This window comes from Oncorhynchus mykiss, chromosome 14, assembly GCF_057628025.1.
Source record: "Oncorhynchus mykiss isolate SJ-2025 chromosome 14, ASM5762802v1, whole genome shotgun sequence".
Classification (NCBI taxonomy): Eukaryota; Metazoa; Chordata; class Actinopteri; order Salmoniformes; family Salmonidae; genus Oncorhynchus; species Oncorhynchus mykiss.
In genome coordinates this window covers 9,719,481-9,773,721 of record NC_143035.1, presented here as the reverse complement: position 1 = coordinate 9,773,721, position 54,241 = coordinate 9,719,481, and the positions used below count along the sequence as shown (strand labels likewise).

Sequence of the window (54,241 nt, the reverse complement as noted above, 5' to 3'; positions counted from 1 at the left end):
CTCAGAGGTCCGTTAAAAGCGCAGAGAGCATCATGAAGAACAAGGTTACTTGTTATATATATACACACAGTCGTATGAAAAAGTTTGGGCACCCCTCTGAGGCTGCATAATAATTTACTCTGTCGTCACAAATGATCACAGTGGCATGCCATTCATTTTCTAATAAAAGCTGTGTACTGGGGTATTGTCCAGACAAAGATTTTTAGTGTAGCAATATTAAGTTGTATGAAATTAAATCAGATGTGAAAAATAGGCTATGCAAAAAAATATGTGTATGTGTATATATATATATATGTGTGTGTATATCGAAATTGGGCTCAGGTGAATCCTGTTTTCATTGATTATCCTTGATGTTTCTACAACTTGATTGGAGTCCACCTGTGGTAAATTCAATTGATTGGACATTTGGAAAGGCACAGACCTGTTTACATGAGGTCACACAGTTGACAGTGCATGTCAGAGAAAAAACCAAGCCATGAGGTCAAAGTAATTGTCCGCAGAGCTCCGAGACAGGATTGTCTCAGATCTGGGGAAGGGTACCAAAGCATTTCTGAAGCATTGAAGGTCCCCAAGAACACAGTGGCCTCCATCATTCTTAAATGGAAGAAGTTTGGCACCACCAATACTCTTCCTAGAGCTGGCTGCCCAGCCAAACTGAGCAATCGGTGGAGAAGGGAGGGGTCAGGGAGTTGAACAAGAGTCCGATGGTCACTCTGACAGAGCTCCAGAGTTCCTCTGGGGAGATGGGAGAACCATCTCTGCAGCACTCCACCAATAAGGCATTTATGGTGGAGTGGCCAAACAGAAGCCACTCTTCAGTCAAAAGGCACCTAAAGGACACTCAGACCATGAGAACCAAGTTTTTCTGGTGTGATGAAACCAAGATGTACTCTTTGGCCTGATTGCCAAGTGTCATGTATGGAGGAAATCTGGCACCATCCCTATGGTGCAGCATGGTGTTGGCAGCATCATGCTGTGTATGTTTTTCAGCGGGACGGACTGGGAGACTAGTCAGGATCAAGGGAAAGATAAACGGAGCAAAGTACAGAGAGATCCTTGATGAAAACCTGCTCCAGAGCGCTCAGGACCTCAGAATGGGGAGAAGGTTCACCTTCCATCAGGACAACGAACCTAAGCACACAGCCAAGACAACGCAGGAGTGGCTTCGGGACAAGTCTCTGAATGTTCTTGGGTGGCCCAGCCAGAGCCCGGACTTGAACCCCGATCAAACATCTCTGGAGAGACCTGAAAATAGCTGTGCAGCGACTCTCCCCATCCAACCATACAAAGCTTGAGAGGATCTGCAGTGAGGAATGGGAGAAACTCTCCAAATACAGGTGAGCCAAGCTTGTAGCGTCATACCCAAGTAGACTTGAGGCTGGAAACGCTGCCAAAGGTGCTTCAACAAAGTACTGAGTAAAGGGTCTGAATAGTTATGTAAATGTGATCAGTTTTTTAATACGTTGGTAAAATATATTTGCTTTGTCATTATGGGGTATTGTGTATAGATTGATTAGGAAAAAACAAATGTAATCCACTTTAGAATACGGCTGCAATGTAAAAGGAATTTGAACATTTTCCCGAGATGATGTATGTGTTTGTTTTTATACACACACACACACACACACACACACCTCTACATGACCAAAAGTATTTGGACACCTGCTTGTCGAACATCTCATTACAAAATAGTGGGCATTAATATGGAGTTGGTCCCCCTTTTGCTGCTATAACAGCCTCCACTCTTCTAGGAAGGCTTTCCACTAGATGTTGAAACATTGTTGCGGGGACTTCCATTCAGCCACTGGAACATTAGTGATGTTGGGCGATTAGGCCTGGCTCGCAGTTGGAGTTCCAATTCATCCCAAAGGTGTTTGATGGGGTTGAGGTCAAGGCTCTCTGCAGGCCACTCAAGTTCTTCCTCACTGATCTCGACAAACCATTTCTGTATGGACCTCGCTTTGTGCATTGGGGCATTGTCATGCTGAAACCGGAAAGGGCCTTCCCCAAAATGTTGCCACAAAGTTGGAAGCACATAATCATCATTGTATGCTGTAGGGTTAAGATTTCGCGTCACTGGAACTAAGCCGGAACCATGAAAACCGGCCCCAGACCATTATTCTTCCTCCACCAAACTTTACAATTGGCACTATGCATTGGACAGGTAGTGTATCTGCCAATATTTGGTATCTGCCAAACCCAGATTTGTCTGTCGGACTGCCAGATGGTGAAGCATGATTCATCACTCCAGAGAACCTGTTTCCACTGCTCCAGAGTCCAATGGAGGCACGCTTTACACCACTCCAGCCGACGCTTGGTATTGCACATGGGGATCTTATGCTTGTGTGTTCCTGCTGGGCCATGGAAACCCATTTCATGAAGCTCCTGACGAACAGTTATTGTGCTTCCAGAGGCAGTTTGGAACTTGGTACACTATGTGCTTCAGCACTCGGCGGTCACATTCTGTGAGCTTGTGTGGCCTACCACTTCGCAGCTGAGCCGATGTTGTTCCTAGATGTTTCCTCTTCACAATAACAGCACTTTTAGTTGGGGCAGCTCTAGCAGGGTAGAAATTTTACAAACTGACATGTTGGAAAGGTAGCATTGTTATGCTGCTTTTTGTTCTATGTTGCTCAGTCTGTATGCTATCTCTTGCTTGTCCTATGTTGCTCTGCGTGTGCTCACTGCTCAATGATTGTATATATTGTAATTGTTTTTAATAACCTGCCCAGAGACTGCGGTTGACAATCAGCCGGCTGGCTGAAATCTGCACTTTTACTGAAACGTTGATTAATGTGCACTGTAAAAATAAAATAAACTCAATAAAAAATAAAAAATAAACCCAATAGCATGTTGAAAGTCACTGAGCTCTTCAGTAAGACCATTCTACTGCCAATGTCTGTCTATGGAGATTGCATGGCTATGTGCTCAATTTTATACATCTGTCAACAATGGGTGTGGCTAAAATAGCCTAATCCACTAATTTGAATGGGTGTCCACATCCATCTACCATCTACCATCATATCAAGAATCTGATTAAACAGCATGATCCTTACGCAGGTTGATCTTGTGCTGGGGACAATAAAAGGCCACTCTAAAATGTGCAGTTTTATCACACAACACTTATGCCATTTGTCTGAAGTTTTGTGGGAGTGTTCAATTGGCATGCTGACTGCAGGAATGTCCACCAGAGCTGTAGCCAGAAAATGTAATGTTAATTTCTCTACTATAAGCCGCATCCAATGTCGTTTTAGAGATTTCGGCAGTATGTCCAATCGCCATCACAACCGCAGACCATGTGTAACCACACCAGCCCAGGACCTCCACATTCAGCTAATTCACCTGCGGAATTGTCTGAGATAAGCCACCTGGACAGCTGATGAAACTGACAAATATTTATATATGTAATAAATCAGTTTTGTGGCGAAAAACTCAATGCCTATGCCCTCCCAGGGCCACCCATGGCTGTGCTCCTGCCCAGTCATGTGAAATATATATAGATCCGAGCCTAATTCATTTCTAAATTGAGTGATTTCCTCAAGTAAAATCATTGAAATTGCTGCAATTTGTGTTTATAGTGGGGCAAAAAAGTATTTAGTCAGCCACCAATTGTGCAAGTTCTCCCACTTAAAAAGATGAGAGAGGCCTGTAATTTTCATCTTGGGTACACTTCAACTATGACAGACAAAATGAGGGAAAAAAATCCAGAAAATCACATTGTAGGATTTTTAATGAATTTGATGGTGGAAAATAAGTATTTGGTCAATAACAAAAGTTTATCTCAATACTTTGTTATATACCCTTTGTTGGCAATGACAGAGGTCAAACGTTTTCACAAGGTTTTCACACACTGTTGCTGGTATTTTGGCCCATTCCTCCATGCAGATCACCTCTAGAGCAGTGATGTTTTGGGGCTGCTGCTGGGCAACACGGACTTTCAACTCCCTCCAAAGATTTTCTATGGGGTTGAGATCTGGAGACTGGCTAGGCCACTCCAGGACCTTGAAATGCTTCTTACGAAGCCACTCCTTCATTGCCCGGGCGGTGTGTTTGGGATTATTGTCATGCTGAAAAACCCAGCCACGTTTCATCTTCAATGCCCTTGCTGATGGAAGGAGGTTTTCATTCAAAATCTCACGATACATGGCCCCATTCATTCTTTCCTTTACACGGATCAGTCGTCCTGTTCCCTTTGCAGAAAAACAGCCCCAAAGTATGATGTTTCCACCCCCATGCTTCACAGTAGGTATGGTGTACTTTGGATGCAACTCAGCATTCTTTGTCCTCCAAACATGACGAGTTGAGTTTTTACCAAAAAGTTATATTTTGGTTTCATCTGACCATATGACATTCTCCCAATCTTCTTCTGGATCATCCAAATGCTCTCTAGCAAACTTCAGACGGGCCTGGACATGTACTGGCTTAAGCAGGGGGACACGTCTGGCACTACAGGATTTGAGTCCCTGGCGGCGTAGTGTGTTACTGATGGTAGGCTTTGTTACTTTGGTCCCAGCTCTCTGCAGGTCATTCACTAGGTCCCCCTGTGTGGTTCTGGGATTTTTGCTCACTGTTCTTGTGATCATTTTGACCCCACGGGGTGAGATCTTGCGTGGAGCCCCAGATCGAGGGAGATTATCAGTGGTCTTGTATGTCTTCCATTTCCTAATAATTCAGAAATCCAACAGTTGATTTCTTCAAACCAAGCTGCTTACCTATTGCAGATTCAGTCTTCCCAGCCTGGTGCAGGTCTACAATTTTGTTTCTGGTGTCCTTTGACAGCTCTTTGGTCTTGGCCATAGTGGAGTTTGGAGTGTGACTGTTTGAGGCTGTGGACAGGTGTCTTTTATACTGATAACAAGTTCAAACAGGTGCCATTAATACAGGTAACGAGTGGAGGACAGAGGAGCCTCTTAAAGAAGAAGTTACAGGTCTGTGAGAGCCAGAAATCGTGCTTGTTTGTAGGTGACCAAATACTTATTTTCCACCATAATTTGCAAATAAATTCATTAAAAATCCTACAATGTGATTTTCTGGATTTTTTTTCTCATTTTGTCTGTCATAGTTGAAGTGTACCTATGATGAAAATTACAGGCCTCTCATCTTTTTAAGTGGGAGAACTTGCACAATTGGTGGCTGACTAAATACTATTTTGCCCCACTGTATATTTTTTGACATAAAATATTGTAACATCAACAGAAATTCACCTCAAAATAATTTTAATTCAGGAAATCTATTTAAAGTATTTCCACTCATAGAGACGTAATCATTTACCAATGTAATCAATATTTTAAATGATCATGTTTTTGTCCAATGCAATACCTATTTGAGCTTCTTCTGTCAATTTGAGTACAAATAATGTATAATTATGTTCAGGTGGCCGGAACATAATTATGAAAAAATGTGTTCCACCGCTGAATCTAGTTGATGACCCCTGCACTACAGGTACATAGGCTAGTCACTGTAGCATATTCTATGTTGAGAGACCCATGACATGGGTGAGTATAGATGACATCCTGTGAATGCAACCTCCCCTCTACACCTCTGGCAGGGTGTTCTGCACCTCTGTGCAGTAGACTCACACTTTCCATGCTGTTGAACAACTCACTCACCCGATCTCTGGAGTGGAATGGTATAAATGACAGCGGGGCTGTGTGGAGTTTTAACCTTTGTACTGCGCTTACCTTATATATACACACACACACACACACACACACACACACATACGATAGTCATTGAATAGATGTTACTTTACAAAGTAGCTTACAGTCAGTGTTAAGATCTCATATCGTTGTCAAAGCATCATCACGTTATGGTCTGGTAAAGAACCTCTTCCACATATGCCCTGATCTATTTCCAGTCTGTGGTTTTCCTGCACAGATCTTCTTGCTGTGGTGCATAGTTCTAGAAGGTCACTGTATTACATTTGATGAGATGGGATGCAAAAGGATGCAGAAGGTTTGAGTGCAAGGCTGCAACTTGGTTTCATAAACTTTGTTGCTCTGTGGGGCACCATAATGCCTCCTTACAAATTGCATGACCTTTGATATGTCTGTGGTGATGTCTCATGCTCTTGATCAGCCTATTTGGTGGTGTTCTTGAGCCAAACAACCAACCATTGGTTTGATCATTACACTTAGCAACCCACAAAACTGTAGGGAGATGGGGGGGGGGGGACTTGTGAAATTAAAGGTTTCACAGGCTGCATCAGTTCCAACCACCAAGCACTGAGCCGATACTGTATGTGATAAACCAAGTGGAAACTTAGCACAGAGATACTGTATGTGATAAACCAAGTGGAAACTTAGCACAGAGATATACGGTTATATTTCATTAAATAATCAAGAACGTTTTCAATAAAAAATAATTTATTATCTATACAGACACCATACGTCACAATAAATACACAGTCATTGCCATATTCCTAGTAATTAATATTAATATCTAACATCGTAGGGCTGGGATACTAAGTTATCCAATCAACAGAAATAAGTTCCAGGGATTTGTGGGTTTCACTGTGGGCTTGGTAAGAAGATTAATCTTTTTTAATTGATCTAGTCCAGATATTCCCAAACTGGGGGGGGGGGGGGGGTACGCCAAATAAAAATGTGATTCACTTCTTTTAAAAATGTATTATTATATAAAAAAATCTTCCCATTTTCAAACAATTCCATTTATAATTTCCAACGGGGCTATACATTTGGGTGAGTTTCTCTCGCCTGAATAGCCTCATTTCACTGCCAAAAATAAAATTAAACCATCTAGTGTTCAGCAAAATAACAACACAATGTCAAATACAGCTAGCCTAGTAAAATAATTAACATCCAATCGCATTAACCGTTACTCTCTTGCGGGAATTCCACTAGCCAAACGTAGCTGCTGCTCATGTTGGTATCTGTACTGATGGCGCAAAAGCCATGACAGGGAGACATAGTGGACTGGTAACGCATGTGCAAGCAGATGTTCCCGATGCCACTTGGGTACACTGCATGGACAATGTACACTTATGGACAATGTCAAATGTGATTATAGCTGAGTGAGTGTGCAATTACGCAGGTACTTTCCCGAAATGGATGACACAAACAACTGGATTGGTTATCCCTTTCATGCCCTGCCTCCAGTCCACTTACCGATATCTGAACAAGAGAGCCTCATCGAAATTGCAGCAAGCAGTTCTGTGAAAATGTAATTTAATCAGAAGCCACTTTCAGATTTCTGGATTGGGCTGCGCTCAGAGTATCCTGCCTTGGCAAGTCGCGCTGTTAAGACACTGATGCCCTTTGCAACCATGTACCTATGTGAGAGTGGATTCTCGGCCCTCACTAGCATGAAAACTAAATACAGGCACAGACTGTCTGTGGGAAAAGATTTAAGACTGAGACTCTCTCCAATACAACCCAACATTGCATAGTTATATGCATCCTTTCAAGCACACCCTTCTCATTGACCTGTGGTGAGTTATTCACAATTTCCAATGAACAAATATGGTTTTATATGTAAGATGGTTAAATAAAGAGCAAAATTATTGATTATTATTATTTATGCTCTGGTCCTATAAGAGCTTTGTGTTACTTCCCATGAGCTGGGTTGTGACAAACTCACACTAATTCTTATGTTTAATAAATGTATCATATAGTGTGTGTGTGGCAGGCTTAGAATGTTGGCAAAAAAAAACATTTGAGAGTGTGCTGACCCTGGTGCTAGAGGGGGTACGCAGCTGGAGGTTGAATGTTTGAAGCGGTATGGGACTATAGAAAGTTTGGCAACCACTGGTCTAGTCCATGTTTAGATCCATTTAGCAGATTTGTATTCAGTCCTGTCCCACTCCAACCACTCACATGGCCTTGATTCCATTCATCGCTCCAAAAACAGGCCCAATCCAAAGTAACGTAGTCCATCATCTCCATACTGTAGGCAATGTCCATTGTGATGACCAGCCTACAGCTTGTACAATCCAAAGGTGGTAGTCCCCTCCTCATAGTTGACTAGGCTGGGGTCCGTCACCCACACACTAAGCTGATCGTCTGGCTCCAGACTGAACACTCCTCCCTGGAAAGCTGTACATACGTCTGTATGATCCTGGTCCCCCAGGCTGCAGTAGGCTGTCATCAGGTCTTTCTCCTCTCCCGTCTCCCCCTTCCTCAGCTTCACCCGGCTGGCCAGAGGGGTTTTGGGGTGCCATTTTGAGAAAGCCACCTGGGAGTAGATGTTGTAGTCTCCAGGCTGCAGCACCTTCAGCCAGCTGGACATGTAGTACTGGACGTTCTTCCGCACTGAGTGGCCTATGTTCCACTCCAGATACTTTGCTGTTCAAGCAGACAATTTACATGTTGAAGTGCATTTTAAAACCTTATACTGAAACTCATATCTTGTAGGAACATAGGCCACTATGTTCCTACAAAACAAACCTAGAATTATAGTGGTAAGTAACATCTCTTACTTGGGGGCGAACCAGAAACAGGTTGCTTTACTATCATGCGTGCCATGGCTCCATACGAGGGCCCATCCCCAGTGAGTTTAGCAGCTGAAACAGAACAGACAAACAGTTAGTCTTCACCCTCTCAGAATAGAAGGTTCTCTGCTGACAGAAGGTGAGCTTGGTAGAGTAGCAAGTCCAGGAAATTATACATACATAGATGCTATAAAAGATTTGAACATACCTCTTCCTTCCTCTTGTGAGACCTTGAGCGGAGAGACAGGAGAGCACAGCATTGCTTAATCATATGTTAATACTGCATGTTTTTCCTTCTACAAAATGTACTCATGAAACCTCCGGTATCTTAATTTGAGTCTCGGCAACCTCGGCCTACCTTTGCCAGGATGCTTTTGTATTTCTCCACAAGCTTCTTACAGTCCAGCACTGACTGGATGTCTTTCTCACACTCTTCAAGTCTCTTCAGGATGATCATATCATCCAGGTACTTGCTGTCAAGCTCCTTGTGATACTGAGCCCCAACAAAGCAGGAATAAACGTTAACTCTATCCTAGCTAAATGTATCTTAATATCAGCACTGCTTAAGAATGATCATATGTCAGTCTTTCAAATCAAATCTTATTTGTCACATACACATGGTTAGCAGATGTTAATTAGAGTGTAGCGAAATGCTTGTGCTTCTAGTTCCGACAATGCAGTAATAACCAACGAGTAATCTAACCTAACAATTCCACAACTACTACCTTATACACACAAGTGTAAAGGGATAAAGAATATGTACATAAAGATATATGAATGAGTGATGGTACAGAACGGCATAGGCAAGATGCAGTAGATGGTATGGAGTACAGTATATACATATGAGATGAGTAATGTAGGGTAAGTTCACATCAGGACAAACTCATGAAACGTTAGGACTAAGCGGTTGTTGTGTACCAGCGGTTTCTGAATGTATCTGTTGAAGTTTTTATTCGGATCCTGGGAAGTTTCCTGAGACTTGAAGAATAAATAGGCCTAGGTTTTCACTGAAATATTTTTTATGTTGAAAAGATGCTCTGCATTAAACCCCATCGCTCTTTGAAGAGTGAAGAGATCCAAGAGATCTTTTTCACGTCAAACAATATGCCTCTCTAAGACACCCCAGGATAGATTTCCGCTATAACATAGGTATTATACATAACTAAATGAATACATTTATATCATTCCCACTCACACGCACATTCTTGAGAATATTTTAAAATTAAACTTTAGGAAAATAGGCCTAGTCTACATAATATATTTATATATTTTTTAAAGTACAGTGAAACATGTTATTCTCAAATAGACTGCATAACAAAAGTAGACTTGTATCTAAGATCTATGATAGTTCTGAACTTGGCACTAAGAAACTTTGCCCAACACCAATGAACCTGAACGTTAGACCCACTCTTAGACGTTTAAATAACTGTGTCTATATATTTAAAGAGAGGTGAGTTCGTACCTTGTTGTCCGTGTGGTACAGGTAGGCGAATCCCCCCAGTAGCAGAACCATTTGAAGCACTATCATGCCAATGAGAAACCTGAGGAGAGGCTTGCTGTGGCCTGGTCCTGGTGCCGACACAGAGCCTAGCCGTGGGGGAATAGGTGGCGGAGGCATGCTGGTCTGGTAAGTGTTGATCATGGTGGTGCAGAGGGATCTAGATACAGAGAGGAGAGATCTGACTGCCTTCACACACCATACACATCTGAACAGCTACTGTCAGTTGTCACTAGCTAGTGTATTTTTCTGAGTTCACTTCCTGGAATCTCTCAACTTTAAGAGGTGTGTGTGTGTGTGTGTGTGTGTGTGTGTGTGTGTGTGTGTGTGTCTCTGAATGCATGTGTGTGTCTGTACAGTGTGTATGACTTGAAGGCATCAACCCCTCCCCAAAAAATCTAATTTTATTCTTCACATACTTCTTAAACAACAGGTGTAGACAGTGAAATGCTTACTTACCAACAATCCAGAGAGAAAAACAACCCCGTTTTACATTTAGTGTTCATTCCTTGACCTTTCACCTGTTGGTTTCTCAAGTCCATGTTTCCCCAAGGATGAATTCCAAACAGTTCCCTTCTTGAAGCGGTTGGTGTGTGATATGATAACAGCATATCAGAAATGCCCATGAAAATCTCCCGAACAATTGTTTGGATGTTGCGCAATCAATGAATTTGCTGAGCAAGGTATTGTGGCCGAAATGTGACCATGTAACCAAAGAAAAATGCAACCAGGGTAAAAGCACCTAAAGACACATCTACCCAGCAAACGGGATGCCCTGAGGAAATTCGGTAACGTCCTAAAAACGTCCTCGGGACAAACTGGGAACTAGACAAAACCTCCAGGGGACCATGAGACAACGTCCTGAAGACTTTAGGCGACCATCATGATTCACAGTGGACAACATAACAAGCTGAAACTTTACACCACTGAATTAGTTGATCGGATGCAATCCAAAACAATAGACAAAAGCAGTGTCTATGCACATTTGAACTGTGTCATCAAATTGGTGTTAAGTGGAAATCAGCCCCTCTTTCATCTACAGGTGCTCCAAAACCCACACTGTTTGCCCTGGTTACAGAAAGAGGTTTCACATTTGACACGTCAATGTACACTCATTTAATAGTCTACTTATTTGATGCATAGCTTTCTTTCTACCGTAGCTCTATCTGTCCATGAGATTTCCACTGAGGTTGCAGAATTAGTCAGTATCAACCATACACAATGCTTGTGTGGCCAATGTTGGCACACCCCCCCCCCCCCGAAAAAAGCTGGAAGGTTGGTTTACTTTAAGATCCACCCCCAGCCTCTCTTTTCACAGTTAAGTATTTATTTGGACCGTAGGACTAGCGAGAATGGAAAGACCGCTAGCTTGAAGACGTGTTAATATACATAGGGTTTTACGGGTGTCACTGAAAATGCAACAGTGTTCTGCATTCCCATGCAAGATTTCAAAGAGGGGCTGTGGGCACAAAGTCATCCCCTGTGGCCTGCCTTGAAACAGACCTCAAAGAGGTGACGACAACCTTTTAGACCCTGATGGCTCGATGGCCTGCAGTTGTTGTGAAGCTTTTTTTTTTACATGACAGATGTTTGTTCTTCACCCATATGAATAAACATATTTAAATTGTGCAAATACAAAGACACTTTTCTCTCTTATCTCTATTCTCTCGCGCACACACACACACACTTGTGCACACACACACACACACCCTAACCTTAGACCCTAAACCAAACCCCTAACCCTAATTCTAACCCTAACACCTGGACCTAAAATAAACGTTTTCCTTGTGGGGACAGGCAAAATGTATAGTCCTTGTTTTACTATTCTTGTGGTAAAAACACAAAACGCTCTCGCTCTCTCTAACTTTTTACTTTATGAATCTTCTACTGTATGTCTATGCAGCACTTGTGTCATCATTGGCAGGATAAGCCAATTAGAGACTCATTTAATGAATCTCTGTTCAAATGTATTTTTACACCAGCGCTTGGAATGAGCATCTTTTGACATTTGCGCTAATTCAAACCTTAATTATGTCATTCAATTTAGGGGAAAACATTTAGCTGCCTTTTGCTAAACATTTAGCAGCCATTTGTTTGGCCCAGCTGCAGTAGTTACATCAGGAGAGAAAATGACTGTGGTTGTACTACAGGCACCTTAATGAGAGGTAGGCTACTTGAAACACACTCAAGTCTTAATTTCCTTCTCTAAAAGCCAATACAAGCAGGACGCTAACAACTGGATCAGAATCTGACTTCCCCCATGGAACCAAGGTTATAGAGAAAGAATTAACATTTTCTACTTGGTTCTCCCAGAAATTGTACCCCTGGGTGCAAATTACACTTCTCTCCATCAGCGTGAGAGGGCAGGACAGGGCAGGTATCATGACTCATACATCATTAAAAAAAAATGTAACCTTTATTTAACTAGGCAAGTCAATTAAGAACAAATTCTTACTTACAATGACGGCCTACCGGGTTAACTGCCGTGTTCAGAGGCAGAACGACAGATTTTTACCTTGTCAGCTAAGGGATTCGATCCAGCAACCTTTCAGTTACTGGCCCAACACTAACCACTAGACTACCTGCTGCCCCAGGCTGGCATATATGACTATTTCTCTCTCACACCCTTTCTCACTTAGACACACATACACACACACGTGCACACATGCACACTCCTACACACTCTTACAGGGTACAGGAATCACGATGTGGAACTTAGAGAAGGGGAAGACTATGGTCAAGTTGGGAGTTTCTCAGACAATAATCTTTCCATTTACTAATTCTATTGAGTCAAGCAGTTTCCATAGAATGTCAACACGTGTCATCTGCCGGCTCATTTGGAGTGTTAGGCTGTGTCCTAAATGGCAACCTATTCCCTTGATAATGCACTCATATTGACTAGTTCCTTTGTCAAAAGTAGAGCACTATGAAAAGAATAGGGTGACATTTGAAAAGCAGACATAGAGGATGTCTTGGGTTGACATTCACTCTGCACTAGCAGTAACAGAGGACTTTAGACAAACTAGAAATAAACTAAACTTTTATTTTCATAATGCACATTGCTAAGCAGAGAAATTACACACAATTTGGAGTGTCCCATTACTGAACGCAGCATTGGCAACAGTTTTAAAACAACTACAAAAAAACTGTCTTGGCGTCAGCTTGTTTATGTGAAAACTTGAATTAAAATAATATCTGAACAATGTCATGTACTTCAACAATACTGAGACTAATATTAAAGCATATTTACACGCAGACTGGCAAGCTGTCCTGCAATACATTCTACAGTATAGGCATCCGACCATAAGTTAGTGTGTACGGTCCAGTACATCACTGGGGCCAAGCTCCCTGCCATCCAGGACCTATATACTAGGTGGTTTCAAATGGCCACCGGGACTATTTACATTGACCCCCCTGTTGTTTTTACACTGCTGCTACTCGCTGTTTATTATCTATGCATAGTCACTTTACTCCTACCTACATGTACAAATTACATCAGCTAACCTGTAACCCCACACATTGACTCGGTACCACCTGTATATAGCCTCATTATTGTTATTTTATTGTTACTTTTTATTACATTTTTTATTTTATTTAGTAAATCTTTTCTTAACTTTATTTCTTGAATTGTATTGTTGTTAAGGGCTTGTAAAGTAAGCATTTCACGGTATGGGCTACACCTGTTGTATTCGGTGAATGTGACAAATACATTTGGATTTGATTTGATTTTGAGAGTTATAACAAAACAAAAAAAACACTTCGCCACATAACGTCTCAGTAATATGACGTAGGGCTTCCTCTAGTGGTGTAAGTACTAATCTCTCTGGTGGCCATGCCACTCTTAAGTGAGGGCCACATTCTAACTTGAAATCCATGTGCTTACCTTAGGCTGGCATTAAAAGAAAAAGATGCGAGTCTGACATAAGGCTAGGTTGAGGATGAAGATACAAGGCTAGAGCTACATTTAAGGTTAAAGTTCAAGTTAGGTTGAAATTAAGGTAAGAGTTAGAGCTACAGTGGATGTACAATTGGACATGTTTGAATACAAAAATCCTCACCACTGGCAAAGCCTCACAGTTCAATTAACCCAGAGTGTCATGTAATTCCAACGGGATTCTGGGTAGAACAGTCCCAGTGGTGCCCTCAGTTCAAGTGAACATGAGCCTGTATACTGTACAGTATTCACACCTTGACTTTTTACACGTTTTGTTGTGTTAAAACGTGGGATTAAAATGGATTTGTCATTTTTTTGTCAACCATCTACACAAAATACTCTAATGTCAAAGTGAAAGAACACTTCAACATTTGGAGAAAAAAAAAGAACAAAAAACACTATCTTGATTAGAGAAGTATTCAAACCCCTGAGTCAATACATGTTTGAATCACCTTTGGTAGCGATTACGGCTGTGAGCCTTTCTGACAGAACGTCTAGCTGAACGAGTGTGCTCGTATTCTCCTTTAAAAGACCTTCGCTGGAAATAAGAGGAAAAAGCGGCAATTAGTATAAGCTTCCTCAAAATAGTCTGAATTAATCTAAAATAACTCAAGAAATCTGTCAAATTTGTATGTTTTCGCCGAGGAGATCTTAGTTGCGCAATTCATCTAACTAAGATGCTTGGTGCAGTATTGCTCAATGAAAACATCTGCATGAAAACGATTCGGCTATCGTTGAATGACAAAGACTTTATTGAAGAATCCCTTCTGTTGACCAATCACCGACGATGGGGCGTAGACTTCGACTCCGAACTTCGGCTTGCCTCTAGAAAGAAATGTGTGCCCAAACAGCCGCAAAAACTCAAAAGTTCAAAACATCACAAAATGTCGTCATAATATCTGTACAAACTCTTCCGAACTATTTCGTCGGGGAAATAACAGATCATCTAAATGCTACAGGTCAGGGTGGGCTGAGTCTGACATTAAAGGGTTAATGTTGTTGGATTTTGCACAATGAGAACGGCAAAGGTAGAAGGTAACAGGAGCTGGAGAGGGAGGACCCAGTTGGTATACATCTTGTAGAATCCAAGGCAGAGTTTCCTAGATGGCTGGGGACACAACTGATGGGTCGCGACCAGTTCCTCTTGGTTAAGGGCTTAAGACTGGGTTGACTTTGCTCATCTAGTGGGTCACAAAGGAATTCAAAGGTTCCACAGGAGAATGCAGGTGGCTATCTTTTCTCTGAGCCTCTCTCACCTCAGTGTGGTTCCCCCAGCCCAGTAGAGGAGGTTCTCAAGGGGTGTAGTGGACCACCAGAGACATGGTGCGCCGTTCCCTCCGCAGGCCACACAGGGGGGCATTGCTGGGGCTCCTGTAGCTCTCGGTGTGTGGGGAGCAAAGAGAGGGCTGTTTTGGGGCTAGAGAGGGGCATGAAAGGGGTTTACCGGGGGTAGCGTTCTCCTCTCTGCTGCTCTGCTGGGTGTTAAAGCCGTACACAGACTGGGGCTCCCCTCTGCATTTCACAAAGGCCACGAAGCATCTGTAAAACTGACACACACACACACACACACACACACACACACACACACACACACACGTCACTTTGAGTATAAATCTCACTCTCACACACTGAGGCGATAGCATTTGACACAACAGTAAGATGGCATCGGACAGATATGGCAGCTCTGCTTCTAGCTCCTAAGCAACTGTGTTAGTTCTTACATTATTATCCTAGAATTTGTGTTGGGTGTTTTTACATACAGACGGAAATAACTTTTGGATATCAGAGCAGCGGTAACTCACCAGCATTACGACCAGGAATACAACTTTCCCGAATTGGATCCTTTGTTTGTACCCCCCAGGGCAATTTAACTTATTCCAGAGGCTACTCCAAAACACCGCCAGCGGAGAAGAGGTATTCGGAGTGGACTTCTAGTCAGACTCCAGAGGCGTGCACACCATCCACCTCTTCAGAGTATATTACTAATATTCAGTCTCTGGATAATAAAAGTAGACAAGCTCAGGGTGAGGATCTCATACGCTGCTTCACAGAAACATGGCTCTCTCGGGATATACTGTCCCCTTCCATTCAGCCATCTGGGTTCTTAGTACATTGCATCAGACGGGAATAAAAAATTAAAAACTCTCCCGGAAGAAGAAAGGCAGGGGTGTATGTTTCATGATTAACCCTCCCTTCTGCAAATCTGATCACGACTCCATTTTGCTCCTCCCTTCCAATAGGCAGAAACTCAAACTGGAAGTACCCATGCTAAGGTCTATTCAACGCTGGTTTGACCAATCGCAATCCATGCTTCAAGATTGTTTTGACCACGCAGACTGGGATATGTTCAAAACTGAAAGCGCAAACCACCACATTTAACCATGGCAAGGTGACTGGGAATTTGGCTGAATACAAACAGTGTAAGTATTCCCTCAGTAAGGCAATCAAATACAGTACAGAGACAGTGGAGTCGCAATTCAACAGCTCAGACACGAGACGTATGTGGCAGGGACTACAGACAATCACGGACTACAAAGGGTACACCTGCCACGTTGCTGACACCGACGTCTTGCTTCCGGACAAGCTAAACACCTTCGCCCGCTTTGAGGATAACACAGTGCCACTGACGTGGCCCTCTCCCAAGGACTGTGGGTTCTCCTTCTCCGTGGCTGAAGTGAGTAAGACATTTAAGCGTGTTAACCCTCGGAAGGCTGCCGGCCCATACGGCATCCTTAGCCGCGTCCTCAGAGCATGAGCAGACCAGCTGGCTGGAGTGTTTACGGACATATTCAATCTCTCCCTATCCCAGTCTGCTGTCCCCAATTGCTTCAAGATGTCCACCATTGTTCCTGTACCCAAGAAAGCAAAGGTAACTGAACTAAATGACTATCACCCTGAGGCACTCACTTCTGTCATCATGAAGTACTTTGAGAGGCTAGTTAAGGTTTATATCACCTCTACCTTACCTGACACCCTAGACCAACTTCAATTTGCTTATTGCCCCAATAGATCCACAGACGATGCAATCACCATTGCACTGCACACCGTCCTATCCCATCTGGACAAGAGGAATACCTATGTAAGAATGCTGTTCATTGACTACAGCTCAGCATTCAAAATCATAGAGCTCTCCCAGCTCATCATTAAGCTCGGGGCCCTGGGTCTGAACCCCGCCCTGTGCAACTGGGTCCTGGACCTCCAAATGGGCCGCCCCCCTGGGTGGTGAAGGTAGGAAACAACACCTCCGCTTTGCTGATCCTCGACACAGGGGCCCCATAAGGGTGCGTGTTCAGCCCCCTCCTATGCTCCCTGTTCTCCCATGACTGCGTGGCCAATCATCAAGTTTGCTGACGACAACAGTAGTAGGCCTGATTATTAACAATGACGAGACAGCCTACAGGGAGGAGGTGAGGGCCCTGGGAGAGTGGTGCCAGGAAAATAACCTCTCACTCAATGTCAACAAAACAAAGGAGCTGATCGTGGACTTCAGGGAAATAGCAGAGGGAGCACGCCCCTATCCACATCGAAAGAACCGCAGTGGAGAAGGTGGAAAGCTTCAAGTTCCTTGGCATACGCATCACTGACCATCTGAAATGGTCCACTCACACACCGTGTGGTGAAGAAGGCGCAACAGCTTGGCCCCCAAAAACCCTCAAACTTTTACAGATGTGCAATTGAGAGCATCCTGTCGGGCTGTATCACCCACCGCCTGTTAGGGCAACTGCACCGCTCGCAACTGCAGGGTGGTGCAATCTGCCAAACGCATCCCCGGGGGCAAACTACCTGTCCTCCAAGACACCTACAGTACCCAATGTCACAGGAAGGCCAAAAATATCATCAAGGACATCAACCACCCAAGCCATGGCCTGTTCACCCTGCTATCATCCAGAAGGTGAGGTCAGTACAGTTGCATCAAAGCTGGGACCGAGAGACTGAAAAACAGCTTCTATTTTAAGGTAATTAAATAGTTATCACTAGCCAGCTTCCACCCCGTTATGCAAGCCTGCACCTTAGAGGCTGCCCTATATACATAGACTTGGAATCACTGGCCACTTTAATAATGGAACACTAGTCACTAAATGTTTAAATAATATTTACATACTGATTTTACTCATCTCATATGTATATGTACTGTATTCTATTCTACTATAGTCAATGCCACTCCACCATTGCTCAATCTAGTATTTATACATTTTTAAATTCCATTCTTTTACTTTTAGATTTGTGTGTATTTTTGTGAATTATTTTTAGATACTACTGCACTGTTAGATACTACTGCGCTTTTGGAGATAGCGAAATGCTTGTGTTCCTGCACCCGCAATAACAACTGCTAAATAGGTGTATTTGGCCAATAAAATTTGATTTGATCAAACTCATCCAAAGAAAGCTACATGGTCTCAGAGCATTTCATATTATTCTGTATGTAAATCAGAGACACTCCATTTAGTATGATAGGTTTCATGTGTTCATTTGTAGATGTCCATCATCCATTTCGTAGTTTATGAATTACAATTTGTATTATATGTTAAGAATTTGGTAAATGTGCAATATGTTACGAATTTAAAAACATTATGAAATCCAATTTGTTGTGGCTAACGTTAGCTAGACTAGGGGTTTGGGTTAAGGTTAGAGTTAGCTAACATGCTAAGTACTTTCAAAGTAGCTAAAACATAGTAAGTAGTTAAAGTAGCTAATTAGCTAAAATGATCAAGTTTTCTATGATGAGTTTCAAGCAGTAACCTTCTGTCTTATGTCACCATACCAAACATAGCATCATACTAATTTGAGTGTTCCAGATTTACATGTTATGTCTAGTCTATGAGACCAGGCTGCATAAAGAGAGCATAGAGTGACCTAGTTTGCTAGTATGTGTTCTCTATTAAAATTTTCAAATTAAGTCTTTGTAATAGTGGTGGCTGCTGAGGGGAAAACGGCTCATAATAATGCAAATGGAATGGCATTAAACACGTTTGATGTATTTGATACCATTCCACTAACTCCGGTCCAAATACTAACACAAGTTCGTCCTCAATTAAGGTGCCACCAACCTCCTGTGGTGTGTTGATACTTGACACCTCTTCTTGGTTCAAGTGCCCTGAGAGAGGACAGATGGGATGTAAGGTAGCTGCCAAACTAAGTATGTCAGCCGGCCTGTTCTTACTGTAAGTGTCATAGGTAGTATCTATGAGGCAGAGGGCGATGAGAGGTGCAAAGTAATTACTGGGAGTCTGTGTCCTCACAATACTGTGTCCCCACAATGACAGGAGTTAGGGTGTCACTGTCAGTAGTCCTTGTGGGGATGTTAGCAGTGTCCCTTCACCCAGTCCCTCTCTGCTCCTCACTGACAGGTGGGCTGTCACAAGCACTTGAAGCCCCATTTATACATTTTATTAACTGAGCTCTCATAACAAAATACATGATTAGCCTGTCAAGCTAAAGTAATCATGTCCATGAACATGAAATAGAGTATTTAGCAAAAACATCATGTCAACATGTAAGGACATACCTCTAAAATGATACCTCAATGGTATCCTTAGTATGGACTCTGGGGGCTGTGTGTGATTGTCTTTCTGGCCTCACATGCCAGGCTTGAAAAATTAAAGGAGAGCTGCACACTCTAGGAGCTCAGATGCAATAATTGAATAACCTAATAACCAACGTTTCGACAGACAAGCTGTCTTCATCAGGGTATAACGACAAACACTGCGGGGTGATTAGTTTATATAGTGTCAAAGGACACACACAGGTGTCTGTAATCATGGCCGGGTGTGGCCTGATATCATTGGTTGATTGTCAGATATAACAAATAACATACCAAAAACATGAATGGATAGCATACGATCCTAGATACAATTTGGCTGCATAAGCCTAAAAACATTTACAACAGCAAAATCACAAGAATGGCTTCAGATCAAAATCTACGTTAAGACCGAGGGAGCAAGGGTCTTTAAATTAAAGATCCAGGCAGCCTCTCGTTTAACAATAAATTGTCAAGGTCACCCCCTCTCCTAGGGAGGGTGACATGTTCGATGCCGATATAACATCCATTTAAGGGAACACTTTTTCTCCCCTAATAGTGATATTTCTACTGAACATGTAGGTTTCTCACCTGCACATCCTCCGACTCCTTTTAGAAGAAGGTGTTATTTTGTACCTCCATCCAATCGCAATCACTCTATTGAGACGTATTGCAGACTCGTTGAATAATATGTTGTTCATCTCCTTAAGAACAAACAGGAGTACATATCTTTCCAGAATTTACCTCAGGAATGAAAAACAAGCTCTGCTTGATTTACAATCCGATACGTCCGTCCTTACCTGCCCTGCTGATAAGGGTGGGTTGGTTGTCCTCATGGAGAGGACAGTTTATGTAAATGAGTGTCATAGACAACTGCTTGACAACACCTTTTACAAGAACCTCAGAAGTGACCCCACTGCCCAATTTCAGAACACTATCTTTACTGTCCTAGATGGGTATTTAAGTTCTGGTCAGATAGCTAAAAAGTAATGTTCTTTTTTGGTTATTCAACACCCTAAAATTGCTACTTTTTATACTTTGCCGAAATTACACAAGAATGTTACAAAACCTCCTGGGCGCCCTATTGTAGCGGCCCTTGATGCAGTAACGGCACCTCTATCGACTTTTGTTGACTTTTTTACTAGACCACTCACAGAACAGCTCCCCTCCTTTGTAAAGGACACCAGCAGTGTGATCTCTATTACTGAATCTCTTGATCTCTCCCTGATAATACTTTGTTTAATGACGAATATTCCACACGAGGGCGGTATTGACGCTGTTACATTTTCTTCTGCAACGTGACCCTAATGAACTAACTTCCAGTGCAGGCATTATAACATTGGCTGAAATAGTACTCTCACACACAACTACTTCATGATTCTAAATTATTTCTTTATTCATATGAAGGGTACTGCTATGGGATCCCCCATGGCTCCTAACTATGCTAATTTGTATGTGGGTTACATGGAGAAACAGTCCATCAAAAATGTTTTCTTGCCTCACATCATTCATTGGAAACGGTACATTGATTATATTTTTGTTCTATGGAGGGGTGATGCAAAACAGCTCCAGGCATTTCCTGCTTTTCTTAACTCTTGTTCTGAGCATCTGAGATTTACTATGCAGTCTGACACGTCAAATCAGTTTCCTGATCTTGTGTGAGGGTAATGTTCTATACACTGATCTTTACAGGAAACCTACTGATCGTAACAGTTCGTAGAAGGCTGAAAGTTGTCACCCGCATCCCTTGAAAAACAGTTTGCCCTACAGCCAATTCTGTCGAATCAAAAGACTTTGCAAAAAAACTAAATCCGATTTAGACAGAAATATGGCTGAGAAGCAAAGAAAATGCAAGGTGAGGGGGTACAAAAATGGTCCGACTAATATTGCTATGGAGACAATTCAAAACAAAACAAACAAAACTCTGATTTACCACCCCAAGATATCCCTGCACAACGTCTATACACCCCAAGATATCCCTGCACAACGTCTATACACCCCAAGATATCCCTGCACAACGTCTATACACCCCAAGATATCCCTGCACAACGTCTATTTGCGCCCCTACTGGATGGAAACTACAAGTGTAATGGCTGTGCTACATGCAATGGCACTTATAAATGTAGTTCCTTCAAACACCCCCAAACAGGGAAACAGATCCCAATCAAAGGTGTTATTACGTGCTCCACTAAGGCCGTTATTTATCTTATAACTTGTCCTTGTGGTAAAAACGATGTGGGTAAAACAAAGAGAGAATTAAAAGGACAAATCTCAGAACATGACAGAACTCGATTTACCCAGTTGCGGCCCACTTCTTGGAAGCAAACCACTCGATTCCGTCCCTACTTTACATCGGCATTGAACATGTCACCCTCCCTAAGAGAGGGGGGTGACCTGGACAATTTATTGTTAAAACGAGAGGCTGCCTGGATCTTTAATTTAAAGACCCTTGCTCCCTCGGTCTTAACGTAGACGTTGATCTGAAGCCATTCTTGTGATTTTGCTGTTGTAAATGTTTGTAGGCTTATGTAGCCAAATTGTATCTATGATCGTATGCTATCCATTCATGTTTTTGGTATGTTATTTTTATATCTGACAATCAACCAATGATATCAGGCCATACCCGGCCATGATTACAGACACCTGTGTGTGTCCTTTGACACTACATAAACTAGTGACCTGCAGTGTTTGTCATTATACCCTGATGGAGACAGCTTGTCTGACGAAACGTTGGTTATTAGGTTATTAAATGATTGCATCTGAGTGTGCGGCTCTCCTTTAATTTGTCAAGTGTTCTACTCCGCTAGTCAGCACCTCGCCTAAATAGGTGTGCGTTTCTTTCACCTCTATATTACTCACATGCCAGGCTGTCATAAGTCTGTCTAAGCTGCATATACGTTTCTCCCCACCACTGTAAAGGCTACACGACAGGTGAACAACACCATTGTCCCTCTGGTCCGTCCTTTAGCGCCCCCTCTCACCTGGTTGTTGAACAGCACATAGATGACAGGATTGATTACGGTGCTGCTCTTGGCCAGGACGGCGGGCACCACGCTGGCCACAGGGGTGACCAGGCCTGACCGGCCGAAGGTGGCCGCCAGGGCCATGACGCCGTAGGGCATCCAGCACAGCAGGTAGCAGGACACCATGGACAGCACCATGAGCAGGATGTGCTGCTCTCGCCTCTGGGCCGACAGCAGGTTGATTTTAGCCACCTGGGAACAGGAGGGGAGAAGAAAATTGTCTGACAAAGCTTTGCATTGATTATACTGTTGTATTATCTTTGCTATTACCAATGTGTAGCACCCCACTTGTAATGCTGTAGTGCTGGTCATGTATGTTAAGGGTTCAAAAACAGTGGATTTTATGTAATGTATGACAGAGCCAAATGATCAGCTGTGTTGCAGTCCATTTTTTACTTATCTGAAAATACGTTTTTTCTGTGGCATGTCTTTGTGTCAAAATAGCTCGTTTCTGGCATGAGAACCAACAGTATCTTTGCGTAAGCACTGTGGTGTACTGTGGTGCTGCGTGTTTTCCACCTCCCCAGAGTTGATTTCATGCTCCCTCAAGTGCGTCGTTCTGTAATGTCCACTCTGACGCCTGTCGCAGCACCCCGACCAATGAGCATGGCCAACTGAGGATATCAGCCAATCTGAAGGAATTATCAGGATGTCAGCACCACAAACCTCTTACATGCTCAACAGCGGAGACTCCCCGGAGGAGGAAGGGGAGGACCATTTCCGTCAGTAAATTTCATGATTTTAAAAATGTAAATAGTGAAAAAAACTATACTAAATATATTCACGTCACCAAATCATTTATTAAAACACACTGTGTTGCAATGAAGGTCTACAGTAGGGTTGACTATTTTACCAGTATTCTACATGTGTTCCCTCCTAAGAATAAATAACCTTTCTCCCAGGTAACCCGGTATTTCCCACGAAAACCGGACTTGTCATTCAAAAGCATTATAAAGCATATAAATAGGCCTGTCTGGATTTGATTAGAGCTTTGACCGAAAATTGACACCTGATGCTACCTGAGCCTGATGAGTCATACATCAATGGAGCAGCAGGAAGCCTAGTGGTTAGAGGGTTGGGCCAGTATCCGAAAGGGGTAGGCTGTCATTGTAAACAAGAATTTGTTCTTAACTGACTTGCCTAGTTAAATAAAGGTTAAATAAATTAAATACCTTTTAATGAGCCCAAAAAATCCCAAATGACTGTGCTGTTATCCAATACATATACAGTACCAGTCAAACGTTTGGACACACCTACTCATTCAAGGGTTTTTCTTCATTTGACTATTTTCTATATCAAAACTATGAAATAATACATATTGAATCATGTAGTAACCAAACAAAGTGTTAAACAAATGAAAATATATTTTAGATTCTTCAAAGTAGCCACCCTTTGCCTTCATGACAGCTTTGCATGCCCTTGGCATTCTCTCAACCAGCTTCACCTGTAATGCTTTTCCAACAATCTTGAAGGTGTTCCCATATGATGATCACTTGTTGGCTGCTTTTCCTTCACTCTGAGGTCCAACTCATCCCAAACCATCTCATTTGGGTTGAGGTCGGGTGATAGTGGAAGCCAGGTCATCTGATGCAGCACTCCATCACTCTCCTTCTTGGTCAATTAGCCCTTACACAGCCTGGAGGTGTGTTTTGGGTCATTGTCCTGTTGAAAACAAGATGATAGTCCCACTAAGCGCAAACCAGATCGGATGGCGTATCACTGCAGAATGCTGTGGTAGCCATGCTGGTTTTAAGGTGTGCCTTGAATTCGAAATCATTGACAGTGTCACCAGGAAAGCACCCCCAAACCATCACACCTCCTCCTCCATGCATCACGGTGGGAACCACACATGCAGAGATCATTCGTTCACCTACTCTGCGTCTCACAAAGACACGGCAGTTGGAATTTAAAAAACTCTAATTTGAACTCATCAGACCAAAGGACAGGTTTCCACTGGTCTAGTGTCCGTTGCTCGTGTTTCTTGGCCCAAGCAAGTCTCCTCTTCTTATTGCTGTCTTTTAGTAGTTTTTTGTTGTTGCAGAAACTCGACTATGTATGCCTGATTCACTCATTCTCCTCTGAACAGTTGATGTTGAGATGTGTCTGTTACTTGAACTCTGAACCATTTATTTGGGCTGCAATTTCTGAGGTTGGTAACTCTGCAGCTGAGGTAACTCTGGGTCTTCCTTTCCTGTGGCGGTCCTCATGAGAGCCAGTTACATCATGGCGCTTAATGGTTTTTGTGACTGCACTTGAAGAAACATTCAAAGTTCTTGAAATTTTCCACATTGACTGACCGTCATGTCTTAAAGTAATGATGGACTGTCATATCTCTTAGCTTATTTGAGCTGTTCTTGCCATAATATGGACTTGGTCTTTTCCCAAATAGGGCTATCTTCTGTATAACCCCCCCCCCCCCCCCCCCCCCCCTCCCTCCCTCCCTCCCTCCCTACCTACCTCCCTACCTACCTACCTACCTTGTCACAACACAACTGATTGGCTCAAACGCATTAAGGAAAGAAATTCCACAAATTTACTTTTAACAAGGCACACCTGTTAATTGAAATGCATTCCAGGAGACAACCCCATGAAGCTGGTTGAGAGAATGCCAAGAGTGTGCAAAGCTGTCATCAAGGCGTGGCTACTTTGAAGAATCTCAAATATAAAATACATTTTGATTTGTTTAACACTTTTTGTTACTACATGATGCCATATGTGTTATTTCATAGTTGACATCTTCACTATTATTCTACAATGTAGAAAATAGTAAAAATAAAGAAAACCCTTGAATGAGTAGGTGTGTCCAAACTTTTGACTGTGTCGTAATGTGAATATCGTTAAATGTGAAGACTTATTTTATCAAATCAATTCTATTTGTAATTATTACGTAGTTATTGGTTACTAACACAATGCATTGATAAGTCCCTAGTGGACTAAACCGGTATGATGGCTTGGTAGACAATGGAAAGGGGTGGGGACCGATAAAAAGCGGGAAAGACCAAATGGATTCACTACAAACAGTTGATTATTATATTAATTGAAATGCTAATCCATTGCACATGAACAGCCGAAAAAAAAAAAAAATCATTCGAAAATAATTGCAATGTATATATTTACGCCCGTATGTCGTTGTTGTCTTCTCTTTTGGAATCGCCGGTCCGTCTGTCGGAGAGTCAGTTCATCAGAAAGTCTCTGGTTAACTTCCCCAGATGTTACAATGTCTTTCGTAGTGGTCGCTTTCTCAGCGGCTCTGGATAGTTTCTGTTGTATTGGATACGTCAGGTGTACAGATGGTCGTTGCATGGAATAGATGTTTCCGCAGTTGTCGGTATTCTCGTACTAGACTTACATAATTTCCAGCTGCAGACTAGTAATTCTAGGTCTTGGATTTGCTTTTATACTGTAGTGATCGATAGTCTCAGAGTTGAACCATTTCCATCCGTGCAGCCAACACTACACGCTGTCTGGTCTCCTTGGCCTATAGAGTTATAGTTCTTAACCATTTTAACATGTAGCGTTAGCTCCATATTTTCTGGTCTAATGTACATTTAGTCAGGAGTGGGTTTTATACACGTCTGAGAAAAGGGGGGGGGGGGGGGGGGGTCGCCAAATATGCTCACGTGGGAGTGGCCACTGATTTGGTTAACTTTATATGAAAACCCATATTTTCTCATTTAGGAGGTTAACATCACATTACATCTTTTCACAAATAGTTTAATCACATACGTTTCACAATATTTACATGTAAACCCCATAATTAAGAAGTGTACATAACCAAAGATACAGTAATGAGTGTTTCCTGTCCCTCATGAGATCACCAAATGAAACACACTCGACATGACTGTCCCTTAAGTGTCCACGGACCACTCCCACATTCACAAAAATATAAATATTGTTTTATTCTCCCATTTTAGGGCTTAGGAGTTTTGGCAAGAGAAGCTCTGTCTCCATAGACTCTCTCCCGCAACACTGCATGGCAGTTTCTTCCAAGTATTTATGACCGTTGTAAAACCTGATGTCGGAGAGAGAGAGAAAGAGAGAGGGGGGAGCCACGATATACACCCAAAAAGGGCCACGTCGTTGCAGTCCCCCTCTGGTGGTTGACCTTGGTAGGCTCTCTGAAAGCGGAGCAGTCCACCACAAGGATGGGCAGTGGATGTCCAGTTGGTGATTGCCGTTGTGGTCCATCTTTGGTGGTCGACCTGGGTAGGATTTTTGCAAATGGAACGGGCCACCACAAGGATGGGCAGCGGATGTCCGGATTGGGATCGCCATTCCGTACCCATCGTCTGGTCATCCAGACAGGAAGATCTGGGCAGTAACTTAGGCAGATGTTAACAACGCACACACACACTCAAAATATATAATTACATTTCTTCCCATTGAGCGGCATTGTGGCACTAACTGATGGTTGTATGGGGACTTTGTTTAAGGCTCTATCACTTCCTAAGTGTCAAAGGAATTTAAAGGAAAAGGAATGAAAGCATAAACAAATGATATACAAAATCTAATTATCAAACCATCTAATTGGACTGTATTCTACATACGTTCATGGTCGGCAAAATGAACCTATCATGGCATTGTCTAATGTCATATCTAGGGCGTTCCTAATTTGTGGTGTTGCTTAGGGCGCTATCCTAAGTTGATAACTACATGATAAGTCTACAGCTGCAAGGCACCAGGTTCGGGCAGTCTACAGGGATGACCTATGGACCTCTGGAGAAACGTGTGAGTACTGCAGCTGTAGAGTTAAAGGCTTCAAAGTAAATTTTCAACTTTACTAAGGCTGCTATTTTGCTCGGACGCTTAAGTGATCCAAGTATAAATCCTTATTACATGTGCCGTTGTACGTGTGTGTCTGTGCTTACACAAGCGCACATACCAAGTAACCAAGTATCCGGGTAGGCTGCAACCTGTTCAGAATTGTCACGGCCGTCGAAAGAAGTGGACCAAGGTGCAGCGTGGTGAGCGTACATATTTCTCTTTATTAGAATGTCGCCAACAAAAACAATACAAAACGACCGTGAAGCTTCAAAGTTAACTACCCACACTGAAAGGAGGGAAAGGGCTACCTTAGTATGATTCCCAATCAGAGACAACGATAGGCAGCTGTCCCTGATTGAGAACCATACCTGGCCAAAACATAGAAACATAGAAAACAAAACATAGAATGCCCACCCCACATCACACCCTGACCTAACCAAATAGATAAATAAAACATCTCTCTAAGGACAGGGCGTGACAAGAATGTGTCTGATGTCATCAGATAATTTCCAGGTTAATGCCTGGAGGTCAGTAAGAATTGATGTCGACAAAAAGACATGTTAAGGGGACCTGTAGTAGTTTTACGACACGTCAATGTGTCTTACACCATTGTAGTGGTGATAGGTATGAAGGAGTCTATTTCATAGATACAGTTGAAGTCGGAAGTTTACATACACCTTAGTCAAATACATTTAAACTCAGTTTATCATTCTCGACATTTAATCCTCGTAAAAATTCCCTGTCTTAGGTCAGTTAGGATCACCACTTTATTTTAAGAATGTGAAATGTAAGCATAATAGTAGAGAGAATGATTTATTCAGCTTTTATTTCTTTCATCACATTCCCAGTGGGTCAGAAGTTTACATACACTCAATTAGTATTTGGTAGCATTGCCTTTAAATTGTTTAACTTGGGTCAAATGTTCCGGGTAGCCTTCCACAAGCTTCCCACAATAAGTTGGGTGAATTTTGGCCCATTCCTCAAGACAGAGATGATGAGTCAGGTTTGTAGGCCTCCTTGCTCACACACGCCTTTTCAGTTCTGTCCAGAAATGTTCTATTAGGATGTGGTCAGGGTATTGTGATGGCTACTCCAATACCTTGACTTTGCTGTCCTTAAGCTTGGGGTCATTGTCAATTTGGAAGACCCATTTGCGACCAAGCTTTAACTTCCTGACTGATGTCTTGAGATGTTTCTACAATATAACCACATCAATTTCCTACCTCATGATGCCATCTATTTTGTGAAGTGCACCAGTCCCTCCTGCAGCAAAGCACCCCCAAAACATAATGCTGCCACCCCCGTGCTTCACAGTTGAGATGGTGTTCTTCGGCTTGCAGGCCTCCCCCTTTTTCCTCCAAACATAACGAGTCATTATGGCCAAACAGTTATATTTTTGTTTCATCAGACCAGAGCACATTTCTCCAAAAAGTACAATCTTTGTCCCCATGTGCAGTTGCAAACCATAGTCTGGCTTTTTTAATGGCGGTTTTGGAGCAGTTGCTTCTTCCTTGCCGAGTGGCCTTTCAGGTTATGTTGATATAGGACTCGTTTTACTGTGGATATAGATACTTTTGTACCTGTTTCCTCCAGCATCTTCACAAGGTCTTTGCTGTTGTTCTGGAATTGATTTGCACTTTTCGCACCATAGTACATTCATCTCTAGGAGACAGAACGCGTCTCCTTCCTGAACGGTATGACGAATGCATGGCCCCATTGTGTTTATACTTGCGTACTATTGTTTGTACAGATGAACGTGGTACCTTCAGGCATTTGGAAATTGCTCCCAAGGATGACCCAGACTTGTGGAGGTCTACAATTTCTTCTGAGGTCTTGGCTGATTTCTTTTGATTTTCCCACGATGTCAAGCAAAGAGGCACTGAGTTTGAAGGTAGGCCTTGAAATACATCCACAGGTACACCTCCAATTGACTCAAATTATGTCAATTAGCTTCTAAAGCCAAGACATAATATTCTGGAAATTCCCAAGCTGTTTACAGTCAATTTAGTGTACATGTATGTAAACTTCTGACCCAATGGAATTGTGATACAAGTGAAATAATCTGTCTGTATACAAAAACTATAGTTTGTTAACAAGAAATTTGAGGAGTGGTTGAAAAACGAGTTTGAGTGACTCATAAGTGTATGTAAACTTCCGACTTCAACTGTATGTCATCCACGGAGGAGTTACCCTCAAGACGGAAGTAAGCACTGAAACAGTCATACGCAGTGTGATTATGGTTCATGACTTCTAATAACTTTCCTCCTGAATGAAGGTTTCTATTTATTAGTGACGTGTGCTGAGCATCAGAAGAGTGTTCTGGAGATTCCCTTACGTGTTGCATTCTGAGTGAACGGAGTAGCGCACAGCGTTGTATGAGATCTTCAGTTTCTTGGCAATTTCTCGCATGGAATAGCTCTTCATTTCTCAGAGCAAGAATAGACTGACGAGTTTCAGAAGAAACTTTGTTTCTGGCCATTTTAACTCTGTAATCGTGCCCACAAATGCTGATGCTCCAGATTCTCAACTAGTCTAAAGAAGGCCAGTTTTAATGCTTCTTTAAATCAGGACAACAATTTTCAGCTCTGCTAACATAATTTCCAAAGTGTTTTCTAATGATCAATGAGCCTTTTAAAATTATAAACTTGGATTAGCTAACACAACGTGCCATTGGAACACAGGAGTGATGGTTTCTGATAATGGGCCTCTGGACGCCTATTTAGATATTCTATAAAACATCTGCCGTTTCCAGCTACAATAGTCATTTACAAAATTAATCATGTCTATGTATTTCTGATTCATTTGATGTTATTTTAAATGTGATTTTCTTTTAAAAACAAAGACATTTCTAAGTGACCCCAAACTTTTGAACGATAGTGTATGTTCGACAATTTAACTTATTAAATTGAATGAGACGATTATATCCAATCAATTAAGATTGTCTGGATTATCATAACATTTAAACTGCTGGTTACAGTTAAGGTACATTCACCACTAGGGTCACTTATCCCTAAGGCCGAAGCCACATGGGATTCCCGCAAAGGCGGGACTTCCTTCAGTACTAGCAAATTTGACTGATTAATCAATGTTAATGATAAATCAAACCTGTATAGGCTATTTGGGAATTCAACTTTAATTAACCTGAGAGCGTTGCTGTATCAAGGTTAATGTGGAAAATTGTCTCATTTGCAGAAACCAATCAATTTGGAAATTATTTAAAATGTCAATTTGAAAAAGGTAAGTCTGGCAATTTTACTTATTAGTTCAATTGAAAGAGACAACTATACCCCATCTGTTGAGATTGACTGGATAACATTAGTAACCACTTGATATAAACATGATACACACTGGGTGTCACAAATGATGATTTAAAAAAAAAAAAATCCTGCCGATTCTTCACCCCCAAGGGTCACTGAACGCAGAAAGCTGAAATCAAATGGAAGTACAAAGGGCGGGACTTAAGTCGCTTAAGACGGAGGAATTTCAACGTGACACAGGAAAAACGAAATGGTTACTTTGCCTTTGTTAGCTGTAGTATCTTGTGCAAGCTAATCCTACTTTGTACACTTTCAAGCATAACATAGAATCCCTTTAAAGATGGGAATGGTTTAACTGGAAGGCGTGGTAAACAAAGAAATACACGGAGTCTACTCACGCTACTGAGACCGCGAGGGACAGAGAATTATCGCTTTGTCAAGCTAATACCTCCTCCTCGGCTGCCTCTGTGTCCTCGCTCGAGAAATTAATAATGACCGAGTCTACCCGGTTCTGAAACTCGGGAGACAGAAATAGCACATTTGACCCAACGCGTCAATTTCTATAATTTCTATAATTAGCTGGATTGTTATCCAAGTACTAGAAATTTTATCACTAACTTTACCAACTCATAAGACACCCTGACGTCATCAGATACGCGACACCAGGACAACTTATATGGGTAAACACACACAACCAATAATTCCTGTCTACAACTCCCCTGCTGTATAGCATAATCTGGGTGTATAATGCAATCTGCTTTTCAAGTTTATACAGGCTGAATCAAAATAAATGCCTCATTCTACCTTAGATTCCTCACACGGCGCACTATATGTCGTAACGTGACTATCATTAAATGTGAAGACTTATTTTAATTACACAGAATTGATTTGATAAACTAATCATCTAAACTTTAATCAACTAGGAAGTCGGGGCACCACAGGAAAATATTTACTGTCATTAGTTATTTAGTTATTTCCTGAATCGACTCTTCAGATATTTTCATATCTTATCAAAACAGTCACTTATTAATAAATTGTACCCCATCAGTTCTCATTACTAAACGTCGCAAACCCTTGGGTATCTGCACAAAACCTAGCCTCCATAATGAATCAGCGATATACACATTCGCTTAATTATTTGTCCCCACCTCTTTCCATTGTCTACCAAGCCGTCATACTGGTTTAGCCCACTAGGGACTATTCAATGCATTGTGTTAGTAACCAATAACTATATTGTTTGTTTATGTATTTCTGTGATTTGATTAGTTAGTTAGTAAATAATGAATTAAGCCAATTTGTATATCGCTGATTCATTATGGAGGCTAGGGTTTGTGCAGATAGCCAAGGGTTTGCGATATTCAGTAATGAGAACTGATGAGGTACAATTCATTAATAAGGGTCTGTTTTGATAAGATTTTAAAATATCTGAAGAGTCGGTTTGGGAAATAGCGACTCTATAAACAAAATTTTTCCATGGTGCCCCGACTTCCTAGTTAAAGTTACATGATTAGTTTAATCGCGTAATTAAATTACACAGAGAATTGATTTGATAATATACACTCTTCACATTTAATGATAGTCACAGACACGACAACGGGTACTGTATGATAGCGGCTAATGCACATTTAAGCATGACAGAAAAACATAAAAGCCCATAGATGTAGCTAGCTATATGCTCACTTGGGTAAATAAATTAAATTAGCTCCAGTAGGTTAATCATTTTGAGTGAACTGTATTGTCTTATTCTGTATTCAATGGACTGGAATTACCTTCAAACCACAATAAAGCAGGGAGAAAACCTACAATTCTGGTTCAGCACATGTGGCTAGCGAATTTGATTCTAATTTTGTTTATATATTATAGGCTTATTTGTATAATTAGTAGTCTGACGCATACATAGGCCTACCTTTCATAATATTTCCCCTAATGTTATTAGCCTACTGTACCTCCTCTCTCTCTCTCTCTCTATTGTTGCTTCATTCCTTCCTCGCTTCCAACAGTTAAATGAAACAAGTTGCATTGTCCTTATCTTCATCATTCTAATGACATCCTTGATTAATATAGAACAAATTCTCTCCTTTCAAAACTACCAGTAAGTTCTATTGGCTGATGTATTTAACATTCAGCAAATAAGAGCTTGTGTCCCTCCTCGAATAGTCTATTGGTATGAGAAATGCTAAAAAAAAAATGTACAATGTCCAGCAAGCTATACTAGTCTAGCTTTTCCAAGAGCTAAGGATAGAGGCCAGCAAAGCACAGCTTATTGTGCAAGAGAGGCTATAAGTTAGAAGCTTATTATGCATAACCCATCATTAATTAGCTAAATATAAGGCTAAAACTGCATGGAATGTATTACCTGAAAGAGGTAGGCTAGGACAGCTACAGTATATATATAGGACTATTTATCCATCTAGAAGATTATCTATTTTGGGTGCAATTTGAATGGAGTTGATGGGGAGAGAGAAAGACTGCGAGAGAGTACTCGCGCGTGCACTGATTTAAAGCAATGATATTCGAGTGATAAGCTGTTTTAGAACTCTGCAGCTGCAATAAAAAAAAACAAGTTGATCCCAAAAGCCAGATGGAGATGGGTTAATTAGAGGTGCATTCGGTCTTTATATTACTGTAGCATAAACTATGCTGCAGCAAATGCAGGAGATCAATGAGATGATTGGTCTACATGCATTGTGAACTGCGCTACATACTGAGATGTGCGGCCTGTCCCCACCGTGAGCATTGATGATTCATCATGCAGAAGCCATAGAGTAGCCAGATTTAGATTTGCATATAGTTTAACAGTTCCATTTCACACCATGCTGTTCATGTAAATACTTTATTATAATGTACTGGTTTCTTGCAGTTATTTATCCTGGGAAAGGGGAATGGTTTTGGTCGGTAAATCCCGGTACATATCGGTAACCGGGTTCCCGCCATTTAACCCTAGTCTACAGTAGCCTCAGCATCATTCTGCAGGGTAGCCCCATGGTGTAGCCAGAGGACAGCTAGCTTCTGTCCTCCTCTGGGTACATTGACTTCAATACAAAACCTAGGAGGCTCACGGTTCTCACCCCCTTCCAGAGACTAACACTGTAATTATGACTTCTGGAAGATGTCCTCCAACCTATCAGAGCTCTTGCAGCATGAACTGACATGTTGTCCACCCAATCAAAGGATCAGATAATGAATCTAGGACTGGAGGCATAAGGTACAGCTAGCTATCACTGCAGTGCATAAAATGTGTTGAGTAGTTTACTCAAAGAGAGAAAGACAATAGTTAAACAGTTTTGAACAAATTAATTTCTTCAAAAATGAAAGTGAAGCGAGAGAGCAATATTTCATTGTATATTTTCTTTCACTTTCAATTAGCTAGTGTCAAATGCAGTTTAGCCTACTCAAACAGACAGGGATGCTATGTTAGCTAGCTGGCTGGCTAACACTGGAACTCTAAGTCAAGGTAAGCTTTTGGTTTTATTAATTTATTGCCACCGAGGCCCTCCGGTGTAACTGCTAAACTGATTGCTGCTGACTACACTGTACTGCGTGATTGTAGCGGGTTTACTAACGTGTTAGTTCTAGTAGCTATGTTGACTATGACATGACAACAATGTAGGCTGTGTGTAGCGGTCATGATATGAAGGTTTAGCTTGGAAAGGTTTTTTCTCCTAGTCACAGACACAGCTGATGTGTTGTGAACTGAAGTCCACAAGCGAAGAAAAAACGTGAGAGGAGGAGAGCGCATAGATAGAGGCGAGAAGGAATTATATGTACAATGAGCTGTTTGAATGGGGCTGCTATGAAAGTGAACTGTTTGCGTGTGATCATTGGGATATTCATTGCACAGATTCTGTTGAAAACCTTTTCTTAAACGGAAGCAAATGGAATGAAACGGGGATACCTGAATTTGTCCAATAGAAACTCGTTTGCAACTGTTGGACTAATGATTACACCATAAATCAGCTAGATGCAGGCAAGAGTGTGCAAGGTGGTATTGAAGGTGTCACTGTCTGTTACCTTGATTACTGAAAAATCTCTCAACCTGTGCACCTACCTTGTAAACCTTCGTTCATAGGCTAGGTTGTAGCAACCTCATGATGGGCACAGGGAAAATGTGAGTATCATGTAGTAGCCTAAACCTATCAATATTACATTGATCCAATATGTTGTAATAGAAATAAGGCCATGTTCATAAAAAAAAGTAATCCTCCTCCCTCATCTTAAACGGCAACGACCACCACTGATGCTCAATTAGACACAGCCTTGTTGCCGGCCGAGTAGGCCATAACCTCTGTTACATACGCAATCTTCTTAAACATGTAATAGGAATTCTACTGCTGCCAAGCCATCACAGAGGGTATTTCTGGTGTATTGCCTGGATTTCTCTATTCCAGACCCACAAAGGAAGCAGACACTTCTATTTTGGAGGCTCAGACTGTTCTTTTCAGGAAATTGATAAAAAGGTACATTTGTGACACCTGGAGATTTGGCCATGCATTGGAGTAACACATTAGGATGCTGTCGTATTGACATTTATTCTGAGGCACAGTTATGGCATGATAAATCTCAGTGATGTGAGACCATGGGAGAGGCTTTTATGACCAACAGTGTGCCTGGAATTAAGATGTGCAGTGATGCCCAACCATAAAATACCACCCTTGATCCATACTGATTATCTTCATATGAATGTCATTTCTCTGTGTGATGTGTCACTGCATGGTGAATTGTAATTCACCTCTCAGATGACGGTACTACTCCACAAGCTGGCGCTTGGTTTCTAAGAAAAGCCTGGGGGGGCGCTTCAGAAGGAAGGTGACTGGTGGATCAGCGAAGCAGAAATTCAAAAGTAATCAGGTCTGCAGCCCTCAGCTGAACAGGCTTCAACAAACACAGGGAAAATGAGACACTTACATAACTGGATTGTCACCAATAGTAACGGGCCTATTCCACAGCCCAAAAATGGCTCCTAGATGATTCATTCATGGAGTAGCACTGGCGGGTAGCATAAGGCGAGGGCATTCTGAGCAGGGCAGGCAGCCACCAATTGGAACCCATTAATTACAAATTGGTTGTGTGAGCCAGATGCCCAGGGTTTATAAAAGCCTCTCAAATGCAAGGATAATTCACAAAAACCTAAGGAGGGTTGAACACAACCAGGTCCAGACTCCCCAGAGAGCCTGCCTCCAAGACTCCCCAGAGAGCCTGCCTCCATGACTCCCCAGAGAGCCTGCCTCCAAGACTCCCCAGAGAGCCTGCCTCCAAGACTCCCCAGAGAGCCTGCCTCCAAGACTCCCCAGAGAGCCTGCCTCCAAGACTCCCCAGAGAGCCTGCCTCCATGACTCCCCAGAGAGTCTGCCTCCAAGACTCCCCAGAGAGCCTGCCTCCAAGACTCCCCAGAGAGCCTGCCTCCAAGACTCCCCAGAGAGCCTGCCTCCATAACTCCCCAGAGAGCCTGCCTCCATGACTCCCCAGAGAGCCTGCCTCCTTGACTCCCCAGAGTCACACAGATTGTGTCTCCGTATGTGTTTTTGAAACATCTTGTTTGTACTGTATAGTGCTATCTGGTTTTGGCCTCCAGTCATTAAATGAAGGAAATACTTCCGTATAAATGTAATAATATCTCCCAATCATCCAGCCAGACAGATATATCCAGACAGCCTTTCTATTCCAATTACACTGTTTGTCAAAGGGATAATGGGTACAGAAGCACAAAGGCTGAGTCGGGTCCATAACTGTGTATAATGGTGAATCATGGTCTGGCTTGAACCATTATGCGGGCAGCCACAGTACGGTCTGTCAACATCAAAAACAAAGCTATTTTGGCATGCATTCTACAATTACCCGTATGAACTACCAATATCATTGGTATAAAATGTTTTTAATTTACCCAACAGTAGCTTGATTTTGACCAGGATACACTACATGATCTGCTTGTCGAACATCTCATTCCAAAATCATGGCCATTAATATGGAGTTGGTCCACCCTTTGCTACTACAACAGCCTCCACTCTTCTGGGAAGGCTTTCCAATAGATGTTGGAACATTGCTGTGAGGACTTGCTTCTATTCAGCCACAAGATCAATAGTAAGGTTGGGCACTGATGTTGAGCGATTAGGCCTGGCTCGCAGTCAGCGTTCCAATTCATCCCAAGGATTATCATTGGGATTGAGGTCAGGGCTCTGTGCAGGCCAGTCAAGTTCTTCCACACAGATCTCGACAAACCATCAGTATGGACCTATGCTGTAGCGTTAAGATTTCCCTTCATTGGCGCTAAGGGGCCTAGTCCGATCCATGAAAAATAGTCCAATGGCGGCGAGCTTTAAACCACTCCAGCCAACGCTTGGCATTGAGCATGGTGATCTTAGGCTTGTGTGCGGCTGCTCGGCCATGGAAACCCATGATGTTGCTTCCAGAGGACGTTTGGAACTCGGTAGTGAGTGTTGCAACCGAGGATTTCCGCACCGCACGCTTCAGCACCCGGCGGCCCCTTTTTGTGAGCTTGTGTGGCCTACCACTTCGCGGCTGAGTCGTTTTTGCTCCTAGACGTTTCCACTTCACTATAGCATCACTTACAGTTGACCAGGATAGCTCTAGCAGAACAGAAATTTGACGAACTGACTTGTTGGAAAGGTAGCATCCTATGACGGTGCCGCGTTGAAGGTCATTGAGCACTTCAGTATGGCCATTCTATCGCCAATGTTTGTCTATAGAAATTGCATGGCTCTCTGCTCAATTTTATACATCCGTCAGCAACCGATGTGGTTGAAATCGCCAAATCCACTCATTTGAAGCGGTGTCCGCATACTTTTGTATATAGAGTGTATATTTCAATGCAGACTGTCTCGGCATGTCAACATCTTTCATGTAATGTAAAGCACAGACCTGACAGGTAGAGTTACTATGTAACCAGCTGCAGAGTGCACACTTCATTAGCACCAGAGTGCACACTTCATTAGCACCAGAGTGCACACTTCATTAGCACCAGAGTGCACACTTCATTAGCACCAGAGTGCACACTTCATCATAATCTCATGATCTTCATCATGAGTCTCAATAAGGCACCAGACACCATGTAGCCAACCACCAATGAGTGACAGCACCACTCTAGGGTTGGAGTCCATTTAGGAAGAAGAACATGAGAATTTGAAATTCAGTTCAGTTCATGAATGGAAACATTTTCAATTCATACACTTCAATTCACTTCCGGTATTGACTGCTTTCAAAATAGACCTTCCCCCACCTGAGTCCCACTCACTAGAGGTCGACCGATTATGATATTTCAACGCCGATTATTGGAGGACCAGGTAATGAGTGGAGAACAGGAGGCCTTCTTAAAGAAAAACTTACAGGTCTGTGAGAGCCGGAAGTCTTACTGGTTGGTAGGTGATCAAATACTTATGTCATGCAATAAAATGCAAATTAATTACTTAAAAATGTGATTTTCTGGATTTTATTTTAGATTCCGTCTCTCACAGTTGAAATGTACCTATGATAAAAAATTACAGACCTTTACATGCTTTGTAAGTAGGAAAACCTGCAAAATCGGCAGTGTATCAAATACTTGTTCTCCCCACTGTATATATAAAAATTGGCCGATTACAGCAGTACTGAATAAACACTTTTATTTTACTTAATATAATACATAAATAAAATAAATTTAGTCCTTTTAACATGAGTCTTCAATATTCCCAGGTAATAAGTTTTAGGTTGTAGTTATTATAGGACTATTTCTCTCTATACCATTTGTATTTAATTTACCTTTGACTATTGGATGTTCTTATAGGCACTATAGTATTGCCAGCCTAATCTCGGGAGCTGAGATTCATAAAGTCATAAACAGCGCTGTTCTTCAAGCATTGCAAAGAGCTGCTGGCAAACGCAGGAAAGTGTTGTTTGAATGAATGCTTACGAGCATGCAGCTGTCTACCACCGCTCAGTCAGACTGCTCTATCAAATTATAGACTTAATTATAATATAATAAACACACAGAAATATGAGCCTTAGGTCATTAATATGGTAAAATCTGGAAACTATAATTCCGAAAACAAAACGTTTATTCTTTCAGTGAAATACGGAACCGTTCCGTATTTTATTGAACGGGTGGCAACCCTAAGTCTAAATATTGCTGTTACATTGCGCAACCTTCAATGTTATGTCATAATTATGTAAACATCTGGCAAATTAATTATGATCGTTGTTAGGAAAAATGGTCTTCACACAGTTCGCAACGAGCCAAACTGCTGCGTATACCCTGACTCTGCTTGCACTGAACGCAAGAGAAGTGACAATTTCCCTAATTAATATTGCCTGCTAACATGAATTTCTTTTAACTAAATATGCAGGTTTAAAAATATATATACTTGTGTATTGATTTTAAGAAAGGGATTGATGTTTATGGTTAGGTACATTGGTGCAACGATTGTCCTTTTTTCACGAATGCGCTTTTGTTAAATCATCACCCGTTTGGCGAAGTTGAAGTAGCCTGTGATTCGGTGATAAATGAACAGGTACTGCATCGATTATATGCAACGCAGGACAAGCTAGTTTAACTACACATGGTTGATGATATTACTAGTTTGCTAGTGATTATGTTAAGATTATTTTTTTTATAAGATAAGTTTAATGCTAGCTAGTAATTTACCTTGGCTCCTTGCTGCACTCGCATAACAGGTGGTCAGCCTGCCACGCAGTCTCCTCGTGGATTGCAATGTAATCGGCCATAATCGGCGTCCAAAAATGCCTATTACCGATTGTTATGAAAACTTGAAGTCGGCCCTAATTCAAATCGGCCATGCCGATTAAAACGGTCGACCTCTACCACTCACCCCCCTGATGGAAACCAGTATCCCGCCGTAGGAGTAGACCATGATCATGAGGGGCAACAGCAGGCAGAAGATGAACAGGCAGACCACATAGGAGACACTGGCCGGAGAGCGCTGGGTCCACTGGACAGAGCAGGAGGTCCCGGCCCCCTCCGGGCCATAGCTGCTCCAGCCCATGAAGGGGGGCAGGGTCCATAGCAGGGAATAGAGCCAGGAGCCCCACACACACAGCCAGGCCTTTCTGAAGTCAGACACGTCAGCCTGGATGGAGCGCTGCACCGTGGCGTAGCGCTCATAGGACAGAATGGACAGAGACACCAGGGACACGATCCCTAGGAGAGACAGAGAGAGAGGAAAAGAGCGAGAGAAAGAGAGAGAGAGAGAGAGAGAGAAATGAGGGGGAGGTTATCAGGGTGTCATGGGGTGCCTGGTGTTGTTATAACAGATGCCAGTTATCACCGTTTTTTTTTCTCACCAGTTTGAGAATTCAGATGCTAAGGAGAATGGGAGGTTACATAACAATCATTAGCTCTGTTTTGCCCAATTTTGGTAACATTTAGCTAAATGGTAAAAGTAATATTTTGTAAACCCAAGAGAGAGCTGGCATGCCATGCCACACAAGACAGTAAGAAAATGTATGGTGCAGTATTATATTCCTACATGAAGTCAGACCACACTGCAAGTTGGCTTTTAGTGCTGACGTGTGCTATACATCTCTATACTGTGTGTGTGTGTGTGTGTGTGTGCACGCGCATGTCTGCCTGTCTTTCTGCCTGTCTGTAAGTGTGTGATTGGGACCTGTGTGCATTTGACTAAAGCTGAGGGAAAAATAGGTTTATGTCTTTATCATGCTAGTCTGTCTCAGAGTACTAGCCTGACATTCTAGGAAGTGTAACTTGTTATTGAATTGACAGTGTGTCCTCTCAGGAGGTGAGAACTTGCTAAAGGTTTTCCTCCTGTGCAACAACTGAAAGGCAACGAAAGAAAAAGTTTGCCCAACTTAATTTAGTCTTCCTAAGTGCTCAGAGTACTTTGAGACTTTGTTAGTTGTGAATGGATGCCATCCTTGATTAGTAGTTGCTGGCTGTTATGAAGAATGACAGCATAAAGAGCCTTCAGGAAGCAGACAGAGTAAAATTGTTCAGGGCCGGCGTGATGTGCCCACTCCTCCCCTCCAGGAGTGTTTACAGGTTTGGTTGAGCTTTCTGTGGAGCCGGGGTTTGCATGTGTGTGTGCTTGTGTCGTTGTGAGTCATGCATGCGTGTGTGTCACTGCCCTCCTGTGTGGTTTCAAAGGGAGGGGAACAGGGGAGCCGTATCGCTCCCATCGGGATAATCACTGAGCTTTAAAGATATCCAACAGTCAAATGTCACAGCATTGGACCAATAAACTGCTTTGACAATTTATGTACAGTATTTGCCAAGCTCATTAAAAATTATAGCCATTTTTTGTACACTTTAAATCAGAAACATGAATGACACCAACATGTTTTTATTTAACCTTTATTTAACATAATGAACTGCATTTGTCAAACACCCACAGATTATAATTCAATCAATTTTGGTTATCTAATTTTGGATCCAGAGACATGCAAGGAGAGATGACAGGTGAGAAGTGTACATGTATAAGATCAGCTACAATTTGTATGAGTGGCTGATCTAAAAGGGGTAGGCTGTTGTACTCTGTGTTGAATGGGCGGTCTCATTTTGGGGTTATACATTAGAATAGTCTACATGCTTTACATTTAAGGTCCTATGCAAAGTCACTACATTTACTATGTCAAGCTTCCCAGTCAAGTGCAAATTGAAACTTATTCACACACAGAAACGAATAAATTTTGGTATAAAGGTTGAATGCAAATGTCTCTTGCTCTTGCTAAAGCTTTATGCAACCGTTTTTCATTCATGTTCGACTGTTTTCATATTCAAATGTAGGTTAATGAACATTTTACAAGCACAGGGAGGAATAAAATACCATTCATTTATTAATTTGATTGGATATACAGTCATAAATTGATGATGAATTGTGCTCTGAGACGTTTCATAATGAGCCTGGAGGACTTATTTAAGAATTGAACGAGCAGTAATGATCTGATGGATTTGCATGCCCTTTTGCCAGTAAAGTTGCTCAGGCTAAGAAACTACTATATGCAAAATATTTTTTATTTTTGTCACATGGAGGTTAGCCTAAAGTGTAGGCTACATGGCTTTCGCTGCCTGTTGAAATATTTGAAAAACTCACCGAAAAGCGAATTGGCGAAGCCGTACCACTTGCAACCATGGTGTCCAATGAGCCATCTCCCCTGTAGACTTGCCGCAAAACTGAATGGAGTTCCACAAATACACACGAGGATGTCGCTCACGCTGATGTTCAGAAGGACGAGGTTTATGGGCGTCCAAAGCGACCGAAACTTTGCGAAGATAAGCAGGACAAGAAGGTTGTTGAAGAATCCCAGGACCAAAATGAGCCCAAGGCATACTGCCACCACCGTGTGGCCTTGCCTGCTCAGGTCGAGGGTGTCCTGGGGAACCAAGGTGTCCCGAACACTGACATTGGTGCTGAGGTTGGAAGCAGAGCTTTCGGTGCTGCTGAAATTCAGAGCTCTTAAGTGGACAACCATCAGCACCCTCAGCGCACGCGGGGGTGACTTACAACAAGAGGAGTGAACGCTCTCTCACTCATTCAAACTCGTTCACAGTGCAGAACACATGCTCACAACAGTCTAGGTGACACACAGAACCCCCATTTATTCTATCACTTACAACCCAGCTAGCACATAACGTTCTGACAACCATATTGGTATGAAACAAGCAGGGAGCTAGCCCGAAGTCCAGCGCGCTATCGACTACGCCCCAAAAGCATGCTCGAGCGGTATTCGATATCTGCGCTTATAAACCCAGGGCCGTTACAATATGTTTCTTAGAGTTTGGTGAGTGCGTGGTTGTCCTAAGGTTAATTTGCATACAACTTTCCAACAACTTCCTGGGAATGGTGCAGGATCGTTACTTGGCTTTGGAACATTCTCAGCACATTTAAGAATCTTAACAAAAAAACGATATTTCTTGACATTTCATTACTTTAACAGAACATTTCCTACAAGTTAAAACATGGTTACATTTCATTTATATTTTGGTAATGTTCTAGGAACGTTCTCCAATTGGTTTGACATTGGGAATGTCCTCAAATGGTTCAGAGAACGTTAAGAAACAATGTTATTTTGTGGGAATTTCAGTACTTCAGCATGGTTCTATTAAAATTAATATTCTCAAATTGTTCTGAGAATGTTAAGAAGACTTTCCATAAAAAACACATGAAAAGTTTAGTAACATTTAGAATATATTCTAAAATGTTTATTTAAAAACACATTCCTTTCTCAGAATTTTAATGTATTTTTAAATTAACTTTCTAAGAATGTTATTTAAAAGGCCCGTGGTTGTAAATACAGAGATTTTGTCCCTGCCCCGCCCTGCCCCCCCACCCTAGAAACCTATTTCTCAAAGCTAAGGATATGGATCATGTTCTGCCATCTCTAGATTGGCATTATGCCCACTATCTTAACATCTTCCTTTTCATATATAATTAACTCGAGCACTTCATACCATTTCAATACCACAGTGAAAATACCTATTTACATTATCAACACCTTTAAAAAATATATTATAATATAACACAATTCATTGTCCATCTCTTAAGGGACATTGTCTCCCGTACCGCATGGGCGGTCTTATTTTAGCCCTTGTCCTAGTGTGTCACACTGATACCACTAGGACCTCTGGGACGTTGGGCACATCTGGGAGCCTCAGGGCCTCTCCTTCCTCTTCCACAGCCTCCTGAAATTGCGGAGGTACTGTCGGCAGAGATAACTGCCCTGGTGGGGTCTTCCCAGTCTCCTCTTTATGTGTAATGCCCACACGATCCAGAGGATATTCACAGTCATCCCATGTGTCCCTCCTGTGCCATATGCTCTCCTGAACTGGGGGTATGTCCTTCCGGTTCCTTCGATACTTTCGGCCCTTTACTTCCACTTCATATGACCGTGCGCTAATGTGCCCTATGTATGTGCCAAGATGTATGTGGCATCCCTGGTGTGAGGTGACAGGAGCACTCTGACAGCTTGGCCTTGTTTTATTACAGGTCGATTTTTTGCATACTGGTCAATGTAATGTTTTGACTTATCCTGACGTGCACACTTGTGTGCCTGACCATCCCTAATGACCTTTAGTGCGAGGAGCTTGGGAGTTGTTGGCAACAGAGAGCGAGTGCGTCTAGACAATAAGCGCTGTACAGAACTGCAGTCAAAGCCCTCTGTGGGAGTTTTTCTCGACACCAAAATGGCTTGCCACACATCTGTATAGACTTTGTGATGAATCTTTGCTATTTTCACTGCTGACTCTGCATTACCAGTACTCTGGCTGTGGTAGGGTGGGGAGGTCACATGATGGAACTCCCAGGCTAATGCAAACAAAGCAAAGTCTTGGCTCGTGAACTGGGACCCATTGTCCGTAACTACACCACTGAGGTATGCCATATCTGCTAAACTGCTGCTTAAAACAGTCGATAATGCAAGCGGCTGTTGTGTCAATCACTTTCTCCACTTCCCAAAAATCAGAATAGTGGTCCTCTATAATCAGACAAGGAACGTTCTTGACTGTGAACAGATCCATTCCCACTTTAGACCAAGGATGTGCTGGTACATCATGTGGGTGCAATGTTTTCTTTTGTTGCTTCGGTAGTTAGCACTACATATGCTGCACACAGCCACAAAATTTATTCGGTCATGTTAGGCCAGAATACTGAGTCTCTGGCTTTCCTGAGACTTGCTTCGACCCCTGAGTGCCCTGCATCAATATGAGAGAGAATCATTGGGCGTAGAGTTTCTGGCACTACTACCCTGTCGCCTTTGTAGATGACCTCTACCTACATTGTGAGTTTGTCTCTGTATGTCCAGTAGTCCCTCAACAGGATGGGCGTACTCTTTGAGTCCGGCCAGCCTCTTAGGATAAAAGACGGAAGCATTCGAGAAGTCTTGTCCTCTGCTGAATGATCTTTGATAGTATCCCGTGTCTGCAGGCAGATGTTTTGACCTGTAGCATGGTTCACATCTTCAACCACAGCCTGAAGAGCATATACAGTCTCATTTGTCCGATATTGCGGGTGACTAGTTGTTGGTAGTGCTGTCCTAGACAATAAATCTGCAATGTGAAGCTCTACTCCTTCTTGTATACTACCTGTAGTTGATAACGCTGAAGCTTTAGCATCATCCTTTGAAGTCGCTTCGGGGCAGACAAAATTGTTTTTTTTTAAGATAACCTCAAGCGACTTGTGATCAGTGTGCACCGTGATAAAGTCCCTACCATGAAGGTATTGATCAAAACGGTCACAGGCAAACGGACACTTGCTCCGTGGGTGTCAATGTCCTTGAAGCAAATGCAATGGGCTGCCCCTTCTGCAGGAGCATTGCCCCTGGGCCTTTGTCACATTGACGGGTCACTTCCCCAGAGAGGTCATAGTTCCTCAGTATTGGTTGGTTGCTTATCAATTTCTTGATTTGCTCCAATGCAGCATCATGTTGAGGAAGCCATGCCCACAGCACATTTTTATTGGTCAGCCAACGCAATGGCTCACATACGTCAGACAGAGGAGGTAAAAATTTGGCTAAGTCATTTACAAAACCAAGCAGTCGCTGCACTGCTTTTGCGTCTGTAGGTGGCGGCATTTGCTGTACTGCTTCCACCTTCTTGGGGACTGGCTTCAGGCCTTCAGCTGTCAAAATATGTCCCATGTATGTAGTACTTGTGAGCCTGAGCTTAACTTTGTCTTTATTCAGCTTTAGATCCATCTCCCTTGCTCTTTGTAAGAGTGGAGTCAGGTTGTGGCCATGGTCCTGCACTGCTTCTTCCATTGTAGCACCACAGACTTATACCAGGATGTCATCAGCTATGACGCTTATTCCTTGCAGTCCCTGAAGTGCATCATGTTGCCTTCGCTGTCATTCCTCTGCAGCTGGTTTCACTCCAAAAGGTAACCTTGTCCACCGATATCTACCTTTGTGGGTCCAGAATGTGGTGAGGTAACTACTCTCTTCATCCAACCTTTCCTGCCAGTACCCATTTTTTGCATCCATAACCAAAAATATTTTCGCTTTTGCCAGGCTTGGCAGTACTTCTTCAGGCCTTGTCCAGGGCACTTGGATCGAGGCAGACTCTTATTTTGCCAGGCTATTCCACCACAACCATGTGGATTATCCACTCAGTAGGTTTGGTGACCTTCGTAATGACACCCTGTTCCTCCATTGAATCAACAGCCTTTAGTGTCTTTTCCTTCAGTGGAACAAGGATTCGGTGGGGAATCTGTTGAACTGGTCTAACAGACTCATCCCCCACCAGGTCAAGCTCACCTGGTCGAGCCCCCATCCCTTCAAAAACGTCCTCAAACTGTTTCAGTATTGCCTCTGAGGTGTTCAAGTCTGATGGTACCTTTTGTTTTTCTTTAGTGCTGACATGATGAACAACATGTTGGTGGTTAAGCTGTAGCAACTGAAGGGTTTCACACGTTTCTGCTGAAGGGATAGACTTTTGCAAGGTTTTCACCACTTGGAACTTTATAAAATATGTTTCCCATCATGATTGGCTTGAAGTTCACACTCCTCTTCTGGTGCAATACACATTGCATTGGAGCAAAAACGATCAGCGTTTTGTGTGATTATGTAGGCTGGCTAATCTTTATGGTTGCTGAGATATCGTAGCCACTAGCCAGAGCTCCTGAACAATAGCACACTACTACCTTGACTGCCTGTCTGCCGACTGCTTAGCCAATGTTTGGAATTATGATGGAAAAATAACATTAAATCGCTAATAACACTGCATGTCTGTGTCTTGCTAGCAGTTCCACCTCTGGGCAGCCGAATGTTCTAGGCAGCCGAGCATCTGTATCCTGACCGCTTTGTTTTGTGTGTTCATAATAATGCTGACATATTGTAGGACGAGATGCTGAAAAAAGAACTAGCTAATTTTTGTAATGAAAATGATCTATATTTTTACTGCCTGTCTGTGTCTTGCTTGTGTTTGATATGATTGCCTAAATAGCTGCATGTAACTCATCAGCTAATGACATGAAACATAAAGTTTGTACGAACACGTCGATCAAGGTCTTTTGTATACAACATGATAGCTACATGTAGCCTAACACGCCTCCTGAAAAAAGAACATGACATCGCACTTTAGGAATGGAATGAATATTTTGAACATGTCAACCATATATTTAGTGTACAACATGAAGTTTCCCCCTCCATGTCAAGGGGTCGTCACTAGTTACCACAGCCAAAAAGTCACAACAGGGTGGGCAGCGGAGTAGTGGGAGCACTGAGTGAAGCTAGGTAGGCAGCAGAGTGGGCAGCAGCTACAAATGTTTTTAAATGATGCACAGAAATCTCTGTATCAATAGCCACTGCAAGTCAGGTTCCAGAAAATCCAGAACTGCAGCCACTCCGTATTTAAAAACATATCGCATAAAATCTGTTCTCAACATCAACAAAACTCTATCCTCTATCTTGTTAAATGTGTTCAGGTGTGTTGGCTGCACCCACTACTTGGCCACACCTGATCTTAATGAGTGCTTGTTTTATTTGAAATGAGGTCCATTTAAATAGACGAAGGTGAACAGCTAAAAAAACAGGGCATACTAGCTCCATCCTGGTGGTGCAGTGGACTTATTCCATGGATAGAGAGAAGTTTATAGGTTTGAATCTCACTTATACTGTGTCAACAACAAAAAAAACCTAACCCTAAAAAAAATGTGTTTGCATGATCAATGCCTAAGGAAATGAATTTCCATGTGTCCTATCTGTGCTTGGAGTTAACCCAAAAATAAGCTAGCAGTGTAATTGATCCGCTTCTGTGTGTGAATACGTTTCACGCTTTAAGGAAGTTATTCATAAACTGCCAAGTAACCTATAATTTCCGTTCTCAGAGCATTATTTAAACCTCCCAGGAAAACTTTCAAGGAACTAGAATAAAACGTTCTCAGAACCTCCCTGCAACCTAAACATTTATTTTCACTTCCGTTCTCAGAAAACATTATTCCACTGGCAGTGGCATTCATTAAATTCTTGATAGATGACGTTGCCATTCCAGCTGTTCAAGCAGCAGAAACATGGCAACAATGCACCCATGTAAAATTCCTATAGAGAATTGCAGGTACTGTAAGTGTGTCAGCAGCAGAGAAAAGGTTACACTCTTCCCAGCCAAGTCCATCCATCAGACACTACCTCCTGCAACGCAACCCATCCTCAATGTGTTTTATGTAACGACCACCCCATATAGAGTACCTGCCGGTACCTTTAGGCCTTATCAAATCAAATGTTATTGGTCACATACACATGGTTAGCAGATGTTAATGTGAGTGTAGAGAAATGCTTGTGCTTCTAGTTCTGACAGTGCAGTAATGTCTAACAGGTAATCTAACAATTCCCCAACAACTACCTAATACACACAAATCTAAAGGGGTGAATGAGAATATGTACATGTAAGTATATGGATGAGCGATGGCCGAGCAGTATAGGCAAGGTGCAATAGATGGTATAAAATACAGTATATACATGTGATATGAGTAATCTAAGATATGTAAACATTATTAAAGTGGCATTATTTAAAGTGGAATTGTTTAAAGTGACTAGTGATCCATTTATTAAAGAGTCCAGTGATGGGTCTCAATGTAGGCAGCAATCACTGAGTTCGTGATTGCTGTTTAGCAGTCTGATGGCCTTGAAATAGAAGCTATTCTTTCGGTCCCAGCTTTGATGTACCTGTACTGACCTCGCCATCTGGATGATTGCGGTGTGTACAGGTAGTGGCTCGGGTGGTTATTGTCCTTGATGATCTTTTTGGCCTTCCTGTGACATCGTGTGCTGTTAGTGTCATGGAGAGCAGGTAGTTTACCCCCGGTGATGCGTTGTGCCTTGCGGCTGAGGGTGGTGCAGTTGTCGTACCAGGCTGTGATACAGTCCGACATGATGCTCTCAATAGTGCATCTGTAAAAGTTTGTCAGGGTTTTGGGTGACAAGACACATTTCTTCAGCCCCCTGTTGCGCCTTCTTCACCACACTGTCTGTGTGGGTGGACCATTTCAGTTTGTCTGTGATGTGTACGGCCAGGAACTTCAAATTTCTACCTTCTCCACTGTTGTCCCTTCAACGTGGATAGGGGGGTGCTCCCTCTGCTGTTTCCTGAAGTCCACGATCATCTCCTTTGTTATGTTGACGTTGAGTGAGAGGTTGTTTTCCTGACACCACACTCCCTGTAGGCTGTCTCATCGTTGTTGGTGCTCAGTCCCACTACTATTGTGTCGTCTGCAAACTTGATGATTGAGTTGGAGGCGTGCATGGCTACGCAGTCGTGGGTGAACAGGGAGTACAGGAGAGGGCTGAGTACACACCCTTGTGGGGCCCCAGTGTTGAGGGTCAGCAAAGTGGAGATGTTGTTTCCTACCTTCACCACTTGGGGGCGGCCCATCAGAAAGTCCAGGACCCTGTTGCACAGGGCGGGGTTGAGACCCTGGGCCTCCAGCTTGATGATGAGCTTGGAGGGTACTATGGTACATTGTAATCATCAGGGGAGATCCCTGTAAATCTCAGAGGCATGTTGGTCAATGGTGTCACTGTGCGATTGATCGCGACCCCTCTCTGCCTCTCGCCGCAGGCATGACTCTTACTTAATCCTCCTCCATCCCTTTTCAATCAGCTTCATTGGCGTCACTGACTTCCTGAGAATCTAAAAGCCTATGAGTTAGTGGTCTTTCTGCCTTAGAATACACGCTGAAAACACACTTAGGTTCTATCAAACTAATTGTTTGCATAATTTCTAATCCCCATATTGTTATATATATTTTTTTAAATCATACCACCACTCCTCTGATTGGAGTAAAGAAATGGATAAACAATACGTTATCTAGTGCTACTTACAGCTATTTTTGCGCACATATACAATACACTCAAATTTTGTCCACAGACTAACGCATCTTTCCCAGTACACTACCGTTTTACTATTTCCTTTTGCAATATATCTTTCTATTTTGAACCTCTCTATTTTTAGAATTTCTACTGAGATTGTCCTAAAAATAAACACTTTACCTTAGAGTATAATCTTATTTCCCAATGATTGATAATGTTTTTTCAGAACCCATCTGAACACCGGCAATGTGACTTTTTGTACAATGGGTGGGTCTAATCCTGAATGCCGCTAGATTAAAACCGCATTCCAGCCAGTGTCTATTCCACAAGTTACCACCAGCTAAATTGATGATGTTTTGCCTATTTACTCTGTTCCATCTGACTGCGGAATCCACTGTCTTATTAGCCCAGCCAGGCAATTTATAAACTTGATCTCAACTATAAAAATAATTTAGACATTATCTCACATTTATTTTAGACTAAAATGTAGTTTTCAACAGCAGAGATTTGTATAAACCTTGCTGTCTGTCTCTCTGACATTTTCAACATTGTTTCAATATTCAAATTGGATCTCAAGCTGTCCCATAGTAGGGTAGCCTAGTGGTTAGAGTGTTGGACTAGGAACCGGAAGGTTGGAAGTTCAAACCCCTGAGCTGACAAGGTACAAATATGTTGTTCTACTCCTGAACAGGCAGGTAACCCACTGTTCCTAGGCCGCCATTGAAAATAAGAATTTGTTCTTAACTGACTTGCCTATTTTAAATGAGCATTCTTTTTTTGGCGAGTATTTTACATCATAGTTTAAATTGAAAGAATGGATGCACTACTTTAAGATTTAAGATTTATACTAGCCATTTTAAAGGGGCGATCAGCATTTGCTTCATCCATTTTCGGACTCATAAAGTAATATGTTCCTATTGATTCTTTAAAATATAACTTAGAAATGCCTCATGAGCTGACTTCAAATGTCGTGCGCCATCAGAACCCAAATTTCCTGCTCCAATGTTTGTAAACAAAGTAAAAGTAAATAGCCTCAAAACATGGTTAAACCTATAATGTTGATATCATGGATGGTCAGTCCTTGCATCCATACTGTCTGTGAATTTGAGTGTGGTTACATTTATCCAGCCCCATCCCTCGGCTTTGTTATTGTTTCAACTGCCGATTGTCACTTTAAGAAATAAATGGTTATCGTTTGGAGGCACACAAACCAATTAATTCCTTTCTCTTTGGAGTATTTGCCTCTTTCATTTTTGAACATATATCAGGGATTTCACCATGAGGCGAATGGTGACTTTAAAACAGTTACAGAGTTAATGGCTGTGAACAGAAAACTGAGGATGGATCAACAGCATTGTATTTACTCCACAATACTAATCTGATTGACAGAGTGAAAAGAAAGATGCATGTACAGAATAAGCATATTCCAAAACATGCATAATGTTTGCAATAAGGCACTAAAGTTAAGCAAAGTAATTTATTTTTTGTCCTGAATACAAAGTGTTATGTTGGGGGCAAATCCAATACAACACATTGCTGAGTTCCATGCTCCATATTTTCAAGCATAGTGGTGGCTGCATCATGTTACAGGTATGCTTGCAATAGTTAAGGACTGGGGAGTTTTTCAGGATAAAAATAAACGTAATGGAGCTAAGCACAGGCAAAATCCTAGAGGAAAACCTGGTTCAGTGTGCTATCCACGAGACACTGGGAGATGAATTCACCTTTCAACAGGACAATAACCCAATACACAAGGCCATATCTATACTGGAGTTGCTTACTAAGAAGACAGTGAATGTTCCTTAGTGGTCGAGTTACAGTTTTGACTTAAATCTGCTTGAAAATCTTTGGCAAGACCTGAAAATGATTGTCTAGCAATGATTAACAACCAATTTGACAGAGCTGGAAGAATTTTGAAAATAATAATAAGCAAATGTTTCACAATCCAGGTGTGGAAAGCTCTTAGAGACTTACCCAGAAAGACTCACCGCTCTAATTGCTGCCAAATGTGATTTCTAACGTATTAACTCAGGGGGTTGAATACTTGTCTAATCAAGATATTTTATTTTTCTTCCACTTTAGAACTTTTCTTACAATTTGACAGAGTATTTTATGTAGATCGTTGACAGAAAAAAATGACGATTAAATCCCACTTTGTAGCACAACAAAATGTGGAAACATTTTGGGGTGGCAGGTAGCTTAGCGGTTATGAGCGTTGGGCTAGTAACCACGAGGTGAAAAATCTGTCGATGTACCCTTCAGCAAGGCACTAAACCCTTATCGCTCATTTAAGTCATTCTGGATGAGAGCGTCTGCTGAACTACTTAAATGGAAAAGTTAAGGGGTGTGAAAACTTTCTGAAGGCACTGTAAATATGCCTGTTTAACCTTATCATGATTAAATATGTAAGCTGCGATATCACTAGAGAATGAATCAGTGTAACTTTACATTTAATCAGGAGACCACAGGGCAATTTCAAGTTTGTATCTTTTAGAGACCCAATTCGTAATATAGTACATTTGTGTTTTAGGGGTGGCAGGTAGCCTAGTGGTTAAGGGCCAATAACCTAAAGGTCGCTGGTTCGAATCCCCAAGCCTGGAAGTTGAAAAAAATCTGATTTTCTATCCTTGAACAAGGCAGTTAACCCCCAATACCAACTGTTCCCTGGGTGCTGATGATGTGGATGTCGATTAAAGCACCTCTCTGATTCAGAGGGGTTGAATGCATTCAGTTGTGCAACTGGCTAGGTATCCCCTTTCCAGAGAAATTATCCAAGTCCTCAATAAGGCCTTTGAAGATTGAGGACTCAAAAAAACCTTTACTCATCAGCGTACATTATTACTTTTGTCTCTAATCCCTTCATTGTTTGCCCCTTAATTAGATAATTCGATTTTTTTAGCGCTAACAGTTCAAAGGCCATAATAAATAAGTATGGTGACAGAGAGAAACCTTTTTACGCCTCTTGACAATTCAAAGTTCTCAGAGAAGTACCCGTTATTTATTATTTTTTTATAAAGAATTGTTGTACATTATTTAATAGTTATTTTAAAAATCCAGGCACTTATAAACTGATTCTAGACATACTGTATCAAAGGCTTTCTCCAAATCTGCTATAAAGATTAGACCTGGTTTCCCTGCATTCTCATAGTTTTCAATTATTTCTAGTAGTCTAATGTTTTCTCCAATATATCTTCCTTTGAGGATTGTCCGGTATTGGAAATGAGAAATTATGCAAGTAATGTTATTTGATAGTCTAAAAAACAACAAAATAGTGCCTTTTTAATTCTATGAAAAAACATTCTGCCAATATTTCTGTGTGGAAGGGTTTTGGACCTCCAATTTTTCTTTTGTATTGCCCCCTGGCTCCTGCTTCAGTAGGAGATAGATCAGTCCCTATTTTTGTGTGTCTTTTTTTTGTGCGTGTTTGCCAGTAATTAAAACATAGTAGTAATGGATCTTTCAGTAGTTCCTAAAAGGTTTTTATATCTCTATTGGAATGTCATCAAAGCCGTCTGAAAGGAAACAATTTTCAACCACAGTTCGTCCTGTGTAATTAGGCCTCGCACCTAGTTTAACATTATTTTTTGGGGAGAAGGATATCACAAAACTCATCGTCAAGTGAGGCTGACCAGACGGCAAACCAGAATGAATTTTCCTCTTCAATCTGAGTCAGAATGACAGCACTCTGACCCAATGAGAATGGGGGGAACCAAAGGTGGCCAATCATACATCAGTGGTGGCTAGGTTCTAAATGTGTTTGTGAAACTGAAATAACACATTACCATGGGAAAAATCTAAGGGACATTATATTCTAATGTCACCTGTAAACTTCTTATTGTTCCACATTGACAGCTCTGTTTCTCTGTAACTAATGAGCTAATTAGTCATGTGTAGCGCTGCACTGCTACTGTTGTGGCACACCTGGCTTCTGAGTCACTGATAGACTCTGAATTTAGGAGAAGAGCGTGTCCAACAAATTGATTGGACGGAGCCTCTGTGACAAAGGCAGATGGTAGCGCATCAATCAAACTGCTGAAATGGATGTCAAATGACTCCCCTCATCTCACTCTAAAAAATAATACATGTAAATAGAATGCTAAGGATGCCTGGAACTTTGAGTAATTAGCTAGTAATGTCAAATCTCCACCAAATATTTTTATTTTTTTAAATGTATCTTATACATGTATTGAGATACAGGTGAATACTGTTTGTTTAGAAGTCCTCAGATGTCTATTGGTGTTGAAGCCAAGGAACAAAGGCTCTTCTGTACCACCAGTGGTGACACGTTACACACAGGAAGGAACCACATAAGAGTTTTGTGTGTGCGTGTGTTTGCGTGTGTGTGCACGTGCATGTGAGATGTGTCAAAAATCAAATCAAATCAAATTTTATTTGTCACATGCACCAAATATAACCGTGATATATAAAAAGGAAAACAATAAAATAACAAAAACGAGGCTATATACAGGGGGTACCGGTACTGAGTCAATGTGCGGGGCCACAGGTTAGTCTAGGTAATTTGTACATATAGGTAGGCGTAAAGTGACTACGCATAGATTATAAACAGCAAGTAGCAGCAATAACAGTGTAAAAACAAAGGGGGAGGGGGTGTTAATGTAAATAGTCTGGGTGGCCATTTGATTATGGCTTGGGGTAGAAGCTATTAAGGAGCCTTTTGGACCTAGACTTGGTGCTCCGGTACTGCTTGCCGTGCGGTAGCAGAGAGAACAGTCTGTGACTTGGGTGACTGGAGTCTTTGACAATTTTTTGGACCTTCCTCTGACAACGCCTAGTATAGGCCATAGGTCCTGGATGTCAGGAAGCTTGGCCCCAGTGATGTACTGGGCCATACGCACTACCCTCTGTAGAGCCTTACGGTCGGATGCCGAGCAGTTGCCATACCAGGTGGTGATGCAACCGGTCAGGATGCTCTCGATGTTCCAGCTGAACCTTTTGAGGAACCAGGGACCCATGCCAAATCTTTTCAGTCTCCTGAGGGGACGACTGTCTTGGTGTCTTGGTGTGTTTGGACCATG

At 42.1% G+C, this 54,241-nt stretch overlaps 2 protein-coding genes across 2 annotated transcripts; both read right to left on the bottom strand.

Moving 5' to 3' along the window:
* Positions 1–6,347: 6,347 nt before the first annotated feature.
* LOC110488745 (CD40 ligand) lies at positions 6,348–10,473 on the bottom strand. Its single transcript, XM_021561082.3, has 5 exons — positions 9,912–10,473; positions 8,808–8,942; positions 8,658–8,679; positions 8,438–8,521; positions 6,348–8,303 (listed from the first exon to the last, which is right to left on the bottom strand). The coding sequence occupies exons 1-5, from the start codon at positions 10,089–10,091 to the stop codon at positions 7,936–7,938; spliced, it is 789 nt and encodes a 262-aa protein (XP_021416757.3). The 5' UTR covers positions 10,092–10,473; the 3' UTR covers positions 6,348–7,935.
* Positions 10,474–12,970: 2,497 nt separating this feature from the next.
* On the bottom strand, positions 12,971–41,954 carry tmtops3a (teleost multiple tissue opsin 3a). The gene is made up of 4 exons (XM_021559637.3): positions 41,501–41,954; positions 39,263–39,591; positions 22,381–22,614; positions 12,971–15,428 (listed from the first exon to the last, which is right to left on the bottom strand). Exons 1-4 carry the CDS (start codon positions 41,877–41,879, stop codon positions 15,174–15,176), a joined length of 1,197 nt encoding a protein of 398 aa, XP_021415312.3. The 5' UTR covers positions 41,880–41,954; the 3' UTR covers positions 12,971–15,173.
* Positions 41,955–54,241: the final 12,287 nt, after the last annotated feature.

Bases quoted from the DNA above. Each gene is read 5' to 3' on its own strand.
- tmtops3a (XM_021559637.3), bottom strand. From the start codon at position 41,879: ATGGTTGTCCACTTAAGAGCTCTGAATTTCAGCAGCACCGAAAGCTCT. The intron at 22,615-39,262 runs GTGAGTGGTAGA...TCCTGTTCCCAG, and splicing joins TACTGGTTTCCATCAGGGGG to GTGGCTAAAATCAACCTGCT. The intron at 15,429-22,380 runs GTGAGAGGGGGC...TGTGTGTGTCAG, and splicing joins ATGTGCTGTTCAACAACCAG to TTTTACAGATGCTTCGTGGC.
- LOC110488745 (XM_021561082.3), bottom strand. From the start codon at position 10,091: ATGATCAACACTTACCAGACCAGCATGCCTCCGCCACCTATTCCCCCA. The intron at 8,943-9,911 runs GTACGAACTCAC...GTTGGGGCTCAG, and splicing joins TGTACCACACGGACAACAAG to TATCACAAGGAGCTTGACAG. The intron at 8,522-8,657 runs GTATGTTCAAAT...GTTCTGTTTCAG, and splicing joins CTCACAAGAGGAAGGAAGAG to CTGCTAAACTCACTGGGGAT.